Genomic DNA, 60,948 nt, shown 5'->3' on the forward strand with positions numbered 1-60,948 from the left:
ATTACACAAAAAAAAAGTATTATTATGTGATAAAATTTCCTTAAACCAAATAGTTATCCTTTATCCCATATTTAGTTAAAATATCCATAGAAATGTGGGTCAATGTGGTAAATGAATGGCAAGCTTTTCAAATATACCTGTTAATGATTAAAAGGTTGATGGATGGTTTTAATGTAACATTAAACTACTACCTCTCGTTATTAATTAATCCAGAAAGCAGTAAACAGAACTGAATATGCTGCAAATGCAGTTCTGCGGCTAAAAGTGAAGTAGCTCCTGTCGTGTCACATGGTCATATATTGTCTGCACCTCATTCACATATGCAAAAGTGTGTTTATCAGAGCAGTACTCGGGCTGAATTACTTGTGGCTAAATTTAGAAAGGAAAAAAAATTGCAAAGGTACTTCCATCCTTAAACTATAAAGTCACTGTCAACTGATCAAGTTTTACTGTGGCACGAACAAGTTTCAGCATTCATGGCGCAATTTTATTTGATCTACCAGATGACCTCTAGTAAAAAATGTTATGTCTCTTTCTTATGGTGGAGTAATGGCCACTGACCTTAACAGAGGCAAGTGAGGCCTAAAGTTCTTTGGATGTTGTTCTGGGGTCTTTTGTGACCTCTTAGATGAGTCGTTGCTCCGTTCTTGTAATTTTGGTCGGCCTGAGAAGGTTCACCATTGTTCCATGTTTCCACCATTTGTGGATAATGACTCTCACTGTGGTTTGCTGGAGTCCCACAGCTTTAGAAATGGCTTCATAACCTTTTCCAGACTGAGAGATCCCAATTACTTTGTTTCCCATTTGTTCCTGAATTAACCTTTGAGAATGTTTTGGTCTACTCCACTTTATCAGGCAGGTTTTATTTAAATCATTTCGAGATTATCGAGAACAGGTGTGGCTTTCCGAACATGTGATACACAGCAGTTAATTTATATCATAACACCTTTATTTAGAAACTACGTTAACTTGCGTTATCTTTGTCTAATATTTAAATTTGGTTGATGATCTGAAGCATTTAAGTGAGACAAACATACAGAAACACAGAAAATCAGGAAGAGCGCATACACGTTTTACCACCACTGCAGGTTTCTCCATAAAACACAACAAACAACCAAAAAAAGAAACAGAAAAGAAAAAAAAATGCCTAGTGGAAGACTGTTGTTAATTTTAGGTTTTAGAAAGTTCTATTCACATCTTTTAAATTGAAAGTAGATTCTTTACCTCCAGATAACACGTTGGGGCAGTCTGGCAAGGGCACCTGCTAGTTTGTGAGCAATGTCACTGGAAAGGTACTTTACGCCGGCTCCAAATGACACAACTACAAAGCCGTGCTCTTCTGTGTCTTTCACCCAGTCTTCAAAACCCTGTAGGAACATGAGAAAAAAAGACCAGGGAGGGATAAAGTACAGCTTTAAAAAAAAGAAAGAAAAAAAAAACATGTATTTCATATTTGAAAGTGCTTCAATTTACAATTTAACTCAGGATTTTCTTTTAGAGCCTTAAGAACAAATACATGACATCAGCGTCAATAAAGCATGACTAAGTCACATAAACTCTAAACACTGTTTTAGTTATCTGCGAAGGTTTGCAGTCACGCCTATGTGACGATAGCATTTATTGTACTGACATAGCAGAGTTTATTGTGCACATCCATTTTGACAGGTTTGCATATAAATGTAGGATGACAGTATAAGACTGAATAAATGCTACAATCTAACTTTAATATGAAAACGCAGTACACTAAACTACTTTTTTAATAATGTTAGAACAACCGGTAATCATGTCTGAAGGCTGATAAGTACAGAGGCTCTAAAACCCAATAACATATTCCAGCCTGAAAACTCTGTAGAGATGCATCTAAGCTCAGATCCTTTGATTTTTAGAATGAAATTATATGTTAATTAACAAAAAACTTAATACTCTACAACCTCAACCATTTAGTATCAACTTTGTACTACTGTCAGATTTTTCTGTGTATGAGCTGTTGATATAGGTGCAATCAAAAAACATTAGTCATTCCTGATCATCAGCAACCAAGCCCAGAAAAACTGACGCTAAATAACATTCAATATGTACACAAGTCTTTTATAACACATTTTCACCTATTCAAAATATAAACTCACATAGATGGTAATATACGTAAAGGCCAGTTAGCAACCACAGGCAATCACCAATTGCAAGGAACAAATGTATATTCCTAAATGGTCAGGAGGGTTGCTGCCTGTCACGGTGAAAATGATAACTGCTAAAGCTCCAAAGAGACAGAATCAGTTACCACCTGACAACCACGGGTCAGTGGGAGAAAAAAACAAAAGTGGATTCTCCAACTGGTTGGCAAGTAGATGCTAAAGCAGGCTTACATTTTAGTTTGAAATTCTAAGGTTTGATATATTTAAAGTTTCTAAGAAAAACAGGACTTCTTGTTGCTCGAAGAAAACTCAGCAGAGGCCTCTATCAAGAAGCAATGTCACAGATCCCTTTCAAGAGATCGCTTCATTTGAATTGCCTTTACTGGAAGCAACCCTGGTGCCTACAGTTGGCCATGTAGGAGAGTGAAATCACCAGGGTAACAATAAATTTGAGTATAGTTATCCATAATGGTGGACTGGAGCAGACGTCATTAACCCATGAATGTTTGTTTTTGAGCACTTCTGTATTATTTAAAGCCAAGTTGGGTATTTCTGTGCTCCAAGTTATAATTACTAATTGAATGTTTAACAGTCTTTGCAAGTTTGAGGCTGGCAAGGTATAGTATTATCTCTATGAGTTACAACAAGGTTAAAACATTACCTTTTATGGTATCATTTTCCAAGTAAAGCCTTTTTACAAAAAAACAAAGCAAAAAAAACAACAACTTTTGAGTACTATTGATGTGTTGAACCTAAGATTCTAGCTATCCTAATTAGAGACCATCCAATACCTTAAATGCTCGCTCTATTCAAATAAAAGATGTAAAACTATCAGCACAACAACTGAAATAACAGAACTCACGGGTTCCTACAAACTACACTAAGAAAATTATAACCACAAATCTACATATAAATCCAATACCATACGCTTTTAAAGCACTCTTCCTGTAAAAAACGAGGAGTCGTCCATGAGCAAACCTGCAACATGGAACACTCTGCCATGTGGTGCTGTTTTTTGGGGGGTGTTTTTCTTTTTTTAGTAACAGCCTGCCATTACTTGGACTACAGTGCTTCTCAACAGGCACTTGAAAGAAGAAATCATGACAAACAGTCATTTGAGTTTGGGTTTGCTAGGGTTGGATGACTGGACTAATCTATGTTGGCTGTTTGCAGTTGTTTTTTTGTCTGTGATTGTTGTCATTTTATTTTGCTAATTTAGTTGTCTGAGAATTTCAGTTGGTAGGTAATTAATTTTAAAAAGATGTGAAGTCTCCTTTTAGGTTGTGTTGAGCTAGAGCTGAGAGTTGACAGTTATTGAGATTCTTAGCAATATTATAAGGAAAAGTCATACAAGAAGACCTTAAATGTCAACAAGTCTGTGTACTTTAGCATCATATGTTATGCCCAGCTTTTTATTAATTTACAGGCATTTACACATCTCTAAAAATATATTTGCTCTTACAGGTTGTTGAAAGGACAACAGGCAGTTGGATATAAACCCAACCCTGGGGCGTGTCCTGATGTGCACTTAAGAAACCATTAGTTTGTCCAATAGTAAAATATATTTTTGTAAAAGTGAGGATGGACTGACTAACAGTGGTTGGGGACCGATCAGGGAGCAGCCATGTTGGAGAGACAGGATTGCCGGACAAGTAGGGAGAGAGGGAGGCTAACGGTCCAGCTGCAGGAGCTAAGGCTGCCCTGGCACAGAGCAGCTTCACGGGCACACTGGGCTCTGTGTCCCAGCAGCATACCCCCTACTGTCCCTACAACACGGCCTTAGTGACCCCATAAAAGAGTCTCAGTGTCCCCAGAGTTAGGGTTAGAACAATGACCTCGTTCTCCCTCCACTTCCATTATAACCCTCCACACAACACTGCACAATACTCCCTATTGGCTGGTGTGGCATTCCTAAAACCCTCCGCAGCAGATACCGACAGCCCGCGCTCGCAATGTCCAAACGCTGGACTAACCCCCCCATCACTACCCGCCTCTCCTCAACACCCTTCCCCCTTTTGCTCAAAATCTGCCGTGTACATTGAACCTAAACCAATCATCACACCAGACTTTTCTAGAAAGGGTCACTTTGTAGCACATTGTGATTAGAAAATATCACAAGTGATAAAAAACAATAGATAATGGAAACTAGCTAGTGTGAATAACAGCAAACTGTGAAGACATAAAGACGAAGTCGTTTCAAGAGATAAAAGTGCAGAAAAACAATTCATTAACTAGAGATGTGTGAATTTGATTAAAATTCAAGAGGAACGTTGCAGCCAAGCTTTTGCAAGTTCCCAAAGGGTTGTTTTTCAACAAGTGGTTAATTACTCGGCAACTATTTTGGAAAAAAAAAAAAGCCAACATTTTATTGGCTCCAAATTCTCGTGTGACGATTTCATTTTTATCTTATGACTGGCTATAAGAAACATGGATTAGCCATTATTTTCTACTTAATGATACTACAGTTTAACAGATTAGGGCCTTTTCTGAAAAAGGGCTGCGTCTTTGATTAACTCTGAATAATTCAGTGACAAAAGAGAAACAGTTTGCAGAATGGATTTAGGCTAAAGAATGGAAAAAAATAAGGAGTATGTCCTTTCTCATGCCTTTATAATACCTCTCATAACTCTTCAGGGTTCTCAAACACAGACCACACCCATAACAAAATTTACTGTATTAATCTAATTATACTAATATACTAATATTAGTATAATACTTAGAAAAACAATGCAGCTTCCCATTCTGACCAATAAAGACACATATTTGCATAATGACCTGTTTCAACTCTGTTCCCATGAGCCAGCTGTACTACAGTGCTTCTGTCACCAGTGCATAAGAGCGCTCATTTTATGCTCAGGCTCCTATAGAGGCCTCTGTGAGCACTAGATGCAGATGCATTCATGAAATGTAGGCTCCATTGTTCAGATCTTGAAATGAATAAGCCTATCTCAAATACAAGTTTAGCATTGGGCCTGAGTACAAGAGAATAGGACATGTAAAGGCGTGAGGTGACACACCTGAAAATTTGAATGCAATAATTGTTGGATTTTTAACATTTGCTGCTTTCTTATGATACTGTCAGCAGTGTTTCATATGAAGGATAAGGACTGATTCAAGACTATGGTCACATTTGTATCAATGTATCAAAATACCTTGCTGTGCGAGCTGTTTAAATGCTGCATTAGCCAAAAGGAGACTGCACAAGTTCTCTTGGACATGACAAAATAGAACAACCCTCATAATAAGCTCGTCAGCTTTGTGTCCCTTTTGGTACCGACCTGTGGCAGTGGGCTGGGAGGCTTGGTGAGGATGCCACCTATGTACACCACATGTGGAAGGGTGGGTCTGGGGAATTCCAGAGCCATGTCAGTGCACAGCATCCACAGCCGGCTTCCCTGCACCAAGTCAGCCATGGCCACTTGAGGCTTTACTCCGTGTTTCTTCATAATCCGGTCATACTTGGGCAGTGCGATGTAATGGACTCCAAAGCGCTGTACGAGGTAAACAGCTGTGTTTGCAATCCTCTGCATCAAGGACATGCGGTCGGTCAGCAGCGAGTTGAATTCCGGTACGTATGATAACGGGGCCGGGGCTCCAACCTCTGCAGGGTACCACAGGCCAGTGCTGAAAACAGCATATTGCACACCCAGGATATGCGCAATCACAAAACCGCACATTTCATTGGGGTCCACTAGCAGCAGGTCAAACTTGGCCTCTTTCAGCCGATTCATTACTTCAGTATTGCCAACGACAGCATCGCAGTTCTGAGAGTAGTGGTCAAGAATGTCAAACAGTTCGAGAAATGTCAGGCGGCCTGAGAAGATGTTGGTGACTTTGGATTGGAGAAAATTGTCAGCTGTGGTGCTGTTAAAGATCCCTTGATAGCGCTGTAAATGGTAGTGAGGAGAGGGCGGGACCTCACGACCCTCTGAAACTAGAAAATGGGTCTCGTGGCCCTCCTTGTGTAGAGCTGTTGCCAGCGTTTTGAAGATGTAGAGGTGCGATTCAAACATGATGGGTGGGACCACAATCACTTTAGCGGCTCTTGTCGTACTGGGACTCCATGTGAGGAGGCCCAGGAGGAGTAGGAGTGATGAGGGTAGTAGCATGGCTGAAACAATAATAATAATAAAAAGAGCAATATTAGGATTACAGCTGCAAAATACACAGTACAGACATTCCAATGCAATATTATAATACAGATACAGATCACCGTTTATCCAAAAGCAATGCATCATAAAACTTTGTTTACTAGGAGTTACTTGTCTGTGTGCTTTGCACCTTCAAGGAGGAGGCTGATGGAAAATTACTAATTAGACGAGTTTATTTAGTTGAGATAAACCTTTATCTCTATCAGCAGAGCATGATTCAGAGAGTTGAAACTCTTATTTCCTGTTCATTGAACTTCAAGCCTGGAAATGAATTCTGCTGTATAAATTTTCTTTCAGTTCTCTAATACATACAAATCCATATGAAGAAATTACAAGGTCTCAGCTTTTGTGCAGTTTCATTTTTCTGGCATCAAAACATTACATTTCCTTATCAACTTCTTCTTTCTTCTGACGTACTTCGATTCCACCGCTCCATTTCTAATCACCCTGTGCGCAATTGTCGCTGACATGGTGTGGGTAGCACCAACGTCATTCTGAACCTCCAGCCGCCCTATTCACAAATACAAACACAAAGAACTATTATTGAGCCTCCATTTCATAGCCTGTGCCCTATATGCCTACACCCATTCTCTTGCTCTCTCTCTTGGCCCCTCTCATTTGGATTAATGATTAACAGTGAAAGCCTTTTTATGGAGGGTCGTCCACTACGCGGGTTACATTTATCTACAGTGCCTAACCCATAAGTTGCTACAGTTAGCTGTGTGGTGATGACATCCAACGGAAATGTATGGGTGCTATTTAAATACCTATAGATGAATATAGAAAGTTGTATGTTGGTCTGGAAGCCTTTCAAGGGTGAGCCATTTATGATATCCTCTCTGCCCCACAATACATCTCCTACATTTTGTTTTGTCATGGCACAAGTAATATCTCCCGATTGTATTACAATTGCACCTGTTGATTCTGCTCGCCTTATAGCATTCAATCATAATAGGAAGACACTTGTTTAATCACAATATGGAGTTTCTCTCTTCAAGGCAAGGTATGAAGAGGACTAAAGGATGTCACCATTTTGCATTAAAATAGCCTCAGCATGTTGTTACAGACACTTCTCAGCACAGACTGTTGATGGTAACTATAGAAACCAGCCAATGTCTACTGAGGACTAAGATGCGTCATGACTTAGGTTACCAACAATGGAGTCTGGTTACCGTGTGTGCAGGGACAGCTGAGGAAGTGATCTGGATTCAGAGAATTGAAGGATATAATATTATGGGATTATATGGATGGAGACAAAATGAGATGGGGAAGATTAGAGCAAACCTTGGGAAGACAGCTATTGTAGTTTGTAAGATAATAGTCAGCAGGGGAATGCTGGGAGATAAATCAGTGTAATGTTGATACTTTTGATATTGTGCGATTCATCTTACGAGCTAAGCCGCTGTTAAAATATACAAAGGTAATCAGACAAATGTGATGTAGGCAGTAATGGCTGCATTTTCCAAATCTACAATTAACGTCTTAGTCTGCCCATGCAGGATACTCATTTCCTTTAGATTTACATGATAATTAACAATGATTAATAAACTATTAAGCTTAACGAGATAAACTTTGTACAGTGTTTAACAAGTTTATTAGTCCACCACCCAATGTAAGGCTTATGCCACAGCTGCTCTAAATTAACAGTATTGGTCATTTAAAGAAAAATCTAAATTTAATGTATCTGCAACAGTTAATCTTCCACAACACACCACCTCTTTAATCAAAAAGATAGAGACTCCGTTTTTTGTTTTGATGAAGATGCTAAATTACAGTTATTTAACAGGAAAAAAATGGTTTCAGTCGTTGAATATGATGCATGATCAATATCTGACAGCTCAGACATACAAAATATTTCTTAAAACAAAAAAAAACTAAGCATAACAACTCTTCTGCACAATAATTTGTATTTTTTTTATTCAAAATCAACACAAAAGTAACTGAGAAAGAAAGTATTTAATAGTTTTTGAGGGGGGGACTTTAACTATGTGATTATCTTAAAATTAGTCTTCCATTCAGGTTCCCTGTTTTGTAGCATTTTCTGCACACATAATGTCTTATGCATTACTAAAAATCAAACCAAGTATAGTTTTGGCAGGAAGCACTTTTATCCAATCAGTGCCACAATGTGGTAATTATACCGTGATTAACACTCTCTAATGCAGACTAACGTTTTCGGGATGTAACACAGCAGGAGGCCCCTTGCTGTTTCCACAGTGGGGGCTCATTAGTTCAATTCACCCTGGTGAGAGCGGAGAAGTGACGTCCAAGAGCTGATATTAAGTCAAACACAAGTCAGCCTTTAGCTATTTATTTTTGGCTCATATCTCTCAAGTGAAGCAAGATAAACTGGTCTTAGGTTTATTTGCTGCAAAAAAAAAAAAAGAAAAAAAAAAAAAGAACCCAGCTGAGGACCTTGAAGGGCAAGACTGGCTAGCCTGAGGTAATAACGCTTGAATTTTAGAAAAATCAAAGAAAAAACAATCTAAAAGATTAAATGGGTTCAGACATCCAGATGATGGTAGCTTTGAAGTCCTATTGCTCGGCTAGCTGGTGACTACTGGCGGAAGACGGCTTCGTAACCTGCTGAAAGGTGTGATGCAATCCTTTTCTTTTAAATCATGCCCGAGGTTAAACCCTCATAATGAAATTTGACATAGCAACACGTATCTGGGCCTAGTGGCTGCATACAAGTGTCATCAGCAAAAAAAAATGCAAGTGCACATATGTGTGAAAAGTTATAACAGGTCGAGTATATAAAAGGTTAGTTGAAATTCTGTGATATCTGGAAACAATACTTTGTACTGTTAACTCTAAGATGGAAGGTGATGCAAGAGCACTTCACAGATAAGTAAAGGTCAAGAGCCTTTAGATCTGCTCAGGGACAACGTGTTCTCCACTGACAAAGGGAAAAATCACAGCTTTTTGTCCAGTATAAGGTATTTTCCCCTCACCTTTACCTTGATTCTGAACACGCGACTACCCTTACTGCTCCCTCCCTTTCATCATGATTATGGCACTGCTACACGAGAACAGGTCAGACAGGCTCCGTCTTTTAAAACATTATGTCAGCAAATAAACAAAGACAGAGCGAATGAGTTTACAGTGATGGTATCTCATTAATGTGAACTACAGATAAGGAAGCACCAATCAATGTGGTCAGACATGGTCTGTCTTTTTCAAGAGATAAACATTGTGTCAGGAAATAAAGAAGGATAAAATAAAAAGGAGACTGGGATAAAGCCAATGTGTTCCAGCAACCGAGGTGAACCAGAAATAAGAAAGAAGTGATGAATGTGATAGTGATGGCATTAAATTCCCCTATTTGCTTAAAAATATTATCAATGGGGAAACAAAATAGGATTGGCCCTAAGTAAGTGGGAACACAGTTTGTTAAGTAAGGCAGGCTGTCACAGTCTAGGAGGGATATCCTTTTATCCCTTATAATAAGGGTAAGATTTGAGCAAAGGCACACGTCATAACACAAACCAACAGTCTGACTGTTAAATCAATACCGCAAAGAATTTCTGAGGACGAAATTCATCCCAATCGAAATTCAAGTTGGACTTACTTTGGTCTGTTTAGCAGTGACTGTCACACACGCACGAGTGACATAACTACCTCTGGCCTGACAGAGACTGAGCAGTCAAGAAAAAGAAAAATGTCAGGTGATCACTTTGCGTCGGAGGAACAGGACTGGCTTAACAGGTGCTCTGATGTTGACCCTCCCACAAGGAAAAAAAAAGTCACAGAGAATCGCCGTCTTTACGCCTGGTATTGAAATACCTTAGCTTAAGGTCATATAAGACAGTCCACTGGACACGTGATATTAAACTGTAAACTCTAAACATCTGTAATGGAACGTAAAAGTCCGGCCAACAGATTTGATATCATGTGTGATAAGTAAGCTAACCAAAAAAAAAAACCCCCCAAAAAAAACAAACACCAATGTAGTAGTGGTCGTGTTTGCCTATTTCTACAGGTCTTTATATGTTTTATAGCTCTCTCTATATATATATCGATCATAGCTTAAGTCATGGGTGAAAAGGTTAATCCTTCAAGTCAAGAAGGGCAAAAATCCAGGGACCAAAAATTATATTTTTATGAGGAAAAATGTATGAATAAAGCTGCGCACGCACACACACACACACACACATATATATATCCAACTCTGCAAAATGGATCAGCTTTTAAATTTAAGGAAAAAATGCGAAACAATGATTCTCGGCTAAAGAAAGACATTTTCGGCGTGGATATTTCGCAAGGGACGTGAACACAGCATAAGATAGCAACCTGACTACACCTGCACCTCGAGGGGGATGGGACAGCCGGCTGAGCTTTAAAAGAAAAGGTAAGAAAGTAGCCTGTAACCTGTCATCTTCATCAATATCAGCCACCTGTATGAAAAAATAAAACTGCCAAGTTTTATGGGCGAACCAGGTAAAAGCACCTGTTGACTAAAAGTTCGCCTGGGTTGGCCTTACCTGGGGACTTCAGTGTAGTTCGGGAGAAATTAAAGGTGAAACTGCAGCAGTCTCGATTTTCCTGAAGAGAATTTTACGCGTCGTGTAGAAACAACGCAAAAGGTAGTCAGTAAAACACGTCCCCCGGCAACCGAGAAGGAGCGGAGGGAGCATTAAACTCACAGTCCCACACAGGAGTGGCCGAAAGGCGGGGCTATCTGTGTTGCAGGATGGAAGTGAAGGGAGTGGCAGAAAGAAGGGAAAAAACACGACGGAGCGGTGGAGTATAACAGCCCATACAGGTAAGCCTACATACTAGGTGACTCAGTTTGTGTTGACACAATCGTTTTGGGTTTTTGTATTGTTTTTTGGGGTTTTTTTTAAATGAGCGTAGCGATCGAAGGTAAGGTAGAAAAGGAGGCGCCATGTTAAGTCTTTTAAATTCAAATCGATTAAATCAAGCAGAAAATTAAATTATATTCACTTTTATTTACTGTTATTTGTAGCCACAATCAGTAAGTTTGGACTTGTGTAATGACCGGATATTATGAGGTCTCGTAGTATCACTTCATAAGGCACCCTTTACAAAAGATTTCTTTATTTCTCTCACCTTTTATGTGGGTGTGCTTCTAATTAGTTCCTGATGGTGCCGGTGTTCAACACTCGGCCCACCGAAACTCATAAACGCTTCTAAATGTTGGGTGTGAACAACTTCAATACGCCGTCTGTTCCACCGCTTTGTAAGTTTGTTTTAACAGTAAGAAGAATTATAATGGATAATCAAACGATATCAGCTGATGACAGTGTGAATAAAATATATATTTTCCCAGATCATCTATTTACAGGAATACAGCACTATATGCACACTATACCCGATATTAGCTGCTTTGCTGTTATTGCTTTTGGGAAAGTGGGCTTGCTTAACTCCCCACCTACAAAAAGGTATGAATAAGGGAGAGATTCTTATCAGACAGCAAAGAGGTAGGAATAAAGAATTTAAAGGGGGGTGATTGCAATAAATGCTGACGGTGTAAGTTGTAACTGGTGTTACACAAAGAAGCAGGTCTGTTTACACAGCAAGCACAGAAATATAGGTGGGAATGCAACGTAATTTGGATGGTGGGGTTGAGGGATACTGGAGAGCAGGACCATAATGTGTGTTGCTAAAGACAAATGGATGGTTCTTCTCTAACTCACAGTGATCCATTTGTTTATAGCCTGCCCTCCACACAAAGACACCCCCCCCCCCCCTACATTCAGTGCCCTCTCCATCCCATTTCCTCAGCTATGCCCTGAGTCATCACAATATGCAATTCAGCTACTGGCTGCTGGGCCTGAGCATCCACTCAGTCCGCCAATCCAAAGGGGGGCCTGTATGTGGATTTACAGCGTATGCAACCATGTACTTGTTATTTGTCTGTGAGCTGGCCTTCAGCCTTCACTCTCCCATCATTATATGTCTCTATCCTACTCTACCCCTGGACACTATTTCTCTCTGTTTCACTCTCTCTTTTCCACCCCCCTCACTCTTCCGATGCTATTGTCTTTCTCCCCCACCCCCCAGATATCAGGTGCGTTACCTGAGCCCCATATCAATAGTTAATCACCCTGGGACACTCAATCTACAGCTCGCTGGCGAGGTCTCCCATTGAGAGTGGCGGCATTCGTGGTGTGCATCTTCATCTGTGTTTGAGAACAGAAAGCCTGCAAAGACTTTTATATTGTAACAGAAGCTGCTGTGTGTGCTGGGAAGGAGAATGGGCAAGGAAACAAGAAAAATAGAAGAGAGCTAGAGAGATCAGTAAAAGAAGTGTAGACACAGAGGGAATGGGGTAATAAAAATCACACTGCACATGTGTGCATGTACCGGAGATTAGCAAATCTGACAAATAAGTGCTTGTGTGGAATTTTAGTTTGCGCTTCTTTGTGTATTCAGGGAATATAAAACTGACATGGTCGGGGAGCAGTCCTCATCAAAAAAATGACTGGGGGGTAGTTGGAGGACAACGAATGCTGAAATGTTTGATTCATTTGTGTTTGTCTTGTAAACTGGACCAAAATAAAAAATTTTAAATGGGGCACTGTGCTTCATGTCCTGTGCTATCCCCTAGTGGAGAAACAATAGTATTACAATTTAGTGTGAAGCTGCCTGTGCTAACATGTTTAAAATAAAGGTATGTTGTTGAAACAAGGGCACTGATGACCTTTTAAAGAAAGTTCCCATTTCAATTCCTGTAATTAAAATGGATAGAATCAGCTTTATTGTCATAGTACATGTACAACGAAATTGTGGGTGCACCACACCAACTGTGCTGGAATAAAATATAAGTAGTAGACAGCAGGAATAAAGAGCAAACAAGTGAAACGTGCAAAAATAAGAGAAAGGAACACATTAGAGAACAAATTGCAAAGTGGTTGGAAGTACTGCAAAGAAAGGACTTGGTCTGAACAGAGTCCGTGTGTGAGTGGCCTGAGTGATGAGCGTTACTCAGTCCATGATACTCAGTTCAGATTAGTGAGGTGGGTGGTCATCAGTGGGGTGTAGGGGGATAGTGTTTATTAACAGTCCAAATGGGCCCACGGGAGGAAGCTGTTTGTGAGTCTGGAGGTGTGGGACCTAACTGACCCAGAGGGCAGCAGGTCAAACAGGTGGTCATTTGTGATGGCCCAGGTTTTCCTGAGACAAGAGGATCAGGCGATGGCCTCTAGGAGTGGCAGAGGGCAGCCAATTATTTTTCTGGGCAGCGTTAATTACCCTCTGCACAGCCTTCCCCGTTCACAGTTGTGGCCCCTGCGTACCAAACACCCAGGCAGAGTGCGCTCTCCACTGAGGAGTGATAGAAGGCCAGCAGTAGCTTCTGGTCCAGGTTATTTCTTCTCAGGACATGGAGGAAGTGCATCCACTGCTGGGCCTTCTTTACTAGGGTGACGGTGTTGTGGCTCCAGGTCAGACCGGCAAAGCTATGGGTGCCCAGATGGATGGATGGGATGTTGACCAGTTACTCATTTCATTAGACAGGCTGGCTTTGTAAGAAGCTGAATAAACCAAGGAATAATTTAATCGGGTACAACAGAATCTTTGTGACAATTTTCAAAGCTAAAAGTAATGATGTCGCATTTGAGTGCAGCTCATTGTAAAGTATGAAAATTGTAAGGTATGAAAATGGTGGCTGGCAAAACATTAGAAACATTAGAAACCTGCTAATGTTTCTAAGTCGTTTCAACAAGACTCCTTTAAATGTGAGCAGAGCTGCATATTAAAACTGGGTAACAGTTGTTTTTGTTGCAGGGTAACCAATGAATTGCATTGTACTAGAGGTGCAGCCAGTTCATTGGTTACAAATGGGTCAAATTTAAATGTTTTGCAGGATTCTGCTGTAATACAATCATATATATTTTGAAGAATGAAAAGAATTATGACCACAAAGGCTGTTCTTATGAAGACCGTCACTATGTTCTGCTCGAAGTATATTTCAGTAACTGATTAGCTGATTCCAGGTGATTAGTTGGCTTACACCTCTTTTTTTGATGTCATGTAATATGTAATGATCACCACAAGGGGGAGAACAAACACCATGACCAAAAAGCCTGTATTAATCTCTGTAAGTTGGCCACTAAGTGATAAATGAATCAGCCTTTCTGTCAGCAACCTTTCTCCTTTACATTTTAAAGCTTATTTCTCACGCTAAGTAGGAATACATACACATATACCTGTCTTTTCTTTACATTTTGCTTCCAAGGAACCAGACTTTCTTATCCCATGATTAAGACCAAGTGGTATTGCGCAATAGTTCTGAGAGTTTTCCTTTGCACATTGGCCATTTAAAAAAAAAAAAAATCAAATCATTTTCAGTCCAGTCTATTTTTAGAAGAAAGGTTGCTTTGGGAGGGGGGATTGTTCTTGTTTAGCAGAGAACGAATTCAAAACCAGTTCTCTGCCTTAGGTTACATAATTTGTTCCAATTTCTTTAATTTGACAGTTTAACAGGTATAAAATGGTACTTTTGCAACAACACAATGATTTCCAAGCTTTCCAAGTTAACTGACAACCTGGCATATCTCACCATGATGCGCAGTGTGGTGTTCAAGTAAATTTGAAGAACCTGGAGGACAAAAGAAGAAGTGGAAGGTAAAGGAGGTACAGGAGAGAGATACAACAGTAAGTGTTTACAGCCATCTGTGAAACATGGTGGAGTCTCTGCCATGAATTGGAGCGGTTGGGAATCATGTAAAAATGAATGGAAATATAAATGCAGACAAGCAGCATCAGATTTTAACCACCATGCAATACCATTGAGAAAGCAACCAACTGGTAACATCGTCCACTTTTTTTTTTCTGCTAGAAAAACACAAAATAAAACACTATCAGTCATGGAATGGCCTCCCCAGAGCCTGGATTGCTACATTATTACAGCACGGGATCATCCTGACAGAAAATAAAACAAACAGCAGTCAGGATCCAAAAAAGAGCTTTGTAGGAACTCTGTTTTTGCCTTTTATGTATCTATAGTTTCAGGCATGTTTGCATGTTCATACTATAATGACTGTAGCTTCTGTTTGTATGTTCCTCCTAGAGGAAGAGTTCTTCCTCCTAGACAAGTGCATCAATCTTGACGAAATTTTGCAAAAACATTGCCTAGGGTACTGTTAATGCAACATCTATGTAAATATTTTATACAAACTGTCGTATATAATTGTACATGTGATGGCTCAGTTTAACTAAATAATAACCTTACAAGGCATTCACTGTGTGCTACGCACAGGTCTTTGTATTTATAAAAAATGCAATTTTTTTATACATCCAAGTTTACTGTGACTTATGTCATTTTTAGATCAGCGATCTCCTGTGCACCCTGGACAAGTATTCAGTCTGTCACAGACATCTCTCCGGACTCACACTGACACATAAGTCAAAGGGGAGTGGGAAAGAACCCACACAAGCGTGGAGAGAACAGGCAAACTCCACACAGAAAGGCCCTAGTTGGCTGGTGGATTTCAATTCATGACCCTCTTGCTGTGAGGCAATAGGGCTAACCACTGTACCACTGTGCAGAGTCCTTTTACTTTTCCTAATGCGCTATTTGGCATAAAGGACTCGTAAATCATTGTAATATACAGCTTTACTAAAAGTATTGTGTGACACATATAAAAATAGAGTATATAAAGTTGCATTGGTGTAGCACGCAAAAGATGCTACTTATGTGTGCAACTGCACACACAGATTAACCTCTGTGCATTTCTAGTTTGGGGATGTTTTCCATGACTTTGACCAGTTAAGAGAACTAATGATCTACTGATATTGTTACTAATAAATTAAATTTGAGCATTATTTTATTAGAAATGGTTACAATTGCTTTTTATATACAACACAGTGTGACAGTAGGAAGCTTGCAAAATACCAGAAAAAAGTGGAGCATTTAGAGCGCTGTCAGTGCTTTGAGGATGACTTGGGACTCAGAGCTAGGCTTCATGGTTCAACCCTCTGGTGGCTGAAAGTGGGAAAATCCCTCCAGGTAGATTTGGGAAGGTTTTCCACAATATTCAAGAGAGTCGAGGCTATAGTAATGCCCTTTGTTCCCAGTCTTTCAAATATATATATATATATATATATATATATATATATATATATATATATATATATATATATATATATATATATATAATACAGTATTAATAAAATATTTTTTGGGGGGAGTGGGTATGTAGGTGTTCTTCAATAAAAGACCAGTATCATGGTACTTCACAGCATGCCTCTGTGCACTTTTTAAAAAAATAATAATAATACCGTATACACTAAACTCCATGATGTGCTTAGCCTGGCTCTCTCAATAAAATTCAACTCTCTTTTACCTCAAACCTCACCTTGCCACTTTTTTTTCCTTCTCATTTTCTCCCTCCCACCGCCTCAGCGAGCAGGTGCACAGTGACAGAGTCACTGAGCTGTGAAATCTCTGCTCCTTGAGACACATTTCATGCCCCTCCCATCCAAATGCGCACAGAGCCCCGCACACTCACACATTATGTTGTTTTTGTCCTATTTTCCAGCCCATCCTTTTCTCCGTCTCTCCTCTCGCGTGTTTCTCTCACTGCCTGCGGAAAGACTGAGGCAACAATGTGAGATCTTTATTAATTTTACTCTGTGGATAAAAAGAGGAATCAAACTGCAGAGCAGTGAAAAATGTTTGCAGAGTTTCAATTAGGCAGCAACATATTTGCGTGCATTGCTATGCTTGTCTGTGTGCGAGTGTTCCCTGTGTCTCTCCTGCATATGTCTCTGACCACATCTACATCTTTAATGTCTGAGACTGAATAATGTATGAACCTCCTGGCCTTTGAAACACACACACACACACACACCTCTTTTGCAGCTTCCTATTGCACAAATTTCATAAAGCACAAAGGAATGGCAAGCCATGAAAAATACAAATAAAATAAAATGTCATAACCAAGATTAAATCACTTTTTGTTGATCAACAGTTCAGAGTAGACCAACACTTCCTGCTCCTACAACCACCATGGTTTTTTCTACTATTTTTCTACTTCCTGTTTACATGTTGCAAACTTCCTGTTGGAACAAACACAGAGTGCACTTCAAACATTTTCTTTGGGTTGTCTACATCTAGTTGTACTTATGCGGTTGACCATTTATCTTCCAAGTTGTGCACGGCCGCATGGTGCACTCTTGTGTGTCTTCCCGATGCAGTCATGCATGCCTCATAGTTCTAATTTGACTTTCAGATGTCGGTACTCTGTCATCCTTTTCACATGCCCACACACACTCTCCTGTAGATGTGAAGCTGAGGTCAAGGTTGGTTTCTACAGCAACTGTGCATTATAATGCCATGACCCACCTGACCACCAGGACTCTCTCCTCTCAGACTGGTAATAATCGGCTTTAACTTGGTCATCCATAAGTGGTTACAAGGCTTTTGCTCTTTGCGTCAGGTTGACAAATTAAAGGTAATATCTGGATAAACACATCCTCACTGTGTCACTGGACGGTATATGGAGGAAGAAAATGAAGTGATATTCTTAATTTTTGAAAAATTAAGAATATCACTTCTGAAAAACTGTGTTTCATCTTCCAGAATGTGGGAGGGCATGGTGTTGGAGTGGTTAACGGGGTTTTCTCACCTCAAGAAGGGTTTGAAGCTGCTGGTCAGCTGAAGCCTCTCAGCGTGACGTTTGAGTGTGTGTGTGTGTGTGTCCTGTGGTTTAGATAAATAGGTTGATTGGGTTTTCTAAATTGGCTACTTTTGTAGATATATGAGTGTTTGGTTGCCCGTCTCTCTGTGATGCCATTATGATGGACTGGCGATGAGCCAAAGGTAACACTGGAATAACTGTCAGTTAAATAATGTATATATTATTATAAACAATATTGCTTCAGTCATTTCAGTCACATGGAGCATTTCTCAAAGAGCCATCCTGCAGAGGATAGTTAACTCAACAACTGTATAGTTTGTTGCTGGTTCCTTTTGTCCCTTTAAATGTGCCACCCATCAGGCTACTTTCAGCTGCTCCCGTGTCACAAAGGTTCACCACAGCAGGATGCCCCTCCTCACACAATCCCTGGAAGTGAACCAGCAACCTTTCTCTTGTCAAGCTAATGTGTTAACCACTACACTATGGAGGCAAGGTATGAGCCATCATATAGCTGTAAACCATAACAATAAAGCCACAATGTGGTCCTGAGATGTTCTTTGAAAACCAAAAGTACTGCCCCACACAGAGAGCCACTGTGAGGAAGATCTTGGACTTTGCATGTTCAAAATTGGGGTTAACCTAACAGAGAGTGGCTCCACCCATACCCACAGATTATGCAGAGTGGTTCATTTGGGGGAATTTCTGACCTTTCAGCTGACCTTGGAGTGAAACTCTCTCACACATCACTCCTGGGCAAACAGCACTGATGAGACTGATTTATTTGGGAGAAAACACTTTTCTCTTTTTCTTTGAATTCATTTTTGATCATATTTTAATTCGAATAATTACTTTTATTATCCTTTTTACAAAATATAAAATGTCTCTGCAACCTTCCTTTATGATTAGATTACTTAACGCACACTGTAAATGAAATCTGTATTTTAACAGGATTTTAATTTTAAAAAATTTACAGAATGTTCCCATTATTTTAAATACATGGAATATCAATATAATTACCTAAATTAGTCTGTGAGTTAACTTGTCTAATGTAAAATAACATGAAAAAATTGTGCCTAATAAACATGATTTTTGCATATTTTTTTAAAAGAAAATTTATTTCTTTTTACAACCAAAAAAACACAGTCACAATTTTACTAAAATTTCACATATATTACTTTAAAAAAAAAGAAGAAAAAAGATTGTTGTTAAATTCTCCTTTTATCTCGTGCTATTAGCCTAATATTAATCCCATTAATATACAGCACCAGATAGAGTTTACGCTCATACATGACATTTTCTGAAAAATACAGTTTTACTTTATTAAATTAGGGTTTTTTAAAGACATGTTTGGGATTTCATTTTTAAAACTCTTTGTGGGAACAACTGAATATGAATATTATAATCTACCTTTTTAAAAGCCATCATTACCCTTTAAAAACATGCAAAGCGAAGTTTGCGGTAGGCCTTATTTGACTGCTGGAACAGTCCAAATCAGAACTGCACATGAACTGCTCTTCCCAAGAGATCTTTTTTTAAATGTGTTTGTTTTTACCTCCTTTTTTGTATTTAATTGAAAAAGTATACAAGAAAATGTACATCATAGATACTGACAGTAATTTATGGTTGGAGTGCGAATTACAATAGATTCTTGCACAAAACTGTAAATACTGAAGACCAGCGCTACAGTTTTCGTAAGCGGTAATCACTGGAAATCGCTTTAGCTGATAGCAGCACCACATCCAACAATCAGGAGCGTCTGCTACGCGCGGATACAAAAAAACAGAAAAAGACACAGAGCTCGTGCACGCATCCGAGCGCGTTCCCGTTTTCTGCTGCGCACAGACAGCCGGTGCGGAGAGACGGTGAGGGAGGAGAGGCTGCTATTACTAGTGACAGGAACGGCAGCGAGCACATACAGTCTGGAGAGCAGCTGATGCGACAAGGTAGGAAAAAACCACCAGAAAGCTCCGTGTTGATATTTACCGAGCTGACGCTCAGCGTTCGTCGCAGATGCGACGCAGATTGAACTGCTTCTGTTTCAGCGCGATTGCGGTGTCCTACAGCCGGACCCAATGTCCTCTCTCTATCTGTGTGTGCTGTTGTGTGTCCGCAGATGCTGAGCGTCGCCTTGCTGTGTGTGTGCGCCGTCGCCTTTGGACACGTCTCCGCTCGCTCCGAGAGCGGCAATTTTCTGGATGATAAGTGGCTCACGGGGAAATGGGATAAATTCAGAGATGTAAGTAACATTTCAGGCTTATATTATTATCGCCCCCACCACCCCAACTCCACATTATCTCATTTACGCCCCGCTCCAGCCCCCCTCTTTTCTCTCCCTCTAGCCACCCTCATTGGTTTGTGATCACGCGCTCCTCGTTTTGTCGTTGTGTCCAAGCGCCGCGTCACGGGGCCCGTTGTGCCGTTTGTCACACGTTCATCAGCCGCTCCGCTGAGACAGTAAATACACTAATAGCGATGCTGGGATGATCCTTGCCTGTGAGTGTGTTTCCGCGATAGCAGTCCCTGCTTAGCAGAGATAGCCGAGGCCTGTGCGAATCACAAAGGCGCAGAGCAGTCTGTGAGGCACCACAGAGTCCCCCCAAAAAGGGGCCTAATTATAATAAGCAGGTATGAGGAGAGAGTCAGCAGCAGCAAGGCCTAGATGAACAATGTAGAGCGAGTCCACTTTAAACCCACACACCGTGGGTCCCTGTGGGAATATTAAAGGAATATAACGCGATGTGTTGTGCGCCTTTTGGTCTCCTCTTTTAACAGCTTCTTAACTAGCTGACTTCAAGAAGGTGCTGTCAGCCACGATTAACCTGACGTGGGTATTTAGGGCCACTTAGTGAAGTTAATGCCGCCACTGATTGTCATGGCACATACCAGTAGCCTCTGACCATGTGGTCCTGCTGCCAGGCTGCATGCATATGTCCCATAAACAACTGTCATTCTTTACAGTAATGGAAATACTTTTTTTTTTACCTTGAGCAATACTTAAAGATTTTTTAGCTTGTAATTAAAGGCATAACATCTGTATTATACAGATAAAAAACTGGAAATAGTCCAATAGAGTTTAGGTGGTGTGTATTTGCTAAAAAAAAACACGTCTTCCCTCTAGGCACAGATTAAATGGCTCCACACCAGGACTGATTTGTGCAGGCTTGAACTTGTTCTCACTCACAAGATGAGATATATGAAAATAAGCATGTCTGCACATAACAGTCTTTATGTACTGTACCTCAGTGACTGAAAAACAAACAGATTTAACATGATAGAAAAAATGTACTCCAGCTCTGAGTGGTTTTACCACACTGCTGAACAAATGCACTGGGAATTGTTACCTGAAGGTCCTTGACGTGTTTGATATCCGACAGAGAGGCAGAGCAACAAAAGCGCAAGTGAAATGTATTTTTTTTTTTTTTTTAAAGCTAAGAGAAAGTGCTGTTTTTTATACACGGCTTTCTATGTAACTTGTACTTATTTGTCTCACTTTCTCTGCCAGTCACACTTGTGTGAGATCCCATCAGCTCAGGTGGAGCCATGTGATACATTCAGGTCCAACTATTGAACAGGATTTGGATTATCCAAATAGAGTGTCAGAACCAAGAAGAGAGGAAATGTGATTAACTGCGCACCGTGTGCTATTTAGGATGATCTGACATCCTGAGCTACAAGAAGGCGGTAGAAAGAAAGTTAGCAGAGCTTTGTTACTGTGTTAATGCATAAGAATTGATAGATAGATGGACAGATAGACAGGTGAGAAGAAGCGGCAGAGTAATGAGAGTGGAAAGGAAACATGAAAGCATGTAGAATGATTGTCGGTGAGCTGAAAGCTTCGTGTGCATTCACATCTGTGTGATTTAACCTTGAGGCTCAGCAGGCATTAGAGTTAGAGGTGGAGTGCAAAAGTACTGAATGCTCTGTATATACATGTGTGCCTTTCATTTCCCGTTTTAAGGTTGTGTCCCAAATTGTCTGTCTGTGTGGTTTTGTTGTTTGTTTTTTTTCTTTTTTGCACTGTTGCACGCAGTAATGTATCTGTGCATTTTATAAAGCAGCTATGTTCAATCTATTCATCTTTCCTTTCGGATATTTTGTATGCATTTCAACACTGTGGTTGAAATCCAACAATCCAAATATAGGTCCATTAAAATCGAAGTTTTTAAAAAAAGAAATAAAATCATATTCAGTGCACCTATCTGGAACTAGATGAAACACATGTGTTGTTAGGCTTGCTGTGTTTGTAGATCATTAACACCTGTGCAGTGCTTCTGGAGTCTAATTTCCGATTCTGTTTCTGTGCTAATGATGATGCACTATAGTTAGAGGTGATGGAAATTTGACTGATATAGTCATGCATTAAGGAACACAATCACTTCAGCAGCGTCACGCTGCTGTCACATACTGTGTGCACTCGCTGTACAGAGGTTAGAGCTCGAGGGGCCAGCAAGCAGCACAGGAAAGCTGCAACCGACTGTCACAAGACATCGAGCACAACTTGTGAATACATATGAACTTTGTTTTGGAGACATGGCCTACATAATGTTTCTATACAGGAAGTGGTTACATCAGCTTTTTTTTAAAGTTGGGGTTTCCCCTGCAGGGATTCAAAGACTATTTAATTAAAGTCATGTGATTGCAATGCATGAAGTTGTCTTTTAACTGTTCCATAGCTGTCAAAGATTCACAAAGGACCACAAATGAAAAAATATTCCCATAAGACTTTGTCAAATGACCAAATAGCAGGCTAGGTTATCTTAAACATTTTCTCTAACTTTAAATGTTGTGAGTGTTACAAATCCTTGTGTGCATCTGCAGTTACGCAAAAGCCACCCCGCGTTTCTTTACATTGTGCTACCAAGGATCCAGGCTTTCTTGGTTTTGGTTTTTTTAATGGTCTTGACTAATAGTTCTTCAGTCTTTCTGGTCTTTCAAAGTTTTTCATTGGACATTGGCTGCTTTTTCACTCATTTTCAACCTAGTCCCTGTAACTGTAAAATGTTTATATTTTATTTGTTAGTTTGTTTGTTAACACTGACCTATGAGTCAATCAATTATACAAAAAAGCACCTAACTCGAGGTTTGAGCCAGTTGTATCTACAAAGCAAACGACTTAGCAAAGAACCGATTTTCAATTGTATGTTTAAGCACTTTGTTAGTAGCAGCCTGTCGTAAAAACAGGGAATTTGCTCCTGTTTCTTTAGTTGAATTTATGAAAAATGCCAAAGATAACTTACAGATATAAAATTGTATTTTTGCACCAACAAGGTGAATTCCAAAGAGACACTAGCCGACAACTTGGTGTGTCACAACAGGTGTGCAGTGTGTACTTAAATAAATTTGAGGAAACTGTGGAAGACAAATGAAGACGTGGCAAGCCTTAAAAAGAATCTACAGCAGATGAACAGTATCTAAAAGTTATGAGAGATACATCTGGCCCTGCAGTTGATCCATCTGTGTGGGATCATCTTGAAAAATAAAGCTGGTCATACCACACAATGACTTTCAAGCACGTTAGAATTGTACAAATTATTTTTCCTTTTCACTTGTAAGTTTACCTATTTCAGTAAATCTCTGCACCAATTTCCATAAAAATGAAAGGTGATAAGAGGTGGCTGAAGTTAATAGCAATAAAAACAAATGGAACAAAGTTGAAAATAGTTTAAAACAAATTAAAAGCTAAAAAGGATTTTTTTTTTAAATAGTGAAACATACACAGTTCTTCCACCAGTGCACTGGGATTCTGTGCACAACTTTTTTTTCCTGTGATTTTCATTTTATATGTCAGGCCTGTATTTTTTAAAATTTTTTTTATTGTTTTTACATCTTTCAGCAAGAGCCATAAGTGGGTTTCATGCTAAGTGCACTATATGGGATTTTGGCCACTGGTTAACTGTTAAGTCCTGTTAGGGTGGCTGTGGAGGCCTGGGGCTGTCTTATTCAGCACTGGTGCCATCTCAGTTTTTAGATATTCTGCTTCTCTTGCTGGACCTTGGCCTGCTTGCAGCACTGGCACAGAGCAAAGAGACTGTTAACAATTGGAGGAAAAACACGATGAGTGATGCGTGATGACATTCACGCCAATTTATTGTGCGGTATATTATAGGAGGAAAATAACATCCTGTGTAGGCCACTCTCATAAGAGCAGATTATACCTTTTTGTAGTCGCTCCTGTCTCTGTGTTTTCTCTGTGTGTGTGTGTGTGTGTGTGTGTGTGTGTGTGTGTGTGTGTGTGTGTGTGTGTGTGTGTGTGTGAGAGAGAGTCCTACACTGTTTGTGTTGTGGAGTGTGAATGATGTAGGAAAGGTACAGAGCTTCAGGCGTTTTCCGCTTCAAAGCACCTCAGTGTAGATTTGTATGTGTTTGCGAGTGCATGCATGCGACAAGCTTGAGCAAGACGAGCAGAGCTGGCACAGTGAAAAAAATTTACATATTTCTCCTGTTAGACATCAGAAGGAAGGTAACAAGGACAGGAAAGGAGGTCATTAGGATGCAATTAGAAGCACCGAAATCAGATCTGGGAAAATGTGAAGTAAAGGTGAGAAAAGCGGTTGTCGGAAGCAAGATAGTCACTAGGAAATGTTTCTACAGGCATCCGGATAAAACCGCATCAAATCGATACCCACAGCAGCAAATTAGGGTATTAGCCACACACTGTTGTGTTTGCATGATTTGGTGCACATGAGGAAAAAAAGGCTGTTAGAACCATGAGGGAGAGCAAAGAATAGAGGTGGAAACAAATGGAGAGATAAATTGAAAAGTTGCCATTTTCGAGCACACTCAGGAGACCTTTAGGTCTATTGTTGAATTTTAGGTTTTCTGTGTTTTTTAGGAAAGTGGGTGGCGGGTTGCATGTGCACTGAAGTGCATTCTTCCAGTTATTTGATGTTTTGTAGTGCTGACAGATTCTGACACTGCAGTCAGGGCTGTGGTGATAAGTATGTTTGTTTGCAGAGCTGTCTGTGCATGGACGTGCGCTCATGTGTGCGTGTGTGTGAGTCCGTGCTTGTGTGCGTGCGTCTGTTGATTCCATTAAGGAATCAGACCGCAAGCACTTTTGTTGTCTTGACTGGTCCAGAGGGCCTGGCCCTATAATGCAATGTTCTCATTATTCAGTCTCCACAGTTTGCACTGCTGGAAGGGGCACATCCTGAACAGAAACAAATACCTCACTATATGGCTTCATCTCTGCTCTGTGTGTTTTCCTAATGCTAAGGAAGACCTCAGATTGTGTGTGTAACTCTAAGCAAGAGAAGCAGATGCTCACCTTTACCACAGCGTTTTTTATTATTATTTGAAGCTAGAGACACACGATGTGAAGAGTACCAAAGAGTCTGTAGTGAAGGTCAGAAGGATTAACAATAAAGGACAAGATGGAGAAATTAATTAGAGCTAAGAAAGAGCAAGAGTTGACCCTATTCCGCCACACAGCAGGCAAGGAAGCGAGACACAGGGAGACACTCTTGACAGTTGAAGTTGTGTTTTTTCATAATGGGGATGTTGGGGTAAACAGCTTCAGTTCAACAGTGTAAATAATTCTACATCATTGTCACTTATAGACTACAAAAAAAAGTAAAATAGAAGCATTTGCTTTGCCTTCATACATTTAGTATAATTGGTTTAAGTCAAGATACAACATTTAGTCATATACTGCAGGTCAGCAACTCTGTCGCTGTGAGCAGTTCTTTCATTGGTCCAAATACAAGCAAGCAAGCAAGCAATTTATTTATATAGCGCTTTCAGATCAGCCACCAGCTGAACACAAAGTGCTGTACACTTGACATGCCAAACATGATACATTGAGCATGTTAAAAAAATGAGAAAAATAGTAATAATAATATAAGATAAGTAAAACATATATATATAAAAAACACACACACATTTAAAACAATAAAATCAGCACATTAGATTAAAACAATAAAATCAGGGTCAGACTGTGTCATAAGCCAAAGGGTAAAAATGAGTTTTAAGACGTGTTTTAAAAGTGGACAGTGAAGGGGCCTCTCTAATAGAATAGAATAGAATAGAATAGAATAGAATAGAATAGAATAGAATAGAATAGCCTTTATTGTCATTGTACAGAGTACAACGAAATTGGAGTGCCACTCCCTTGGTGCAAGTTTCAATAATAAATATAAATGTAAAATATAAAAAGTACAAAAAAAACAATCGTAAGTACTCAAACAATAGTATGTACAATATATACAGGATAGCAGCATTAATATAATGACAGTATGAATAGCAGCATAATATAATGACATATATGATATAATGTGCTGGGAAAGATTGTTCCACAGATTAGGAGCAGCAATAGAGAAGGCCCTGTCCCCTCTGAGCTTTCTCTTGGACCTGGGTACCTCCAGGAGCAGCTTGTCAGCTGACCTGAGAGACCTGGGTGAGTAAGGATGCAGAAGCTCAGAGAGGTAAGTTGGGGCAAGACCATTTAAACATTTAAACACAAACATGAGAATTTTAAAATGAACTCTAAGATATACAGGCAGCCAATGGAGTGAAGCCAGGACGGGAGTTATGTGCTCTCTTTTACGAGTTCTGGTTAAAAGTCGTGCAGCAGAATTTTGGACCAGCTGCAGACGAGAGAGAAGATGCTGACTAACTCCACAATATAGTGCATTACAGTAATTTAAACGACATGAAATAAAAGCATGGATTACCGTTTCAAGATGCGGCCTGGATAAAATAGGTCTTATCTTTGCCAAGCGCCTTAGATGATAAAAACTGGACTTGACAGTACCCCTAATTTGACTATCTAATTTAAAATCACTGTCCATCTTAAAACCCAGGTTTGTAACAACAGATACAAGCCGTCTGCAGTACTGTGTGCTATGATTGCTAAAAATCTTAAACAAAACTTAAGATAATCTTAAGTGAATCTATACAAGTGAACTGGAGTAAGATGTTAGAAAAACAGTGCAAACTTGTCAAGCACATCCAAAGTAGATAATTTGGAATAGCACACTGCAGTACTTCATATTTGTAAAAGTACACTCATATTCCCAAACGTCCTGCCATGCCAGAGCTGTAAAGCTCAACTTGGCTGTCTTCTTCTTCTTCTTCTTCTTCTTCTTTTTAAACTTCCTTTCATCTTCATTTAAGTTTTTAACGTGTGTTTGGTGGAGCACATTTGTCTTTGCTGTTGTGTAGTTTCTCACTGTGGCCCAAGCAATAACTGCTTCATAACTGTAGTTACTCTGGCCTTCCGCTGTCATTGCTTTTTCACAATTCATCTCTCGCCCGTCCAAACCACTGCACCACATCGCATTTCTCCATGTACAAAGTGATGTATGGCCAAAATATATCACAGCAGCACAATTAATCTGCTCTGTACGAGGGAGAACGCGAGGAAACTGTGTCCATAGAAATCAGAGGCCACTAAAAAAAATGTTTCTTTGAAGCCATACACTCATACCTAAACTTATTTATGTATTCTAAGTGAAATTATGAGTAATAGAAGTAAAGACACATGGCTTGTTATTTTCGTTTTCATTCATGTATTAATGTGCAGCAGACTGATGCGCGAGCTAGTTCACATTCATAATGTCTAATACTGCAAACGTCATGCTGTAACTTCTTCTAGAGAGACACTTAGCAAACCCATTTCAGAAAAGTGGCCTCCAATCACAGTCACATGCTGAAGAGTACTGCACAAAGCAAGCACGGCTTCACTGTTTTGCATTTGAGTACGCAGAGGAAGGTCGTCATTAAGGAAGGCATCTCCATCAGTACTGTGGGAGTTTTTCACTTTGTGCTTTTAGACTTCAGCTTTTGAAATCTGTGGGATGGGTTTTTTCTGTTTGTCCAGCTGTGGCCACAACAGCACAGGGTCAGGGTTTTTTCCAGAAGCAACTTCTGTTTTCCAAGTTAAAAATTTGACATTATGGGGGGTTTTGGGGGGCAGAGGTTTTTCCTACTTTGGAAGTCAAGTTGAGCCCATTGATGTATGAGGCGCTCTCATAGGTCCTGGGACAGTTTCTGATGTATTCACAGGTGGTTTTGTCATTCTTGTGTTGTGGTTCTGCTTTAAATGACTCCAGTCATAAATAGAACATGAACGACTTCCTAATCATTCCTCATCCCATATTTAGAGAAGAAGAAGAGCCTAAGGAACTCCACAGAACTGAACCATCAGTGCATGATTTATGAATTTCCAACTACAATTTATCACTAAATTCACAAGGAGAGTTTTTGGTCTTTGTGCATTGTAGTTGTGCTGAAATGAGTCGTTCTTATAAGATCTTTAAACTATCTTTCTGATCTGTGGCATGGAGGTCAGTGGTTGCTTTTTAGACTTTAGAGTCATTCGAAAAAAGGACTTGGGTGAATAATTGGATTTGAAATTGTCTCTGTGTTTTCAGCTGCATTGCCATTATGTTTAAAACACAAATCCCTTGTCATAATTGTATTTTGTCATTAAAACTCTGAAATTAGCTCTAACTGCTAACAGTAAATTTAGTTTCATTTGTTGCTTTTGTTCTTTCTGGAAAGTTTGTAGTTTGTAATGATTGCACTGGAAACTCTAAATATGACAGTTTTATAAATGAGTTGTGTTTTTTGATTACTGTATGCAAACATCATGTATGACTAAAAGGTTCAGTGCTAGTACACACATATGAGAAAAAACATTAATCTTTTGGATTTTTGGTTTATTCCTTGTAACGGATGTAATCTCCAGTAATGTGTGTGAGTGTGACTGAACGTGGACGATAAACACAACAGAAAGCAGGCAGGTGAGACGACAACAACGGGTTACCATTGTGACAGAATCCGAGAGACCGCGGTGCGGTGTTGGGTTTGAATGGATGCCCAGAGACAGAGGGAGAGACCAGACAGTGAGATCTTTGACCTCAGCAAAACAACACAGAGCTCACAAGTTCTTAAGCTCCTTTTACATTTGCATCATAAGCCAGCGCCCGCTGGGTGTGTCTCCATCTTGGCCTTCTATTAAAAGCTGGCAAATTGCTCACCTCTGCGAATTCCTTTTTTAGACTGTGGGAACATTTTCACAGGCAATGAACCGACTCATTCAACTACACCGAGGAAGATTTTAATAGAGCAGAGCATTTTGTAGGATGTTAAATATAAAAATGAATCACAAAAAACTTATATTTTCGGGTTATATATTTTTATCTCTGTAAGGCTTCTCCTTATGCAGAGAACATAAAAAAGATCTCTTAGTTTGCAAATTTTTATAGAGGTGCTCTTATGATACCACAATTTAGCTTATTTGTTAATCATCCTTTTTATTTCAATCATATCCAGTTACTAACAGCAATTTTACACAACTTAAATGGTGCAAAGCTTCACCAGCTGCACCACTATTGCACTGTCGTGTAGAAGCATGTGTTGCATGAAACAAATTTCTCTTTTCAGTGATATGAAGAAGTATAAAGCACATGCACTGACACACAGTGAGACAAGGACATCTTTTATCCACGGAGAGCTACTTTCATAACATCGATATTATCGTGACAAAATCAAAGCATGCTCAATGATACCGGATGACACTGTATGCTTGTGTGTGTGTGTCTCCAAGTGCTAAACCTAATCAGAATTAATTCCTGCCTCTCTGTTTCCGTAATGCTTTCTCATAAAGGAAGTTGAGGTTTGTATGACTCTTTAATCTGTAGTCTGTGTACGGTGATCATGTGTAGTGAAATATTTGCTTAATATGTGATCTGAGCAGTATTTTCATGATATGTTTCAGGAGCCTGGAACATGGACTCCATCCAAGCCCTTTGATCAAGGTGGGTGTGATTGAGAAAGAGTCAGAACTGAAGTGGCTGTGTTAGTCCTAAAATAATCAAAATAAGAGCACGGAATAGTCATAGCTATATATTTACAACTTGGCCCATGTGTTCTTTGTGATTAGGAAATATAGGAGGTAATGTCAGGCAGGTTAAGCTTGTAGAGACTCATTTGATGAACATTTAGCATCTTCGTCAGTCTGCAGACATATGGTCAGATTTGCTAAATGTGATCAAAATAACACGTGAGTGCAATCCCAAATACAAAAGTTGTGCTGTTTCCTAAACACAGGCACATTCAGTTCACTTCGATATGAAGTGCAAAAAATAACACAAGAATAAAAACATTCCACATTAAATGTTGATGCAATTAGAAGTAAATTGTGTGTCACAAAAGTTAGTAAATCAGGTTTTGTACTTGATTTAAAATATCTTCCTATATTTTTGCACCTTGAGAAAAGAACTTCTAGAAATACATATGCAACACAGACAGTCGCAAAAAGTTCGCACGTCTAACACACACGATCGTGTCACTGCACCTTCTTTTTAAAGTGCATTAGTAAGTCGGACCCTTGATGTATGCATCGATCTGCAGACGTAGTGTAATATGAACAGTTAAAGCAGGAAAAAAAAGATTAATACACTTTCAACAGTTTCCTGTTCTTATAGAAGTTGTCACTCTGTTTGGCATCCACCAGCTTGTTGTGCAGGTTGATACAAGCCATGCTCATATCCAGTGTATAAATATCATCATGGTGGCTCTTTCTTATAAAACGAGATTTTGAAGGTTTTACTTGTAAGCCATCCCCAATTATTTTAACCTCAGCACCCAGCTGAAAAAAACAGGATGATTTCCTGTTCTTTTATCTTCTAATGTCCCATTGTATTACTGACAGTGCTAAGCTCTTACACACATCGAGGCACGTCAGGACATGAACTCTCACTTATCGCTGTATCCTCAAACGCATCCACACACACAGACATGTCAGGCAAACAATAGCATTAGATAGTGTGTTGGTGGGTGGAGGCAGGATAATCTTCCAAAGCTGCTCAGGGATTACAGTAAGGTTCTTTAGAGCAAAGGTCATTCACAGACTGTTCTGGGAACAGCTAAGGGCCTTAGGTTTTGCTCATAGGTGACTCGCTGAAAGCTGACACAGGGTCAGAAGCAGCTAGCTTGTCTTTACTGGCAGGGATCATACCGTCTGCTTCAGATTCAGATCCAAAATCAGCCCCCACCTTTAGTGCCATATGCCTCTCTGCCTGTGTGATCTGACAGTAAATCAGTTTGAGGATCTCCACAAGAGCACACATATAAATGACACTCAACGGATGCTGATGTAAGATCAGAAGTAGCTTCTAAAACCATTTCCATCTGTTTTTAGCTGCAAGGATACTTAACGGCATTATGGCTCTGAGTTTAGTGTGGGAGACACGTGGCCAGTGTACTCTGTGAATAAATACCGACTCAAATAAACACACGCAAATGCACTTCAGCTTTAAACAACTTTTCACGTCACTGAGATGTGAAAGTGAAAAGAAGCACTTCGTTTAACTATGAACCATTGATCTAGATTTTGAAACAACAAAAAGGAAAAGCTAACCGTTGCTCGTAGTATTACGAATTATTGGAAACTGTAAATAGAGAGGCTATAAATGTTGCATACACATGTTAAAAAGCATGTTTGTGTATGTCTCTTCTGTATTTTTAGGCCTTGATCCAGCCAAAGACCCTTGTCTGAAAATCAAATGCAGTCGCCACAAGGTGTGTGTGGCTGAGGATTTTAAGACTGCCACTTGTGTCAGCCAGAGGCGAGTTAGGTAAGAGTGTACACACACACACACGCTTGATATTTTAACAAGCCTGTGTGTCCAGCTGCCCCTTATTTTTCTTTTCAGATGTTTCTGTTATGAAGTGGAACATGAATGAGAGAGAATTTTGGAAAAAAATAAAAGCAGAGTTTTGTGTTTTGCTTTTTTTTTTTTGTTCTTTTAATGTATGGGGCATAATAAGTAGCAGCACCAGAGGGGCTGCTGTTCTCCTTCTCTTCCAGCTGGTTTACTGGTTTTCCAGTCTCTCTTGCGACTGTTGTGTGACATTACAGTTTGGTCCAATTACCCGCAGCACTGGTGCTTTCTTACAATGGACCCAAAGTCCTGCCAAGTGATATGAATGGGCTTTGTACGTGTGTGTGTTTTTCTGTCTAGGACACTGCAGACTGGGCAGAGGACAGTAACATCATACTGACCCCATTTCCCATTCTTAGCAACAACACAATTCCCACTACAGTGTGCAAGCAAATCAGAAAATAATCACACACAAATCCTAAATCCTCGTCTCATTTTTTTGAACAAGACAATCCAGCAGAGATCCAAAATGCTTAGAAAAGATTTAGATTTAAAGGAAACTGGGAGGGTGGGCCCGACGAGGCACTGTGATGAAGGCATCATTGTTAAATGGGACTTCATTTGACATGTTTTAACACTCAGATATTCAGTGATTGTGAAAAACAACAAGTCTTTTCAATCTTCTCTCCAGCTTTAAAGATGCCAATCTGTACCAGAGTCCAGGGTCAAAGTGCACACCGTGCCCCGTGGTTCACCCCTCGCCTGTATGTGGAAGTGATGGCCACACCTACTCCACCAAGGTGCCTGCACACACAAACACATAATCTAATCACCTCTCACCCATAAGTCGCACTTTTTTCATTTCCCCCTGATGAGACATGCATCCTGATTCTGCTTCCTCTTCTGCCTCGTCCCTTCTGTCTCTGTCGCTCTCAATCAGTGTAAGTTAGACTACCAAGCATGCATCACGGGAAAGAAGATTACTGTGAAGTGCCCTGGCATGTGTCCTTGTCCCTCTCAGCTTGAACAGAGCTCCGCAGAGAAGAAAGGTACACAGTTTTGCACACTTGAATGCACACGCTGCAAGCCTGGGTGGGGTTTGCCACGGTGTTCAGCCCCATCTTTATTATAAAACTCCTGCCCTGGTGAAGGGTCGTTGCGATAGCAAATTGCTTAGAGTTTCTGTGCCATAGCTGACTCTTAACTCCTGGTGTCCATGAGGAGGCAGGAGGACATTAAAGTGTCACTTTCCTGTCATTAATCTTTAGTGTCACTATTCTGCAGTGTGCAGCGAGTCGGAGCTGAAGGAGGTGGTGAGCCGCCTGAGAGACTGGTTCAGAGTGCTGCATGAGAATGGCAACCACAAGAGGGTCAAGATCCAGAAGCCAGAGAAGAACAGTGAGTAGGCTGGCTTTAGTGACACACTCAGTCATAAACAAAAACTCTTAATATAGCCACCCACTCTCTTTGATCTCCCCCCACCCACAGAGTTTGAAGTTGGGACATCAGCTATTTGTAAGGACCCCCTGGGTTGGATGTTCTCCCGGCTGGACACTAACTTTGACCTACAGCTGGACCAATCAGAGATCAGGAGCCTCTATCTGGACAGGAATGAGCCCTGCTCAGATGCTTTCTTCAAATCTTGCGATATAAACGCAGACAAATTTATAACCAGCTCTGAGTGGTGCACAGGCTTCCAGAGGTACACAGGTAAGGACACACCTGTTTTCTTTACTGTAACACTGTTTGCACTGAATAATGTGCTGAGATCTTAGTGGAAGAAACACAAGGACCCAGTCATATTAGTTTGCCGAGATTTATTTGGAAAAGACATTTACATTAAATTAGTAAAATGATGACCTCAGCTGTCCGCTATTGCAAACATGGTAAAGATTCAATTTGGTGTTCATGCTCACTTTTTCTTTACAGAGACAAATTATTAGCAACCTTTGAAATGCATTTTAAATTTTACCACCTAAATAAAGTGGTTTATATTATTTAACCTAGCCGTTTGCTTATGAACCTGCCTGATGGACTGATTTGTGATGTCTGTCCTGCTGCGTCTTTATCGCTTTAATGTAGCAGTTTTACTTTGCTATTCAGTCTCTTCTGTCACTTTAGCAAGCCATAATCAACTGAAATTGTGCAAAGGTTTGAAAACAAGATCTAAGTTTTCAGTCTCAAACTTCTACAGATATAATAATAAGAGAGACCTTGTATTCAGTCGCAGCAGCCTTTTTTTCTCAGCACTGGATATTATTGTAGTCTGTACAGCACAATAAAATGCAAAACAGTGTCATACAAAAAAAATGCATGAAAAACACATTTGTATGAAACCAGGGATGAAAACTTGTTTTGGGGTAATAAAGGGAGACTATTTACCCACGAGTCACAGGAGGTACACAAACAAGCATCGATATGAAAGCACAAAAGCAGACAAAGGAAGGAAGATTTACGCATTCCCAGAAAAGCAGACTTCTGCAGTCTGTCAACAGTGTGTCCCTTGTCGGTCTCTTTCAGATTCCCCATGCAAAGCAGAGCTGTCCATTATCAACAAAAAGCAAGCAGGCAAGAAGTTACTCGGTGAGACGCACGCAGAATCACAAATACGTGCACAAACGCTGTGCGGCCTGAACTCATGGTGTGTGTTTTGGCTCGCTCCTGTAGGTCAGTATTTGCCATCTTGTGATGAGGAAGGTTACTATCGGACCCACCAGTGTCACAGCAGCAGCGGCCAGTGCTGGTGTGTGGATCGCTATGGCAACGAGGTGGCTGGCTCACGCACTCATGGCCCTGCAGACTGCGGTAGGCAAGACATCCAAGCGTGTCAAGTGTGTGTGTTTAAGAAAATGAGAGACACACAGCATGATGAGAAAAATTAAGGGAGAGGAAATAAATCACAGATATCAATGTAAGCTCATGAAGCCTGTCATCTGTTTCTGTTCATCAATTTGCTGGAGGCTGGATAAGAAGATCGTTGCCACTGCCATAGTATTTAGCTACATCCACCAGCTAGGTAGTTTAGCTTAGCACAGCAACTGAAAAGAGGGGAAACCTAGCGAGTGCAGCTCTTTCAATGGCAACAAAATCCCGAAGCTCGATTTTTCTCACCTAAGCTTATCTCCACACTATTGCTTTAAGTGTAAGGCCAAATGAAATCTGTTTTGGGCAGTCATGGTGATATCTTTGGCTTTGACTCCAAATGTGTGGCTGCATCACACAGGGAGAGAGGTTCTGGTCCATAATATTATGGTGCAGGCAAAGATAGTCCACTGAACCAAATTTCTATCAGAGTCAGTGGAATACATTCACTATGTGACTGTAAATAACAGACAGAAGTAGCCATAGTGAGGTCACACATTGGTTAATGAGTGTTTTTGCTCTCACAGTAATAGCTTTTTGAAGCCAGACAACTCGAGCACAGGGCAGCTCTGTCTGCAGCTAATCAGATTAATTGTGAACATGTCAGTCACACAATTGGGTATAAAAAGAGGATCTTAAAGAGGCGTAGTTTCTTGGAAGTAAACATAGGCAGATGTTCACTCAAAAAATGCTTAAGAACTGATGCAGCATTGCAAAGAATAGTGGTATAAAATTCTTCCACAAAGATGTGAGAGACAAAGTCATACAGAAAGCATTTACTTTAAGTTACTGTTGCTAAAGGTAGTTCTACAAGCTGCTGAATCACTGGATGTACTTTGTTTTTCTCAGGGGTGCGTAGAGTCCTAGGAAAGCTTTCATTTTCATGACTGTATAGATTACATTTTTCCTATAAAAGTATCAGACTTTATTAGATACAAAACTGGGTTTCCTTCCTGTTTCCAGGTGTGATTTTGGAATCTTCCGGAGACCTTGGCAGTGGAGACTCGCTGTTCACTGATGACGATGAAGACTCGTTTGTCCTCAATGACCAGACCGGTATGGATGATGAGGACATTGAAGATGAGGATGATGATGACGACGACGAATACCTGTCATAAATTTAAAAAACAAGAAAAAAAAGAAAAAAAAAAAGAGAAAACTGTTTGTTTGGTCAAACTGCACGTTTCTAGGTGACTCCCCGGGCAGATACTTAATCGTAATAACAGCCTATGGACTATTCTCTGTGTATTGTTTGTTCATAAGTTAGAAAAAAAATCAGTATTCCTGGAAAAATGTTTATGATTTCTGTTCCTGTTTAAGTATAAAATATGAGTGGTTCATGGCACTTGTTCACTTGTGTGTCAGCCAACCAGAGAATATTATAAGGACTAATCGATAACCAATCCACTGCGTTGGATTTGGTCACATGTGCAAAGACCTTTCCCTTCATTGGACAGTCCGTGTCCTCCAGTCTGTGTCCTGTCTTTGTGCACCACTCCGATGCCCGAGTGTGTTGATGCCAAAGGCACAATGTTAAAGAGATTCCCCCCCCCCCCCATTCTTCATTCCTCCATCTTCTCCCCTGCACCCACCTCTTTAATCCTTATCAAATGTTCCTGTTGTATAGGTGGGATGTTGATGATGTAGATAAGAGAATATTGCACTCTTTAGGTTTCTTTTGATCTTGATTTGTAACTGTGACTGTAACTGTGTGGAAAAACAAGATAAGAGTTAGACATGCTTCATTAGGAGAATTAAGGCAAAAAATAAAACCAACAAAAAATGCCAGTTGGATAACAATCAGAAGCGACGTGCTAGCTGTTTTCAATGAGACACAAATCAAATGCTCAGCAACAAGGAAAGACAAATTACTATGTGGCCGGTGGTGGTGTTGGTGGGGTATTACTGTTATCTGGTTTCTGATCCACTTTAGGATGAATACAGAAGATGAAGCAGATTTGTCTTAGCATGTCCAATACTGCGTGATGTTGTTTTTATTGAACCCGAGGCCAAACCTTTGAGGAATTCAAAAAAAGTTGTAAAGTGGTTCAGCCACAAATCCATGTAATTAAAACATGTTTATTGACCTTTAATGGGTTGATGAGCACAAAGAAAACTGCTGAAAAATTCTTTAAAAGATAGCGTGCAGTTGATGTTTTTGCATTTTCAGATACGAGTCTCTGACTTAACGTGTTAGCACACAGAGTAACAGAACAAGTCTCCTGCACAGCAGTAACAACGTAGATCCATGCAGGTCTGATGACATGATATGTTGGGCGAAGGTTAAAGGGGAAAGGTGTGCCTTGTAGTGGTGGTCGAAGTCGGGGAAGCATGCTTTCTGGACTGACTTAAACGCACCGTTACACTGCATAAGAGCGGCTTCACTGTTAAGCCTGTATACTACTTGGACTTTGGTCTGGCATGTGTTTTGGGTCTCTCTTATGATGGTGTTACTTAGGCCATACTTCAGATTTTCTGATTTGTTACATAGGATAGCTAGAATGTAGATAAGCACAGAGATGCTTAGCAGTTAAGGCGTAAAAACACTTAGATTCTGCTGGTTTTGAAAATGTTTTATATATTATACACTGGCTAGAGGAAGCTTTGGTTTAGACAGCTTTATATGAGAAGACAATGTTCATCTTACAGTGTTTGCTTTTACTTTGTTTCAAAAGCTTAATTTGTATCTGATCTGCTCTAAACTACTTATTGTGTGTCAGGGTTGAAAACTGAATCTGATCCCAGATGTGTATTGTCGATAAGTCACGTGACTGTCTATGCAGACCCGGGATCACCTAAGCTCCTATGTTAATTTTTATTGATTAGTCTGCCATTTGGCTTCATTTTGGATCAAATATCTGTTGAAATTCCATGTTAACACATTAAAAGTGCCATGTAACTGTTTTTTTTTTCTCCATCTCTAACTTTTGTTTTTTGCTCTCCTCATTCGCTCTAACATGGAATTTCAATTCACTTTATGAACCTGGAAAGCATTTCGGTCTTAAAGTGTGCCGTTTCATGAGTGTAACAACTTGCAAATCATTTTGATGACCTCAGACACTGTAGACACTCTCAACCAATCACACACTGTCATCACAGCTCTGATAGTGTTTAAAGGTTATGATACAGATGCATTTTTTTACAGTCTATGTATGATTTGCTGAAATAAAAACTATATTGACCAATTTTGTCATCATCACAAGTGTTGCAGGACAAGAATCTGCGCAGAAAAGCTCTTGTTTCTTTTTGAGAGCGTTTCTGTTCTCTATTTCTGTTCTCATATTTGGGAAAAGAACGATACTGCTGAGGCTTGTATGTGTGCAGGAGGATTGGGGCCACTAAAAACAAAAGGGTAGCATAAGAACTGAAACAGAGAACAGAAACATTGTCAGGAATAAAGAAGTTGTGGTGGGGTTTTGTTTTGTTTGTTTGCATATTTGTTTTTACAGTTCTGACATCATCTTAGCTTTTCTAGCACACTCACAGAATTCTGGAAAACAGACCATAGGATAAGGTTCGGGAAAAGCCCGAATATATTGAATAAACCTGGAATATATTGAATCAACCTCAAATATATGAAATAAAAGTCTGAATATATTTTCTGTCCTGCGACAAAGAAATGGCTCTATATCGAAATTACTTTGGTGTGACTCCCCATCATGCATCAGGTTTTTTGACCTTTTCCTTAGATTAAAAAAACACAAAACCAAAAAAAAGTTTTAAAAAATTCTGAAAAAACTGGACAAGGGCAGTTTCAAACTGAAAGAACATACCATATCTTCCCCATTTCTGTTCTTAAATTTAGGAAAAGAAATGTGTTGCTGAAGATTGTGTGACGTTAGCGCAAGTCAAGTGAAACACCCAGTTGTTGAGCAATCTTTTCTGCAAAATATGTCCTGTTCTGCATTTTTCCTCATCATTATTCAGAGCAAAACTCCTTTTAAATTACTGTATGACTTCAGCTCAGTACATGGACACTAGGGAACACGCAACACACTGGAGTTGGTCTTCCTGTTAATTTAGTCAAGGTTGTAAGGATCTAGAAAGAAAACAAAATTAAAAAGCAAAAAAAAAAAGAGATTCATTACCCATTTATTACAAAATACTGGCTGCGCTTCACACACACACACACACACACACACACACACACACACACACACACATATATGTACATTGATCAGGGTGCCCATGCTGACTCGTGTCTACCACTAAAAGCACCAACAATGGGCTTGTCAGTATCAAAACTGGACCACGGATCAATGGAAGGTGACCTGGTCTGATGAATGACGTTCATCGTAACATAATTTACCTGGGGAACACTTGGTACCAGGATGCACTATGGGAAGAAGGCTAGTCAGCAGAGGCAGTGTGATGCCTTGGGCAATGGTCTGCAAGGGAACCTTTGGTCCTTTACTTTGACACGTACCGCCTACCTAAGTATTGATGCAGACTATGTTCACCCTTTCATGGAAATGGTTATCTATCGATCGATCGATCGATCGAGAGGGTTCATGTTTTTAAAGGGGAGATTATGCTCGAGGATTTTTTGAGAATTTGTTTTTTTTTCTCAGAATTCTGACATTAAATTCAGAATTGTGCCGCAGAATTATTTTTTCTCGGTAAGCTACGACCACGGCGAGCTACGACTTTTCTCAGAGTTATGAAAAAAAAAAAAAAGCCTGAACCAAATTGTTTTTTGTCCCCCCAGTAGCTTTAATCCTCCCTTGTAAGTGTGGTAAAAAACACACCGCATTCATTCATTCACCAGTTCATTATTTCTCCACATTTTAAGCAGCACAGCTACTTTTGGATGATGTCATAAACAATAAAAGGACACAACATGTGCCATAAAGTGTTTATCCAGGACATGAGAGAGAGCCAACAGCTGTCAAGAGTGACACACACAATGCACTACTGCATTATGTAGGAGAGAAACAGGTGAATGTTTCATGAGTCACATCACACCCACATTATGCACACATGCACACATGCATACATGCAGAACATAAAACAAATAAACATGTAGAGAGGAGTGTGTAGAATAAATGGAGCTGAAATTTGAAACTATTGATCTGTAAAAGTTAGTTTCACTGGTTGTGCTCTGAGAATAATTGTCCATATTTTATTCAATGCAGCTCAGTGTACACAGGCCGGAGTAACTTACGATGGGTAATAGTGTGCGTGTGTGTGTGTATGTGTTGGCACAGGGCCTGTCAGCAGCTCCAGACAGGAAAGTCACTGGGTAAATATCAAATGTTCATTTTCACACACTCTCCGTGCTTTTATGTGCTGACCATAGAAATGCGGCGAGATACCATCTCTGTGGTCCACTTCCTTACACTAGAGTCTGCGGTTGGAGAAGGTCCAACAATAAAAAGTGGACTGCCTGTGTGTGGGGAGACAGGATGACTGAGAGCTGACGGGAAAAGCCTCAAATTGCAGGAAGCACTTTTGATGTTCGGAAATCAGGTTTCTTGGATAAGTAATACTCTGTAACATTTTTTTTGTGATGAGCTATTGTTATTGTGCAAATTATAATCACCCACCAGGGTTATATTGGTTATATCTCAATTTTATAACCATTTTAGGTTATGTGGAGGTCTTTTAACCTATCAGTTGAGCAAGTTGCAAAATCCTGTAAATTTCTTAGACTAAGGAAGGACTTCTCTTTATTACTGTAAATGAATGATTTGCAGGGTTTGCTTTATTTTACAGTCTTTCAGTGGCTTGAATGAAATCACACCTCCAGGATCTAAAGTTACATCTTTTTCCAAGTTGGAAACTCAAATGGGATTAATTTTGAAGGGGACATTGTGCTCATCTCCATATTGCATGATTCGCAGCCTTACCTTGTAAGGTTTATTTTTGAAGTGTTTATTTTAGGCAACCATATAAGGCATTGCCTCTCACTGACATCACACATAGCCAAGAGTGGAAAAAATGCTCTGAAACTGAGAGAGCAGTCTGAAAGCAGGGCTTTTGGTTCATAGCAATTATGTAAAGCTCCTGCATAAAACTACATATATGAATAAGTTCAAATAAATAATAAGGTAGTTAAGTGTGATATGTCAATGATGGTTATGATCTTTTGCTCTCTGTATGTTTTTTAATAGTCCTACTCTGTGTTCATTTCTACAGTGGTATTGTAGGGTACTCTTCTTTGTTTGCATACGAAATGGGATCAACTGGAAATACCTGAGTTGAGCTTTCAGGGCAAGCTGCTGAGGAGGCAGTATAGCTCAGCTTAATGGTTAAATCACTGTTGTTCATCACATACTCTGGAAGACACACACACACACACACACGTATATACTGTGCCTGAGTCAGTGTCCACATCAGAGAGGAGCAATACAAGTTTAATCTTATCTTGACAAGACACAAATGAACAACTACAGGCTGATCTCAAATCTCCCGTTTTTAAGTAAGATCATTGAAAAAGCAGTTTCCCAACAGCTCAGTTACTTCTTAAAACAGAATAATTGCTACGATGCCTTCCAGTCAGGTTTTAGACAGAACCACAGCACTGAAACCGCTCTGACCAAAGTGTTTAATGACATATGTCTGAATACAGACAGTGGAAAAATGTCAGTCCTAGTTTTACTGGATCTCAGTGCAGCATTTGATACAGTTGACCACAACATATTACTCAAACGACTGGAGAACTGGACAGGTCTTTCAGGAACTGTACTAAACTGTTTCAAAACATACGTAGAAAACAGGAAATACTTTGTATCAATAGGTAACTTCACATCTGAGCAGACAAGTATCACATGTGGAGTTCCCCAAGGTTCCATCTTGGGACCCCTTCTGTTTAACATCTACATGCTCCCACTGGCACAGATTATAAACAACAACAAAATAAACTATCACAGCTATGCAGATGACACACAAATATATATCACAATGTCACCAGGAGACCGAGGCCCTGTACAGGCTCTTGGTAAATGCATTGAGGAAATCAATGACTGGTTGTGCCACAATTTTCTCCAGCTAAACAAAAACAAAACTGAGGTAATAGTCTTTGGCGCCAAAGAAAAACGATTACAGGTCACCAGAGAACTTCAATCTATACATCTAAAAACCACAAACCAGGCGAGAAATTTGGGTGTAGTGATGGATGCAGACCTAAACTTAGAAAAACACATTAAGACAATAACAAAGTCAGCTTACTATCACCTCAAGAATATATCAAGGATAAAAGATCTGATGTCTCAACAGGACCTGGAAAAACTAGTCCATGCATTCATCTTTAGTAGGCTTGATTACTGTAACAGCATCTTTACAGGTCTACCTAAAAAATCAGTCAGACAACTACAGCTCATTCAGAACTCTGCTGCTCGAGTCCTCACTAAGACCAAAAAAGTGGACCACATCAGTCCAGCTCTGAGGTCCTTACACTGGCTGCCTGTCCGTCAGAGGATAGACTTTAAAGTTCTGATGCTGGCCTATAAAGCTCTGAATGGTTTAGGACCAAAATACATCAATGACCTCCTGACCCAGTATGAACCTTCCAGATCCCTCAGGTCATCTGGATCCGGTCTTTTATCAGTTCCCAGAGTCAGAACCAGACACGGAGAAGCTGCATTCAGCTTTTATGCTCCTTATATCTGGAACAAACTCCCAGAAAGCCTCAGATCAGCTGAAACACTCAGTTTATTTAAATCCAGGTTGAAGACTCACCTATTCTCAGCTGCATTTGAATAAAGCACCAAATCCACACTTTAAGCTTAAATGTCAAAACTTACATTTAACTACTGATTTTATCTACTGTTCTGATTTTATCTGTTTTGATTTTATATACTGTTGTTTGTTTGTTTGTTAATTAGTTAGTTAGTTTATTTGCTTGTTTTATTCAATTTTAAATCATGCTTTTTATTTGTTCTTGTTTCTAATGTCTCTGTAAAGCACTTTGAATCACCTTGTTGTTGAATTGTGCTATACAAATAAACTTGCCTTGCCTTGCCTTCCCCTTAATGATTATAAACCATTCACTTTAGGTTTTGAATCAAGATCAAGAGGCAAGTAATTATTTCTTGCATTCAATACTGCAGTCAATACTGGGAGCACTGCAGTTTCTTTACAGTAAGCACCTTTTTATTCATGGTGAGTATAAGTGAAAAACACAAAAAATAATGTGTAAATCATATCAGTCATCATATCATCGTATCAGTAAAACCTATCTTCTTAGATCAAGTGAAAAGCGACTGATTTGGATCAATGCACAGAATGACAATTTTTCGATAATTCCAAACCAGAAACACCAATAATAAGAAGAAAATCTATCCAGGCTTTTTTCTATCCTGCAACAAAAAGCTTCTGGGAATGGCTCTATACAGAAATCACTTCAGTGTGACTCACCACCATGCATCGAGCTGTTTTCCTCTGGATTCCTGCATTTTATAGAGGTGGACAGCAATGCGCAGAAAGAGCTTTCTCATCAATAACTTCTAACTGCTTAGTGGTTTGATTCTTGGCTGTTCAGCACTCAATTGGAGGACATGTAATCTATACATCAATAGGAGGAGGACTAATAAGCAGATTTATGGCAGGATAGTCTGCTTCCATGGTGATCACAAATATTTCTAATCAACAAAGTGTCATAATTTACCTGCAAAGTTAAAAATCTGGGATAAAAAAAAAAATCTAATTGGCTACTCATTTTAAACTACATTTTGATACATGAACATGTAGAAATACATAAATTATAATACAAAATACAATAAATAGTGACACGTGATTAGTTACAGATTAGTAACAAATTAAATATGTTTAATTTAAAGTTACTAAATATTTTATCACTTTATGAGAAATCAAAATATTAATCTTTTTTTCTCTAAGTGGATCTGAGGACACCTAACACTGACCAATAAATCATTCAAGCAAACAAGGTCCCCTAACACAAGGCATCAACCAGTGATGAAAACGTGTCATATCTCTGTATGGTACGCAGTGTCGTCAAAAAAATGAGGAAACTGGACAAGTGGAGGCCAAAGAAGCAGCAGGCCTGAAAACAAATACCTAGAGCAGACGAACAGTGCCTGAAAGTCATGTCCTTAAGAAAGTGGGGGCTGACAGCAAAGACCTGACACAGGACCTGATGTATCAGGTCAGATGTATCTGACCCTTTAGTTGATCCATCTGCTTGGTTGGTCTCAGTGGAAGCATGGCTGTCAAGAAGCTGATCTTACGAAGTAAAACAAGGAGAAAAGACTCAGGTGTGCCAAATTACACAAGTCTTATGGAGTGATCAATCCAAACTTGATTTGATTGATGACTGGTTTGATTCCGTCTGTAGAGACAAAGTCAGGACAGAGGTGAAACAGTGAGTGTGTACTATCTGTAAAACCTGGTGGAGGCTCTGTCATGGTTTGGATTTCAGCCAGGGGTGTTGGGGATTTTGTCAAAATCCATTGAACTATTCCTGAAGACATGAGATGAAATTACAAGAAGCTTGCCTGAGAGTTAAAGGCTATGTTACAGAATAGTCATACAAATACTGATGTTCAATTTTTTTAGAACTGTACAAACCATTTTTCCCTCATATACTGTATTTCTGTGTATATTTGTATAATTGCTTCAATAAACTGCTGCACCTAATTTACATTTTCCTTGTAAAATATGAAAAAATAAGGGGTAGTTCAAGAATTTTGTCTCAGTAGTGTAATTTTCCTATATTAGGAGGGTTATGGTAGCATCTTACACTGTATTTACAACTGAGATGCAATCATTTTAAGAAATTTGCTGCCCTCTGGTGATGAAAGTTAGAAACTACAGCTGATTGTTTGGCCCTTTGTTAGCGGTTCGTTACTGTTTTATAGAATACTCTTTAATTGATGGAACTGCAAATGTTGACAACAGAAGGTAAATGAGTAAAACTGTATAAATTGTGTTTTCTTTTAAAGCCCAAATATAAAATTAATACAAATAAGAAATCTTTTATTTAACACTTGAATGAACTTGTCACCTTTTTTTTGTCCGTCTGGAACATTCTTGTACATGAACAGCCAACACCAGGAGTGTTCAAGATTTGGGAAAATGAATGTGATAGTCTGACACGATTTTTAAACATGGATCGACGCTAACTATTCCATAGTACAGAATTTGGACTTACTGTGACAGCTCCCGATATCTATGAGCATTATTAAGTGCTATTTCCTAAATGTTTCCCATGATGCCATCTATTGATAACACTCATTTACAACCACAACAAATGAGCTCTCCTCTAAAGGACAAGTTTAAAATTGATCATCTTCATTTGTTACTTCTTTTCACTTGAACTGACTGATTAAGCTGACAATCACAAAGGTTGCCTGCAAGTGATTGTGGCTGATGAGCTGATCAACATTTGATTTAGTCCTGTGGTTGTGGGCAACGAAAAAAAACAATAAATAAACAGATAAAATAGATAAATAAAACTCTGCTGTGTTATTTTGGTATAAAATTTAATAAGTCACAAACATCATGAACAGTTTATGCATTGTAACATAGTTAGCCACCAGTTTAAAAAGGTACACTCAAACATCCAAATGGTAGCTGTTTTTTATCAAACACGTTAAACCATCATATTACTTAAAATTCCACAAGGGAAACCCACATATGTGAGGGAAAAAAAGCCATCCTATTATTAATAACAAAAACATAAACCCAAATAAACATGTTACATTAGAGGCAAACTTTACATTCTCATACAATCTTTTTGAAAAATAAACATTAAGAAACATCTTCTGCAAAACTATGTAAAACTTCTGTACAAAGTCAGTTGTTATCTATCTGGTGGATGTCCCTGCAGTGTGACGCTGGCAACCTCTGAGTTAAAAATTGGAGATGTGGTTTTAGATGTTTGACACAGTATCAAGCTGAAGTCCCACGTGCCTGCAAGAAAAGCAAACAAAAACACTCCACTTTTACATCATCTGGCATGCAAAACCCAAACCTACAGCAGTGGTTAGCTTATTTACTTATTGGATCTTTCGTTCCAGGATTGTAAACAAATTTTCAGCTCACCATGGGCTTCATCTCACGACCATCTCCATCATCTGGCTTTTTCCAACCCATTTTTTTACTGTTTTCAACAAATTCCTGAAAAGGGGAACAAAGAGTTATACAAAAATGATTTAACTCTTAGGTCAAAATAATCTTCTTGCAAGGTTAAAAAGCAAATGAGAAAACATTTGAGCAAACACTGCGACTCAAAGCCAAAAAGTTATAAATTTAAAAGAAAATGTCTAAGAAATCAATATTAGTAATTAGAAGTTTTTAATCTTATTCACATATTCAAGTAAAACAATATAGTAATTTTTACAAAACGCCATGTAGGGTTAGAGGGATTAAGTGGCAGGAGAAATGTCTTTCCATGGAGTCCAGGAGTAGAAGGCCAGTTTTGTTTGGGGGGTTGTTAAGTGTTTTGGGTAAACAGTATCTGAACTGCCAATATCAATCAAAGATACTTTTTTTCTTTTTTAGAAAAGTTATTTTGTGGATTGCATGTTCTCCCCATGCCTTGGTTCTCTCTGGACGCTCCGGCTTCCTCCCACAGTCCAAAGACAAACATGTTGGTTTAACTGGTGGGTCTAAATTGGTCGTAGGTGTGAATATAAGCATGATTGGCTACCTGTCTATTTTAGAGAGACAGAACAATTGCAAAGGTTTGCTATACACCTTAACCTCCTGCCTATTTTGACATGAGCACAGAATGTCTCCAGTCTTCTGTTACTTCATATTCTCAAATAAAATAAAAAAGGACCTCAGATAAAGAACAATCCCTCATCTCACCATTAACGCCTTGTCCATGTAGTACTCTCGCCCAGGGCTGCCATCATTATACTTTGTGTCCACAGCGAAGCACAGAAATAGGACATCGACCACATTTTCAAACACAGAAAGGAAGCAATGGGCCACCAGGAAGGCAAAGACACAGACGATGAGGAGAGGCAGCACCCACACCGTGTAGTCCCTCTGGTAGTTCAGAGCCAGAACGCCAGCAAAAGCTGTGCAGGAGACGATAAGAATCTGAGAATGAAGACACACAGCTGGTTAGAAAACACACCTCAACAAGTGTTAAAGTGGACCAAAAATGTACGTCTAGGCAACGTGGGGGCAGAGCAAACAAGTTATGAAAACACAGACATGTTGACATGTGTTGATAACGTCAGCTTTCAAACTTAGTTATTTGATACATTTGGTACCTTTCCCAAGAAGAGGACAAAGTCGCCGACAGTGTTAATGGCGGCTACTCTGAGTGCGTTCTCCACCAGGATAAGGAAAGCTTCACGAGCTGAGGTGCAAAAACTTGTGCTGTTGATGGCTGTGGCTGTGTAAGCGTTCTGAAATCATTTGACATTGAAATGCAGACGGTAAATACTTGGGATAATCTACACACAACATACAGTTCATTAAAATGTGAGTTCTTACTTGATTCAAGTATGCTAAACACTTCTCAAGGCACCACAGACAGCAGACACAGGCTTTTACCATGCAACGGGCACAGGCATTTTCCTATTAAAAAACAGACAAAAACAAAATGCAATCCATGTACAAAGATGAAAAGTTTTAGAATATGTATTATAATATAATTTAAGAGCTTTAAACATGACTTTTAAAGCTCACCTTTCCTTTGAGCTGACTGTGGATGTATGTCAGGATTAGACGAGGGATCTTAACAAGTGTGATGATGAAGGAGCCTTTGGCCAAAGTACCCAGGTGGTAGCGGATAGTACGTGCCATAGAGGAAATGATAGGAGTTGCTGGCATCTGGGACTTGTTCCTTAAGTTAAACAAATACAGAAGAACCTTACAATCAGCTAATGCAGCATTAAGCATCTAGTGAGATTAAACCCAAAGTGCTGTCTGTTACTTCTTTTGTACCTTGTGAAATAGTAGGTGACCACAGCTCCAGCAATAGTCATCTGCTGGAAGGCAAGGATGAACTCACTGATCCAGATGAGACCCACGACGTGATACCACACCAGGAACTGGAGAGGCCCTTGCATTTCATACCCAACCACACCTGTAGAGTTGTTTTTTACTGGTGTTCCTATGAGGGGAAAACAAAAACAAAAACCCAGCATGACTTTCAGTTGCTTTAATATGAATGTTGCAGTTTTTTCATTCATTTTGCTGCCAGCCAATCACTGGAGTTTAATAAGATGCAGGTTTGATTCAATGATATGCATATGAAATGCTAGTAACTACAACAGAAATGAAAGCCACACAGTGATGTCATGCATGTAACAGCCTACTTTACTGTAAAAGACACAAAGCCACTGAGCAGCTGCAATTAAAACCACAGGAATTAGATTTTAGCATTAAGAATTTCATTTTGATTAAAGAGCTTGAGACTATTGGTGGATTATCCCCAACGGAAACATAGGCAATGATTTTGGTAATTGCCAAATAAAACAAATAAACAATTCAAGACTTCACCATTTTACCGCACAGCTACGTTCTTACTTGCTTGTCAAGTGTCACATCATTCTTTCCCTAAATTCCTTACTTCCAGAGATCTATTTTCTAGATTTTTTTTCTAGAAGATTTAAGAGTCCTAAATTATAAACTGTTTCCCTCTGATTTATTAAAAACACATTCCACTTAAAAGTTACAAGCAGTATTTAAAATACTTTGTAACCACTTTTAAAACATCATTCATAGAGATGTGTCTCATTTCTGCTGGACAGCTATGAACCCATGTGTACCAACTAATGCTCCTTTATTAATGTACACTTACTGAGGATCATTCACAAAACTTTTGTACTCCTAGTTTGACATTACTAGGAGTACAAAAGACTTTCAGATAAAGCCACTGGATTATTTTATTACTCCTTCACAGTATGTTATTTGTCTTGTGTGTGTACTTTTAAATTGTGCAAACTGAAATCAACTGAATTGCTGCTCTTGTGCTGACCTTTCATTTAAATACTATTTAAAATCCGCTGTGAAAAAGAGAATGAGGAGAAGGAAGAAGTGGTTCTTTCTTTGTCCGTTCTCCCACATCACGAGACTTGCACAAGACTCCGAATGTGGGAGTGCAGTCATGCCACAAAACAAAGACAAAATGTCACAATGCGACAATTAATATTCCGCTTGCTTGAACTCATCTGACGCTAGAAAAAAAAAACTGGTGCATTGCAATGTCAATACACAAACTGAAGCAAACAGCAACTCAAAGAATTCTCAATAATGACAAACAGACACATAAAAAAGAAACTAAAACTGTGGTCTCCGATAGGCCTTTCTTCTAACCTGTTGTCCCGAGGAAGAGAAGCACACCAATCCAGTAGATCCAGAAGAGTATGAGGCAAAGGAAAGTCCAGAAAGGCTGCAGGACCAGCAGGGGAAGATGGATGAACACCTTACCCGCCACATGGAACAGGGAGATGGTGAGAGCCACACGCTTCCTCATGAAGAACATCACCAGCAGGAGAACAACCTGAAGCGTTTCACAAGTTCAGTGGAGGTGTTCAGTTTGATGATAATTGTGATTTTTTTTCTCTCTAATACCAGCAGAAACATGTTACAATGTTACATGTACAGTGGGGCAAAAAAGTATTTAGTCAGCCACCGATTGTGCAAGTTCCCCCACCTAAAATGATGACAGAGGTCAGTAATTTGCACCAGAGGTACACTTCAACTGTGAGAGACAGAATGTGAAAAAAAATCCATGAATCCACATGGTAGGATTTGTAAAGAATTTATTCGTAAATCAGGGTGGAAAATAAGTATTTGGTCAATAACAAAAATACAACTCAATACTTTGTAACATAACCTTTGTTGGCAATAACAGAGGTCAAACGTTTACTATAGGTCTTTACCAGGTTTGCACACACAGTAGCTGGTATTTTGGCCCATTCCTCCATGCAGATCTTCTCGAGAGCAGTGATGTTTTGGGGCTGTCGCCGAGCAACACGGACTTTCAACTCCCGCCACAAGACCCAGCCTCGTTTCATCTTCAAAGTTCTCACTGATGGAAGGAGGTTTTGTCTCAAAATCTCACGATACATGGCCCCATTCATTCTGTCCTTAACACGGATCAGTCGTCCTGTCCCCTTGGCAGAAAAACAGCCCCATAGCATGATGTTTCCACCCCCATGCTTCACAGTAGGTATGGTGTTCTTGGGATGCAACTCAGTATTCTTCTTCCTCCAAACACGACGAGTTGAGTTTATACCAAAAAGTTCTACTTTGGTTTCATCTGACCACATGACATTCTCCCAATCCTCTGCTGTATCATCCATGTGCTCTCTGGCAAACTTCAGACGGGCCTGGACATGCACTGGCTTCAGCAGCGGAACACGTCTGGCACTGCGGGATTTGATTCCCTGCCGTTGTAGTGTGTTACTGATGGTGACCTTTGTTACTTTGGTCCCAGCTCTCTGCAGGTCATTCACCAGGTCCCCCCGTGTGGTTCTGGGATCTTTGCTCACCGTTCTCATGATCATTTTGACCCCACGGGATGAGATCTTGCGTGGAGCCCCAGATCGAGGGAGATTATCAGTGGTCTTGTATGTCTTCCATTTTCTGATGATTGCTCCCACAGTTGATTTTTTCACACCAAGCTGCTTGCCTATTGTAGATTCACTCTTCCCAGTCTGGTGCAGGTCTACAATACTTTTCCTGGTGTCCTTCGAAAGCTCTTTGGTCTTGGCCATGGCGGAGTTTGGAGTCTGACTGTTTGAGGCTGTGGACAGGTGTCTTTTATACAGATGATGAGTTCAAACAGGTGCCATTCATACAGGTAACGAGTGGGGGACAGAAAAGCTTCTTACAGAAGACGTTACAGGTCTGTGAGAGCCAGAGATTTTCCTTATTTGAGGTGACCAAATACTTATTTTCCACCCTGATTTACGAATAAATTCTTTACAAATCCTACCATGTGGATTCATGGATTTTTTTTTCACATTCTGTCTCTCACAGTTGAAGTGTACCTCTGGTGCAAATTACTGACCTCTGTCATCATTTTAAGTGGGGGAACTTGCACAATCGGTGGCTGACTAAATACTTTTTTGCCCCACTGTATATATTTCATTCTTCTGAATCACTGCATTTCTTAAACTGTAAATATATAGCAAAGCATCCACGTATGTGTACCTACCGTGAAAATAGTAGCACCAATGGCATAGAAAAGCAAAGCCTTAACATTATCCGATGCCACTTCTTTTCCAAACACTGATGTGGTGTTACTGTTGAGAGCCTTTCTGTGGTCTACGTAGAACCACCACAGAACGCCCGTCCCACCTGTAAAAGATCATACCCACGTAAATGTTGCTTCTTTTTTTTTTAAAGCAGATAAACTATAATGTTCTGTTGCTGTGACTCAGAGCGTCGGATTAAAAGATGTTACCTGTGGAGCCGATGATCACCAGAACTGTGAGAATCCACACCAGCAATTGGGAGATGTAACGAATGACGACCATCATGATCAAAGAGAGAACTGCATCAGAGAAATAACAGACGACATCACGTGAGTACAGAAAACAATGTTAACAAGAGAAATGCCTAAATATCTGCAGCCTAACTAACACGGAAATGCAGCATGTATAGTTTTATAATACAAAAAAACTTTTTTTTTAGTTGTTTGGGATATTGCTGGTCACGGTTCAGACACATGGCATATCAAAAACATTTTTCCCTCCATGTTATAAACCATAAACCAAGCATGAGAAAATTAGGTTGAACAAAAACAAACATTTTGTATTTTATCTCTTCTGAAAAAAGACACGACATAATTTTAAAAAAGCTATTTAACCTAACTAATGAAAACTTATAATTTTAAAACACAAACCAAACTGAAAGTTAAACTAAATGTAAAACAACATAAACATAGCTACTGGCTATAGAGGAATAAGGAGCACTGTGATAGACAGCAGAGGCATGGTTATCAGGAGCATCACAGGCCAAAGTGAATAGTTCTCCAGGGTTCTTAGAGGATATTCAAAGCTGTTCCTTTGAATGTTGGCTGCTTTTTGCTCCCTTTTCTTTCTATACTATTTTATATCTGTCAGACTTTGTTATATGTGGCATTTTTCTTTGATTCAACTAAAGAAACAGGAACAAATTGCATATTTCTGCAACAAGCTGATCGGTGCACCTGTGGCTCATGGGACAGACAGGGTCATCCACAAGTCAGAAGGTCAGTGGTTTTAAAGCTACAGTTAGAAAATTGGTTTTGTATGTGTAGACACAACACTGGAAAGCCCTTGAGTTAGGTGCTGCTTTTGCACTGGAATGATTTGTAGGTCAGTTTTAAGCAGCTCACCAAAAAGAAAATATTACTGAAAATGGTCAGGTACAAGAGCTGGAGTGAAAATGTGGGAAAAAGCAGCCAATGTCCAAAGAAAAGCTTTGAAAAAAAAAAAAACCCCCAGAAAGCTTGGAGAACCACTGCTCAAGATCACTTAAAAAAATACAAGGAGGTCTGGAAGCAAAATATAAAGAAATTAGGCTTAAGACTCAAATGTTAATCACAGCCTTAGCAATGTGGCTACATCCACTCTACATACTATTGAAAATCACTGTTTTTCCTTCTGTATCTGTTGTTTTTTTTAAATCTGTAAGTTTCAAATATTTGTCCAACTGTTACAAAACTATTTGAGGGCTATTTGTCAGGAATCATTATTATTATTATTATTATTGTAGAGAAAGTCGCTCTGAATCTGAATCACATGAAAAAGTCTGTCCTGTAGCACTGAAAACCAAAACCCCAGAACGAGGCACATCAAATAACTGAGATGAAAGACGTCTGAAGCTGACATGAGATCAGCTCTGTCTCATGGGGATGAGTTAAAGCAGACCTTAAATTAAAGCTTGCGGGCAGAACTTGAGTGGATACGACGACTGTAACCGCTCAAACATTTCCTGTTTTTTCAGGACAAAAATAGCATCCCTTCCAATGGTTTCCTTCTTACTGAATCCTCGTGAGAAATTCGAGCTGTGCAAGAGGGGCAGCAGAAATCATAAAAGCAAATCTCATACTGCAAGCTGGAGTTATACCTAAAGCCAGAATGCAAAGTCCTATGATGATCTCTTTGCTGGCCATCACCCCAGAGATGACACGCTGCAACACAGTGTTGTCGCTGACAAATGTCATAAAAGCTTTGGCGAACTGAGTGTAGCAGCTGATATCCGTAGGAATACAACGCCGGAAAAGCAGGACAGATTTACTGCAAAGAGCAAAAAGACACAGAACACAGATTTTTATTCATTTCTAATGACTAGGTCTCCAAGAAATAAATGATAAATTGTGGAAAACCATTTTTCTGTTGGTCCTGGAATGTATTTAAGCTAATAAGAGTACAGGAGAATTAATGAATTAATTTAAAACTAATGAAAGAACTATATCTCTAGATAGATAGATAGATAACCTTGGTGGAACAGGCAGCTTTGGACACTTGGTTGATTTTTCTGATGAATAGCTTGTGTATCTTGTAGGAGTAAGATCATAGGAGCAGAGATTCGAGCCTAACAGAAAGAAAAAAATATATCACATGTTCAACTTGGCAAAATGCTTCAACATACAATTATAAGGATGTTGGTGAGCAATCTTTTCTGTAAAATACTTGCACTTCTGAAATTTCTCACCATTATTCAACGCAAACTGCTTTAAATCAGAGTATGTCGTCAGCTCAGTAGATGGACACTTGGAAACACACAAAGCAATGGACTTGATCTTCCTGTTTATTAAGTCAATGTTGCAAGGATCGAGAAAGAAAACAAACCTAAAAAAGGAAGAACAATTTGATTTATTGCCCATCCGATACCAAATACTTCCTGCCCTTTACTTCAAAACGACAAAAAAATATCACCCTATCTGTTAAGATGAGGACAGAAATATTAGCCCCACTATGAAATTTTCCTTTTTAAAACATTTCCCATGACCTGTTGAACGGAGCAAGGAATTTTTAAACTACTTTTTTGAACATCCTACTTTCATTTTAGATTTTTAAATGATTTTGCTTTACACATAGGAACACAGATATTTCACAAAAATGAAACTAACTAAATAAGAAAGTAACTAACTAAGAGTCAAAATGCTAATAGATGCTAATAGTCGGTTGTGTGTCCTTTCCTGCAGATCATAGTCATAGTTTTCGACACTCTCACACGTCTCCTGAGCAATCCCAGCCCATTCTTCTTTGGCAAATCTCTCAATCCCTCCAGATTTGATGGAGGTAGGACTTCAGTTCATTCCACTGATTTGGAATGGGATTAAAGTCAGAGCTTTGTACAGCTAGTCCATAACTTTCACTTTCGTCTGGAGGTAGTTCTTCATCAGGCGCAACGTACGTTTTGGGTTGTTGTTGTGCTGAAAGCATTCCACAGCATTTGGGTTTAATGCCTCTTTCTCCTTTCTCCAAACATAAGGAGAGTTTTTATAACCAAAGAGCTCTAGTTTCATCTCATCTGACCAAAGGACCCACTTCTAGTATGCTTAATCTTTCACTGGGTTGTCTTTAATGTGCTTCAATCTGGCTTAAAGGCGTCTCTTCTGCAGACATTTTTCTTGGTCTGCAGCCTTGCAGGCCAGAGTTCTGGAGATTGTCTTCTTTGAGGCTACGATTCCCAGCTTGGCCAAGTCATTCAGTGTCTTGGCAGTTGTTCTGGGGTCTTTAGACACAGCTCTCAATGGTTTTCTTTCCAGAGTCTTTGAAAGCTTTTGTTTTCTTACCTTTGCCAGGTTTCTTCAGTACTGTGTGGCTCTCTCTCAATTTCTTGATGATCCTTTTCACTCCAGTTCTTTACACTTGGAAAAACTGTGATAACTTTGTATATCCATCTCCTGCTCCTTTAGTATCAATTCTTCTTCTACAGTCTAAATTGATTTTATTTGTTTTTAGCATATTTTCTCAAGTGCCAGCTCAAATCCTTGGTTAGGTTGTGTACTGTTCATAAATCATGATTTTCTCTTAGAACTTGATTTTACAAATTTGCGCTTTATAAAGTTAAAGCACATCATTGCACAGCAATAGTTTGTGCTATACGTCAATAAATAGATGGAGGACTAAATATTGACCGTGGTCATTTTGGTTTTTTTTCCTGGCACAACACTGTTATTTTGTGCAAATACAGATCATTAATGCATTCTAAATAAAACTAGTGTGTTTAGAAACGCTATGTTGAAAATCCCTTGGTCTGTTTAAAAAACAGCGACTTGGAAAATCTTGAGGCAGGCTAGTAATTTTGTCCTCATCTGTATATCATGTTTGGTTATTATTATGCCAGTTGGGAGTTCTCTGTCTGGTGAGAAAATGAAAGATGGTGACATTTGCTACTCTGTCAGACAGATCCTTCTTTGTAGCAGAAACGCCTTTTATTCAAAGCCTCCATGGGCAATCAGCCCATCAATAAAGCATGACCCATTGTTTCAGTAAAATGTGGCCCACAGGCTGCATGCTGATGGAAAACTACACCCCAAAACGCGAAATATAATCAAAGACTTCAAAGACAAATCGTGATTTTAAAAAAATCTCATTAACTAAGACTTTCTTTGGGCAAATTATACAGAAAGAAGGTATGCTAATAAACTACACTATTCATCAAGGAATGCAAAGAGCTTAAGAATTAGACTGTTGCAACAAAGGGTCTGCATAGCTGAAAATGATGAGTACAGTGTAAAAACACTCTAAACCTATGCCGCATGCAAAGTCATATGTAACCAATCAGACTCACTTGTTTTCCGTCATGTCCCGGCCACTAAGAGGAACTCCCTCAATTTTGGTGTTATTCTTACCACAGGTATTGCCATAGCTGTCATATCCGAAAACAAGTCTGGCGGCACCTCCGGTGGCAATAGGATAGCCACAAATACATGCCTGCAGGTGACACGGATCAAAGATGATATCATCATGAGATTAGTATAGAATTTATTAATGGTACGCCCACATTAAATAAAACTAATCTAATCTGTAATAAATGCTAATGATGGCAAAACTTTATGTTTTTTATTGAAGAATGCTGATTCAACTTTTTGAAAATGTTCTAAATTTACAACAGAGTTTTTTTTACATATTCAGATCTGACCAACATAGCCACAAAATTTATACGAGTGAGTGTTTATTAAATGTTAAAAATCCCTCTTACGGCACAGTTCAACAACACGACAAACCTCAGCCTCAAAAGCCATCACCGTATCACTGAATCTCAAGCTCGCAAAAACTGTTTTTGCCAAACTGGATATACAGCAGTGCTGTTACTGCAAAGGTTAGCAGCTATTTGATGAAAGGCAGCAACTTCACTGCTGTCTAACTCACTAACTGGCCAGCACAACAAAGAAGGGACATGAGTTAATGCAGAAGACCTGCAATGAACCCTGCACTCATTAAGTTTCTTACTGATGTTGCTTTTAGATGAGTTGCTGCTGACCTGTTAAGTATTGGAGAAGTACAATTACACAGCTACACAGCAGGCTCCGTAAAGGACCGCGAAGTGTGATCAACACCTCATAAAATAGTTTTAGATAAAAAAAAAAAAAACAAGGAGATATCACAACTTTCTCAAAGGTAGCATTGGCGTGTGGCTAAAATATCAGCAGAATCACCCACACGCCTATGCTCTCATTCACCTAAAGACTTACCATGCCAATGCAAAAGAGTGTAAATATGATGAGCCATGGGATATCCGTGCAGCTGTGCTCCTCCAGCGGTTTCCATTCACGTTTACTCTGCCAAGGCATAAATAACAGTTATCCTAAAACTCCGTTTCTGTGGAGAGCGCCCAGAAGTACCTGCCTCACTGCCCTCCCAAAAATCTGCAAACTAGCGACTTCGTTGGTACCAGACGAAGTAACAAAAACAAAGAGCTGCTTCTGCTGCTCAAAGAGTGACGTTAACGCTGCGCACGAGCTTTAAACGAGCTTTGCTGTTCGGCTTTTCAAACTAAAAGCGGCCATAGCGCCCTTAGGTTTAGCTTAACTTACCTCTGTGCTCCCGCAACACCCCATCGTCGAACTACGAGTACACAACTTCAACAGAAAAAACTTTGAAGTGCCTAAACTTTATTAAATTTCTTAACTCCTTCGGCTCATGTTCAGTTCTCTTTAAACACTAATTCACTCTAACCACCTCAATGAAGCAAATTCACGAATTTGTTTGCAGGATTTTCCTTCCTTTGGCTAACACCCACTTACGCCCTTCCACTTACAGGTAAACACGGAAGAAGACAACTTTTTGTATGCGACGTTTAGGGGCTACTGTAAATACTCCAAATACTGAGCTAGCAATGCAGCAACAATGAAAGGTGTCCTTGACGCTTTTGAGCTTTTGCACGACATTTTTGTAGACGAGTCACTACACTTGAACTTGTCCAAGCCTGAATTTTCAATTTCTATTCTTTTTTTTGATCCGTTGACCAAACATTCACAGCCATGAAACATGAATCACCACCAAGCACACTCTTCTGAAAGACCACTGACTACTTATCCAGGAACACTTTAAGCTGGGGACCCCCGGACCTTATAAAATATTAGCCACAACACATTGATCTAGTAAAACGAACGAATGCTAAATAGGTATTTTATTAACAAAAAATCCTTAAAAATATCTATATTTGTCGCATTGTGCCTGAACGCAGCACATCGGCTTGCACGCCAGCGGCTTGTGTGGAATTTGGCGCCGTTTGCTGGAGTAAAGACGTAACTGCTGTTTGTGGTCGTGATTAATAGTGGATGAAAGTAGCTTAATAGCAGCAAATAACGCGTGCTTCCTAGTGGTACAAAATATATCTTTGAAATGAGTGCTGAGGCTTAATGAAGAATAAAATTAAGCTTACGCGGGTGTGTTTCCGGTCTGGTAAGTGTGCCACCTCTGTGGTTGGTATTTAGCCTCCAAAGGTAGTTAATGTTCAGGTGATAAAAATGAGTGATTTACTGATAAAGCTGTTCTTTGACTGTATAAAAATGAGTGAGCTTGTATAGCACTTGAAACGTTTACTTATCCCACTGCACGTCGTGTGCGCAGTTTCACTCTGACGGGGAAGGGAGGGAGTGTCTGTACAGCTGGCGAATGGACCTCACAATCTCGCTCGGCTCGGTAAATTCGCTCACTTTTGTGCTCTGAATCAAGTAGCATGTGTATGTAACATATTGAGGAAATGCAAAGGTCATCCCATTAAGACCATCAACTTGTATTTACCTGATTAATTACAGGCAAACACCTGCAGTCCTTCTGTTTGAGTACTCCAGCGCTTGAATTTTGGCCTCAGCTTAAATGTGAGGATAGGGTGTTTGTAGACCTTCTAGCTCATGACTACTCAGATTGAATCACTGTACACTGTACTGGGTTAGCCAAACTCTTACCCTAACCCTTGGACTAAATTAGCATCCCAGATGCACGCTAATTTAGTCCAAGTAAGGGCAAGGTGTAGTTCAGTAGAGTCTGAGGTGTTTTGTTTCACTACTTTTGTAGTCCTGAAAATCTGCCCCTTTGTGAGTCATATTTTTGTTTTCTTTGAACTTTTTTGCATATTGTAAGCTGATAACCAAACAGCTTACAATATGCCCAAGTTCACAATAACATAGTTTAATGTATTACCCAAAAGGTTTCCTGTCTTAATGTGAAGGTTTGAAGACACGACTTCCAAGTGGACTGAACGCACACAATATCATGATGAAGAAATGCTTTGCTTCTGATTTTGCAATAAACACACTAGGTGGGAGACTGTAAGGAAAAGTAACTGTGAGTAGGAGTAGTCTTTCTTAAATGACAAATTCAACATTCCTGCAAAGTAAAATTTCACACATAAAGATATTTTAGTAACTCTGAAATCCATATGAACACAGGGGCAAATCTTCATTCTCAGTAAAAATCAGCATATAATAAAAGCAAGCTAATTCAGATCCTGCAGAACACCCGAATAGCAGTTTCAAGTGTATGTAAGAGCACCGGTGCAGATGCAGGGAGGTTTCGCTTGGAACTGAAACACAAATGAACACGGAGCGGAAACATAGCTGCTCAGAGGTCTCGCTCATCATATGATGAAACGACTCCTGGCCCCTCATTTTCTGACTCTTGGTCTGAAGTATTTCCTGCTGATGCTGCTGTGGCAACAGTGTCCAAGGACAACACGTTTTTTCTGGTTCTCAGCTGGATGAATTAATGCCAGTGCTGCATATGTTCAGCAGAATTCTGGGTGGGAGGGTGTAGTACCTCACTAACTTGGACTGCACGGGGTCTGGTCCAGCATGCAGAGTAATTCCTCATGAACAACAAGACTTCAGGATAAATATTCAGTTTCTCACTTCGCAGACACTGTCCAGTTTGGGATTGTGTAAGGAATCCTGCAAGGTTGGTGCATTTTACTAAGCGTTGATAAATTGCTTACATTTCAAAATGTCTTCCAAGACGAGTAAAGTAATTCTATCACTTGTCTGTATCTTGTTTAAATAAATATGATTCAAGAACAGACAGATTTACTTTTATTTTATAAATCTGGTAAACTTTATCAAGTCCTCATGACCGTGTGTTTGCAGAACCGTATAAGCTTGTGTATATGTAAGAATTCATCTTTCTTTGTGCTACTTTAAGGCTACAGAGGTGTTACAATATGCTGAGGTGCAGACGCTTATACGCTTCTGAGGCATGTGTTTGAGCCAGAGTGTACCGATCAAATCCAGCTGTCATCACCACCTTACCAGGCTTTGATCTATAAAGTTGAGATCCAAAATTTTGGGGGCCAGTGACTTTTTTAAGGGGAGAGAAATTTACAAGACCTCTCTGCTGCCTCATAATACTAACACCAATTTGACAGGTAATCTGGCTGAAAGTTCCGACTTCAAAACAGAGCTGTGCAGCGCGGGGCCTGATCCATTCCTCTCTGACAGGGGGGAACCTAACTGTATTGCCTCACTGAAAGAACGTCTTGGGTTTGGATTCACTACCTGGCTGAAACCTTTCTGTGGGGATTTTGCATGTTTACCCCATGCTTGTATGGCTTCTCTCGTTAGTTGTTTTGGGATCCTTTTACAGTATTAATTGTCAATTCTAAATTGTACTTAGGTATGATTGTGAGCATGAACGGTTGTCGACCTGTCCAGGGTATACCCTGCTTTGTGCCTTGTGTTAGGTAGAATGAATGGCGCCCTAGTGATGGACAAGTGCAAGAAAACCGATGAATAGATGCTATGCAGACCCACTAGCTGTGGTTCAGGAACCTCTGGGTAATTTTAGAACCACTGGAATAGTCTGCCTTTACTTAAAAAGTTGTATCCCAGAAAGTTGGTTCTTTTCATCTGGACATTGTTTTTTCAGTGGGAGAAACATTTTGTCAGTCATTCACTTCTACAGCCTCTTCTTCAGTCTTCTTTAGTGACTGAAGAGCTCACTTGGATGAGTGATGAAACGTTTCTCCCACTCAAAACGCAGAGCACAAGTGAACAGAATCAACTTTCTGTGATTTCTTTACCTGGGCCATCAAGCATCAAGATAAAAAGTTGTATCTTATTTTTTGTCCTTCCTTAGATGAAAAAGTTACTGCCTAAACAGGATGTTTGAAATTCACATTCCTAACTGTAAACAACATCAGCTTTAGTAGAGAAAGGCTGTTTTTTAGAAGGAGTGTCAAGTAACTCTCATACGGTCACAATCAGAAGTAACAGTTTCATAAAGGTCTCTGTGGAGATTACAATTCCTTCTTTAAGTCCTTTATTTGGATAGTTTAGGACTTCCCCTCATAAAATAAAAAAAACTGAAATGGCTTTCTTGGCTGCTGTTTTTGTTTACAGTATGCCTGCTTCTCCAGAATGAGGTCACCAATAAAAGTTTGCTGTTTTTTTAGGAGGGGACTTTCTGGGAAATGGAAGATGCCAGTTTGTGATGCTGTCACTATCTTGTTTTGAATAAGTTGTTTGCATTTGTAGTCATTTGTAGTCAGGGAGCAGCTGAAAGTGGCTTTATATAAAGACTGCGAGTTGTGAAAGTAAAGAAAAAAAGAAATTCAGCATTCGCTGTGGTTACATATACTCTGAAGCTAGATAGAGCATTTATTGTTTCTGCCAATGTAAGGTTTATAGAATAATTGTAAACAATTATAATTAGGAACTTAAATATAACTGTAGCTTTTTAAGAATACAATCACCCATAGCAAACATAGCAATACATGCAAGACTCAAATCCCCCTTCCAGGTAGTCCTATTTGGCCAGATGTGCCATAACTCCAGCATTTATATATTATTATATATTTAATATTTTGAAAATATGTGTTGTTTAAAAGAATTGGGGCTAAATAAATATTCCACTATGGTACGGTAGCACACATTGCAGGTTCCTGCTTTTGAATGATGCAGTGAATGACAGTCAGAGTCAAATTTATTTATTTATGTATTTACACAGGAGTGTGTGTCTGCTCTCCATCAGCCTGGTTTTGCACAGTGAGACAAAGCCAACACACCATAACCAGCATGACTGAATGAGTGACTGAATGAGTGATGACTGAGTGAGTGACTGAGTGAGTGACTGTGCAATTCACTTCAATTCAGCTCAGAAAAATTCTGATAAATTCAATTGAATTTTATTCATATAGCAGCAAATCACAACAACAGTCATCAAGATGCTTTATATCATAAGGTAAAGGTCCTACAATACCATCCATCCATCCATTT

General features: G+C 39.5%; 3 protein-coding genes across 3 annotated transcripts in view; 1 reads left to right on the plus strand and 2 right to left on the minus strand.

Moving 5' to 3' along the window:
• ugt8 (UDP glycosyltransferase 8) overlaps nucleotides 1–10,946 on the minus strand; it is a 22,432-nt gene extending 11,486 nt beyond the window's left edge. Inside the window, exons 1-3 of the mRNA XM_014413363.4 lie at nucleotides 10,768–10,946; nucleotides 5,411–6,243; nucleotides 1,225–1,367 (exon numbers count right to left, since the gene is read on the minus strand). Coding sequence (XP_014268849.1) covers nucleotides 1,225–1,367; nucleotides 5,411–6,241 — 974 coding nt within the window. The 5' untranslated portion in view covers nucleotides 6,242–6,243; nucleotides 10,768–10,946. The remainder of the gene's footprint in view (nucleotides 1–1,224; nucleotides 1,368–5,410; nucleotides 6,244–10,767) is intronic.
• An 8,733-nt stretch (nucleotides 10,947–19,679) lies between these two features.
• spock3 (SPARC (osteonectin), cwcv and kazal like domains proteoglycan 3) lies at nucleotides 19,680–37,549 on the plus strand. Its single transcript, XM_004549536.5, has 11 exons — nucleotides 19,680–19,835; nucleotides 20,006–20,128; nucleotides 29,615–29,654; nucleotides 31,367–31,475; nucleotides 32,194–32,302; nucleotides 32,443–32,551; nucleotides 32,787–32,900; nucleotides 32,991–33,212; nucleotides 34,023–34,085; nucleotides 34,170–34,307; nucleotides 35,328–37,549. Exons 2-11 carry the CDS (start codon nucleotides 20,006–20,008, stop codon nucleotides 35,480–35,482), a joined length of 1,182 nt encoding a protein of 393 aa, XP_004549593.1. The 5' UTR covers nucleotides 19,680–19,835; the 3' UTR covers nucleotides 35,483–37,549.
• Nucleotides 37,550–44,789: 7,240 nt separating this feature from the next.
• Nucleotides 44,790–56,514, minus strand: slc44a1a (solute carrier family 44 member 1a). Its single transcript, XM_004549539.4, has 16 exons — nucleotides 56,272–56,514; nucleotides 55,930–56,016; nucleotides 55,026–55,168; nucleotides 52,938–53,074; nucleotides 52,721–52,817; nucleotides 52,350–52,519; nucleotides 50,701–50,790; nucleotides 50,452–50,594; nucleotides 48,603–48,789; nucleotides 47,229–47,397; nucleotides 46,971–47,127; nucleotides 46,776–46,859; nucleotides 46,550–46,687; nucleotides 46,137–46,373; nucleotides 45,369–45,443; nucleotides 44,790–45,236 (listed from the first exon to the last, which is right to left on the minus strand). The coding sequence occupies exons 1-16, from the start codon at nucleotides 56,293–56,295 to the stop codon at nucleotides 45,216–45,218; spliced, it is 1,959 nt and encodes a 652-aa protein (XP_004549596.2). The 5' UTR covers nucleotides 56,296–56,514; the 3' UTR covers nucleotides 44,790–45,215.
• Nucleotides 56,515–60,948: the final 4,434 nt, after the last annotated feature.

The sequence above is a fragment of the Maylandia zebra genome, linkage group LG6 (assembly GCF_041146795.1).
Source record: "Maylandia zebra isolate NMK-2024a linkage group LG6, Mzebra_GT3a, whole genome shotgun sequence".
Taxonomy (NCBI): domain Eukaryota; kingdom Metazoa; phylum Chordata; class Actinopteri; order Cichliformes; family Cichlidae; genus Maylandia; species Maylandia zebra.

Coding starts and splice junctions, on each gene's coding strand:
- slc44a1a (XM_004549539.4), bottom strand. CDS start 56,295: ATGGGGTGTTGCGGGAGCACAGAG. Junction 50,595..50,700: donor GGTGATCATCGGCTCCACAG/GTAACATCTTTT, acceptor GATCTTTTACAG/GTGGGACGGGCGTTCTGTGG. Junction 46,688..46,775: donor GTTTAGCATACTTGAATCAA/GTAAGAACTCAC, acceptor AAATGATTTCAG/AACGCTTACACAGCCACAGC.
- spock3 (XM_004549536.5), top strand. CDS start 20,006: ATGCTGAGCGTCGCCTTGCTGTGTGTGTGCGCCGTCGCCTTTGGACAC. Junction 32,901..32,990: donor CCAGAAGCCAGAGAAGAACA/GTGAGTAGGCTG, acceptor CCCCACCCACAG/AGTTTGAAGTTGGGACATCA. Junction 33,213..34,022: donor AGGCTTCCAGAGGTACACAG/GTAAGGACACAC, acceptor GGTCTCTTTCAG/ATTCCCCATGCAAAGCAGAG.